General features: G+C 41.0%; 4 protein-coding genes across 4 annotated transcripts; 2 read left to right on the forward strand and 2 right to left on the reverse strand.

Annotated features, from left to right (window-relative positions):
* The first annotated feature begins 6,262 nt into the window (after positions 1-6,262).
* On the forward strand, positions 6,263-15,301 carry spdef (SAM pointed domain containing ets transcription factor). The gene is made up of 6 exons (XM_071903930.2): positions 6,263-6,620; positions 11,350-11,803; positions 12,590-12,787; positions 13,124-13,171; positions 13,563-13,697; positions 14,070-15,301. Exons 2-6 carry the CDS (start codon positions 11,359-11,361, stop codon positions 14,246-14,248), a joined length of 1,005 nt encoding a protein of 334 aa, XP_071760031.2. The 5' UTR covers positions 6,263-6,620; positions 11,350-11,358; the 3' UTR covers positions 14,249-15,301.
* Positions 15,302-18,527: 3,226 nt separating this feature from the next.
* Positions 18,528-46,202, reverse strand: pacsin1b (protein kinase C and casein kinase substrate in neurons 1b). The gene is made up of 10 exons (XM_071903901.2): positions 46,123-46,202; positions 26,834-26,959; positions 23,764-23,920; positions 22,948-23,183; positions 22,297-22,452; positions 21,526-21,701; positions 21,278-21,398; positions 20,886-21,010; positions 19,561-19,757; positions 18,528-18,944 (listed from the first exon to the last, which is right to left on the reverse strand). Exons 2-10 carry the CDS (start codon positions 26,891-26,893, stop codon positions 18,835-18,837), a joined length of 1,338 nt encoding a protein of 445 aa, XP_071760002.1. The 5' UTR covers positions 26,894-26,959; positions 46,123-46,202; the 3' UTR covers positions 18,528-18,834.
* An 810-nt stretch (positions 46,203-47,012) lies between these two features.
* rps10 (ribosomal protein S10) lies at positions 47,013-50,516 on the forward strand. The gene is made up of 6 exons (XM_071903907.2): positions 47,013-47,105; positions 47,617-47,766; positions 48,068-48,242; positions 49,432-49,509; positions 49,829-49,884; positions 50,433-50,516. The coding sequence occupies exons 2-6, from the start codon at positions 47,617-47,619 to the stop codon at positions 50,472-50,474; spliced, it is 501 nt and encodes a 166-aa protein (XP_071760008.1). The 5' UTR covers positions 47,013-47,105; the 3' UTR covers positions 50,475-50,516.
* An 881-nt stretch (positions 50,517-51,397) lies between these two features.
* Positions 51,398-60,534, reverse strand: nudt3b (nudix (nucleoside diphosphate linked moiety X)-type motif 3b). The gene is made up of 5 exons (XM_071903899.2): positions 60,286-60,534; positions 58,702-58,812; positions 56,116-56,160; positions 55,921-56,005; positions 51,398-55,589 (listed from the first exon to the last, which is right to left on the reverse strand). Exons 1-5 carry the CDS (start codon positions 60,382-60,384, stop codon positions 55,393-55,395), a joined length of 537 nt encoding a protein of 178 aa, XP_071760000.1. The 5' UTR covers positions 60,385-60,534; the 3' UTR covers positions 51,398-55,392.
* Between the last annotated feature and the right edge of the window lie 11,555 nt (positions 60,535-72,089).

Consider the following 72,089-nt stretch of genomic DNA (forward strand, 5'->3'; position numbering starts at 1 on the left):
ATCCTGTGGTAATCATGAAAACAGATTCATACATTTGTCAGTTTGTTTATTTTTTCTGCTTTTTGCCATCTCATTGGGATCTGTTCCCCACACAGTGTGTTCAATAACATTACAATCAGCTCATAACTTATTATAGCCTCATCTCAACACTGTGTTGAGATAGGCTGCTGCAAAATGTTATTAATCAGGATAATCAGTGCTTATGTCTGCATATCATGACAATGTGATCTTATTACAGGATCTTAAACCTGGAAAAGTCATGGAATTTTAAAATTGTATTTTCGAGGACTGGAGAAGTTGTGGAAAATGAGTTTTGGAAAATCCTCAGCAATAACCTGCCGGTTGACCTGTGTAGGCCTTATGTTGTCGCCCATTTCAAGTGACCAACAAAAAAGTTAGCGTCTATGTCTATCTGGTAAGTCGATGCCCTAACTGTGCTGGGTGTCTTCTTCTTCTTGGGATTTACCTATAATGCAGAAGTGTATCAACTTGTGAGTCAACTTGACAAAATCAATACTGACTTGCAACACGACTTGGACTTGAACACATGATTTACTGTGGACTGGATCCCTATGACTTCAAAGACCTGTTTTGATAGTTCTCCTTTGCCTGACAGGTCAAACATTGAAAGGTCTAACTTTTTGTTTTTCCAGTTACAGTTCCAACTCCGCTTGGAACCAAAACCAAATCAACAGCCATTCAGGATACAACAGAGATTACTGCCTGAAAACTCATGTCTTGCCTCTAGACATCATGCAGCTGCAGAGACGGTTAAAGCTGCAGTACGCGACTTTTCGCCTTGAGGCAGGAAGTGTATTGTTAATCCCCCTCATGTGGTCAAGTCCCTGCCCCAACACTTGTCACTTAAATTGAAAAGCAGTCTACCCTCAATCGGTATCAAGCCTGTGGTGGACGTAATTGGCGTCTATAAAGCACAACAAGAAGCAGCCGGTGAACGCAGGCAATCTGCAATTAAAACTACAATTGCACTGCGCTGCTTGCATATAATGTAATTTAAGAGTCACGAAGGAAGGTGTCACACATGGCAATCATGTTTTATAAAGTGGAAAGAGGTTGATTGAGTCTGACCTGTATACTGTGATTATAGTGCAAGTCTGTGAAAGGTTCTGTAGTGTAAGTCTGTCGCTCATAGCTTATAGCCAACTAGTAAAACAGATCCACCTCCTGCCAAATCCTGCAAATGTAGTTGGAAAAAACACAATATCCGTACCAGATAGTCGTTTTGTCTGACTAGTGACCTCATCCCTAGTGTTTACAAGCCCGTGAGAGTCTGTCTCCATGGCTACAGATACTTCCTCATTGGGACTGGGGGACTTTTATCAGAAGACGACACATCAAAGCAGCGGGTCGGTCACCAACACAAAACAACAATGATATAACAATCACTATGTTGGTCATCTACTACATGGAATTATAATGCTAAAACACAAATACTGGAAAGCCTAATTAGAACATCAACAATAAAACATATTGCTAAAACATCAAGTGCAAGGCATCATGGGACGTTGCTTCAAAAGAGTCCGTGCCGAGTCTGACACATAAAAGCAGGGGTCAGCTGTAACCCGGTGATAAATTTGAATGGTTTAGTGAAGCTATGTGCTCATGGAAGGGACTTTTGTCAGGAATGCCTGGTTGGAGCATGTTAGTTATATTATATGAAAAAAAAATATTCTCATTCATAAGATAAGATAAGATAAGATAGGATAAGATAGGATAAGAAAAGATAAGAAATCACTTTATTAATTCGGGTGCCACAGCAGCAACTAGCAGAACAGTACCAGGGAAAAATAAGTACAGAAGATAATAAAGAGAAGAGGTAATAAGATAAAAAATAAAGGTAATGTACATAATATAAAACTATAGAGACAAGAAGATTCAGAACATTCACTTGCAGAAAATGACAACTGGTCAAAATACAAAAAAATACACCATCTCATTATACATTGAATAATGCAAATTAAACAAGTTTCTACCCACAAATAAACCGTAAAAACAATGCCTTCTCTTTTCAACAGTCGGTTTGGTGGAATAACCCTGATTCTTTATCACAGCTTTGATGCGTCTTGGCTTGCTCTCCACCAGTCCCTCACATTCTTTCTGGCTGACTTTCTCTCACTCCTTTCAACAGTTCAAACAACAGGCAATAGCTGGGATGCCTTGAAGAGAGGTTTGGGAACCACTGGTATAGAAAAATACAGATATTCATAAAAATATGGGGAGGTCTATTAATTTTTTACAGGGGAATGTAGGTGAGTATAGCTGTGCTGAGTACTGAGTGGATCTGGGATGCCAGAATTTACTCCTGGGCCTTCCTGAGGTGTTGGTGGCTTAATACAATGAAACAATTTTAATGTTAGGTTAGTTCATAGTTGTTTTTTTTTGACATCTCAATCAGTTGGGCTTCTGTATGAATGCTTGTACTGGATTGTTGCATCACATCTTGTGTATTGGTAAATGAAGTTTAAGTCCAGATCCCAGTCACTACTTCCTCTCCATCCAATAAGTGTTGCATCAAACTTCAGTCTTCTAATAGAAGAGCAAACACAGAACTCCCCTTCTACTTAAAACGAATGCATACAGTATAATATAATGAGTCAAGGGTAATGCAAACCGTATGCAAACATCCCCCTTTTGTTTGTAGGCTAATTGTCATCTTTTTTCTTATTGATATTTTTTCATTTGATTCCTGTTTTACCAGAAAATGTTGTGTATAGGCCTACCTCTAGACAAACTTTTACTGTTTTTACTTTATGTCATGTTTTATTACACCTGCTTCTCCATAGGCTAATAACATTGTGTTTATATACTTGATACTAGTACTTAAAGTACTTAAATAAGTACTTAAATACTTAATTTTATCTTTTGAACTTGTGTGAACTTGAACTTTTGTGTTTTTTTATACATTCTTGCTAAGCACATTTTGACATATAGAAAAGTATAGAAAAAGAGAAAAGCGCATATTTTTAGAAATCGTTTTTAGAAAAACAAGCAAACACACACACACACACACACACACACTAGATCATTCCAAGTGATACCTTGGAATATGATATGATGAATGATATCTCCTACACGCTGCTCTGCTCTGTTATATAACATACTATACTATGTGTTGCGGTTGGCACTCATTCACACACACCTACACACACACACACACACACACACACACACACACACACACACACACTAGATCATTCCAAGTGATACCTTGGAATATGATATGATGAATGATATCTCCTACACGCTGCTCTGCTCTGTTATATAACATACTATACTATGTGTTGCAGTTGGCACTCATTCACACACACCTACACCTACACACACACACACACACACACACACACACACACATTAGATCATTCCAAGTGATATCTAGGAATATGACATGATGAATGATATCTCCTACGTGCTGCTCTGCTCTGTACTATGTGTTGCGATTGCCCTTGCATCACTTGTTTATTTATTTATTTTTTTACATCTGCAGGAACAGACTTGTCTGTGCCTCTGTTTTTAAATGTTCCACACCCAGCATGAAGCGGTGGCACACTTCCCAGGTACTGGCGTTGATCAGGTAATGGATCTTCAGTAGAACTAGGATTAATAACTGTGGAATGACAATACTGTTTAAACTGACACATTACCCTAAATGTCATACTGTGCAGAGTGTCAGGAATTAGTAAGATGTAGTTTATTCATTGGTAATGAGTAGAACTCTCTGAATGTTTTTTTTTCAGTAGTAGTTAAATTTTTTTCAGTGTAATATTCCTCATGCATCAAGAGAATTTTGGATAATTTGTTATAGTTTAATAAATCATAATGTACTCAATATACTTCAATCAGAAACAGGCATTTACACATGAAAATTGCCATGATTATCTTTATTGTTCACCACATATAATTGAAATAGAAGTTGAATGCATCACATTTCTCCAGAGGTAATTTCAGAGCTGAAAACTTAATTTCCTTCTGGAGAGTCATAACCAACATCAAAGAAGATGAGTCACTTTATAGTCATATTCTTCTTTATATGTCATATTCTAACAACCTGACAGCAACTCGCTCAAAGTATTCACATTGAGGTCAACTACGGGTGTTTGTTGACTTTAATAAAACAACTCAGACAAGCGTGCCTTTGACACCTGTAAGGGATTACTTTCATAAAGACAATAAAAACCTCACATACACCTGCACTATCATTACTCACATCAAAAAACACAGCGGACCAGTTTCATATTTAACTTCTAGTCTGTTAGTTTGTCTTCCCAACCCGTTGTTTTTCAGCCATGAGAATGTTATTCTAGAGCCAAGGAAAAGGTCAAACACCTCATCTATAGCTGAAGAAACTGCCATGCAAATTTTGTCAATGGATTGGATGTGGCTAAAGCCCAAAGCAAACAGTGACGAGAAACAAGAAACAAATTCTTTTAAGAAATCTGTAATTATTTCTTTTAATGAGAAAACCCTTTAACAATATTTCAGTATATTTAATTTGAATTATGAGGCGGTTTAGTTGTGTATCATGTCATAAAGTACAAACCTGTTTGTAATTCAAAGTGTGCACATGCCACCACACACAAAGGAACGCATACACATGCACGCACACATATGCACAAATGAATGCCTATATGCACGTGCACACACAAACACACATTCATATCAAATTTCATCGTTCTTGGTTTGATTTGGTGTGTCTTCAAACACTCAGCAACTAAAGCCTTGACGCAGTTTGTGCACACCCTCGCTGTATCTCACAATTAGTCCATTCAAACTGTGACCGGCGATATGAAACGCTCAGCTCTTGCATTGAAAATAAAGAATGGAAAATACATTCTGGAACTGCAAGATTCTGAATCAACAGGTTTAATCAACGGGTGCTATCAGACGTTTGGTCATTTAATGACTTATGGAGCAAACAAAAATGCAGGATTAATGGGAAAGATAAGATGTAGTCTCAAAGTATTCTTTTCATTTTGGGAGGTTATGCCATGTTTTGCCAATAACAAGCGTTTTTGTGAAAGCCTTTTCACAAACACCTGTCATTTCTATGCTTTTGACAAAAGCACTTTTTTGAAACATGCTTCAACTATGCAAAACCTGTCCTCTAAAAGATTCTTTTTTTCACTAGAATGCATTTCGACTAGCCTAAGGCTTCTCATTTGTTGCACTTACGGAAAGAGAATTACGTCATGACTGAAATTTTCAGACAATTGTACCTCACAAAGATTCACTAACTGTAATTAAAGGTAATGAATTAACTGTTTCAAAGGTGTGGTGCGGTGGTATAAGGAGTGTCCTTATGAAATAAAGATTTATTTCATAATTATGAATTGTTAAAGGCAATGAATTAACCGTTTCAACGGTGAACCTTTGAAACGGTTAATTCATTGCCTTTAATTACAGGGCGTCTGTTTCAAAATTGAAGTCAGTGTTGTACAATAATGTGCACTGATAGAGATCTCAATACCGCTGACTGCTCCCCTCCTCCACCCCCCTGCAGTTGTTATTTATAGTGATGAAATAATCTCAATCAACCATGCAACTGAAGGACAGGTACAACAGCCTTGTGAACAACATGCTAATATTCTGCCGTAAACGGTTCAATTGCTTTGTGCTGGTGGTTCCCAGTGTTTTGGGAACTTGGTTTGGAAATGTGGGTTGTCTCATAATCAGAAAAAGGCTAACAAATTGATGGGGGTATTTGGTTCATTCACAGGTTAGTAATGACATGCATCCCCATTTGTCATGTTAGAAATCATGAAGGCTTCATATGCATCTTTTACAGAATTGTTTCAAACATATAGAGCTATGGACTTTGGTTTTAATGATGAATCTGTAAAAGACTAGAAGAAGATATGACAAAAGAACACAAAAGTCCTTTCTTTATCTTTTCTTTGGTTGCTCCAACATAAGAATAAGAATAAAGAACAAAGCATTTCATTCAGTATATATTTTTTTCTCAACTAAATTATCATTAAAATAAACGTTTAGTCATTTAATTGTCTCCTGTCTCTCATCACTTTGAATTGGTTGGTAACTAACCAGTAATATCTGCTGAGCAAAACTGTAGCACAGACACACACACACACATGCACACAGCACACACGCACGCACACACACACACACACACACACACACACGCACACACAGAGTTGTGTGCATAAGCAAACACAACTGCCCTATAAATGTTAATTGCAGTCAATGGTGCTGGAATTCCTTTGCTCTCACTCACTCAGCCACTTAGCCACTCTCCCTCTCAGTCGGTACACACCCCCCAGCAGGTGCTTTCACTGATAGTCTGAGTTTGCAGTTGTGCTTTAGGCTGTGGCTTTCAGGCTTGTTGTAATTCTACCAAAGACGGTCCAAGGCCACAGACTGAGGCTCTACAACAGCTATCAGGGGGAAAATCAATTGAAGGGTGCCTGCTGCCTGCTGCACCTCCATCCTCAGGTGACACCCGGGTCTCCCGTCTGAGCTGAGTGTGGGTCCAGTCTGCCCCAGGACAAGAGGTCACTGCGCCACATCTCCTGCCGTCCCATCAGCACTCAGTTTTTGCCTCTGCCTGTGGTTGGCCATCTCGAGCGCAGAGCATCTTTGCCTAGGTAAGAAGAAGACATCACCTTACGCAATGTCTCATATACTGTATATGCTGCTTAATGCTCAAAGTGTGTCGATTTGACAATTCTTGTTTGCTTGCTCACAGTATATGTGATTTGGAAGGAGTAGTTTTCATGATTTATAGGAGATTAAAATTGTCTGACAGTTACGAGTTACATTTTACTGCTTTACATGAGTACACACGTTTTCCTTTTCCTCCATAAAACTGCAAATATTTAAATAGCACAAAGGTTCAACCAATGTTATGCTATTGCTCATCTGACATGGATGTTGATAAAGTGGCGGCATCATCTTACACTTTCAAGACAAATAAAAGTGTCTTCTGTGGATGCCAATTTACCTGGTAAGATTAATGACAGCTCAAGAATTTCATCATTATAACTTGTATGCAGACCTGAAGCTTTGATTGAAAATAGAATTAATAATCTGATTTACAAGTCTGATTTTTGTTCAATAGTGATTATCAAGAACACAACTGTGGTATAGTTTCCCATTTTTTATTTTTTTTTGGTTACAGTCATAAACAAGTGGCTTGTCATTTGATACCAAAAACTATGATCAATAGATATGTACAGGCATCATTAAAACAAACGTGTGCCCACTGGCGAGGGTGGGACTGGGCATGAATTATGATTTCACTTAGTGGAACACATTGGCTGCTTCCCAAACCAAAACTGTGACGTGTGTGAGACACAACAGAAACAACAGAACAGAACTTTCTGCCTCCTGCCTCTGGAAATGAGAGAGATTAAGGCACAGGTGCATCGTTACCCTCTCGCTCAAAAATATATCATCACTCTTTTAGTTACACTGTAAAGTCAAAATTGGAAGCTTCTTGTCCATAGAGTACACTGTAAAACTGCTTCATGCACTTGACACATCCAGAATATATCACACACTTGAGTCAGGTTATGTAAGTAATGCACTTAAGAGGAAATGCTACTGAGCTTTAGAATTCATTTGCAACCATTTATTTGTCAAACAACTCCGTCACTATTGACCCATAAGGCCAGGCATGAGGGAGTGCAATCTGTCTGGTCCTCTCATCTGCAATGTTAAACTATTATTAAAAACCTGCTCTGTCTGATCTTATAATAAGTCAGATGATACGTCTAATCCCACTGTTCCAGCCCATGCCTTAGGCTCCTCACTATCTTCATCATCTCTGCAATTTTCTGCAAAAAAATACTATTTCCCCAACCATCATGATATACTACCAACGTTCAGGTCCAAACTCAAAACTCAGGTATAAAGTTACCTAACTATAATTCTAAACTACGGCCAAAATGAGCTAATTTGGACCAGCAATAAAGCATTTACAATGATTTAGTGTCTCCGAGGGTATTGGCCCAATGCCATTGCACCTGACTAACAGGAGAAATGAGTCATCTTTTGAGTCATGAAGGGCACCAACATCCCCTATAGACAGTTAATATAGGAAATTGGCCCTGGGACCAAAAAAAAAAAGAGAGAATTTTATGGATACCAAATGGGGTGGGGCTAGGGTCTTTAAACAACACTAAACAGTAAATAGCGATTAAAGTAGAAGACACTGCAAGAACAGTTAAAGAAAGTGCTATTCATAATAGAAGTTAGAAGTCTCTTTAAGGTCTAAACAATAGGCCACTCTTACACACAGTTTGATATACGCGTAAATACTTCAATATTTGATTTAACATCAGTTTTAGACATTTATGATGTGAATGGAGCTCATATTTTGCACCTGGCCGTGTCAGTTTTGCCATAAAAGGGTCTAAGAGGGTCGAAGGGCTGCAGTAGGTTAAAGCTATCCACATCATTTCCTTCAGCCAGCAGACGTTGGTGGGTATTATCTTCCCAGCACAGTCATATTGAGCAAGGAGCTCAAACTGCTTCTTTCTCCTTGGTGTTGGAACAATGACTTCCTTAGTTGGTCCAAGTTTCCCATGAGAAACAATAACAAAGAAAGAAATCTCCCTTTAAACCTCACTCCGTCGCTCACACAGCAAACAGTCACGCCTGGCTATATACACTTCTTTAACTCCAGACTCAAACAATGGAGCCCTTTTCTGTGACGAGCAGAGGCTGAGTGCTCTGCGAATATTTTGGTGACCATTAGATAGATGTCCTCATATCTCACCGATGACCTTTTTTTTCAACTATGATTGAACCATACAAGTTAAACATCGTTGTGAAAGACCGGACTCTTGGTGGTTTTAATTACCACTGAAGAGAAATCACTACTCATTAACTTTAACCTAAACACTTTTGGTTGGTTTCTGTCACAGAACTGATTCAGCCACAGTGATTAATAGGTTAGTAGGTTAATTTCAAGCTAGTTTGACTCGATCGGTCTGTCACTTATACCTCTTTCATTTGTAAGGGAAGGTTTGGAAGTGTGGAAATATCCTGATAGATCTCAAGTATCACAAGCTGTTCACATGACTAATGCCAACTCAGGATGTTTAGCAAAGATAACTCCCTATCACACAGCCAACATGTTTTCCCAGAGAAAATGACATGCAAAGGTAGTTCTTAGTTTAGTTTAGTTTAATTTTGTTTAGTTATTTGCATATAAAAATGACAAAACATATACATACAGATAGCACAACTAAGATCAAATAAAAACCAAACGAGATTAGAAAAACAAAAAACTGACCTCAAATAAAAAAGAAACCACCAAAAAAACCAAGATGACAAAGGCAAAACACAACAGAATTTCTCTCGTTTTTGGCAAACTGAGAGACCAAGAATGCAAAAGAAAGATGGTTACCAGGGAGGACGCCTGCATAGAGGGACTCCTTTGACTGAGTGTCAAAGGCTGACTTTGCTGAGTAAATGGAGCAAGCTCTAATTCTCCTAAAATGAATATCAGCGTCTTGACCAAACTCATTTAGAGATCAGTCAGGGTCTTAATCCCTCTCCCTGGGGTGTGTGTTTGTGTCTTTTTCTTCTTCCCCCTCTACCTTTTGGAAAAAGGTAATATGGCTAAATTTGCTTTGCTAATGGGCTTAGCGCAAGCTGTTACAGAGCAGAGTTGACACGCAGCAGTCAGGCTGGGATGCCAGTGGCTTTTAATCTCTCCTGATGGAGAGAATGGGAGGGCGGGTTATAGTTTACGAGAAGTTGGGAGATAAAAGGAAGAATGGGGGGTTGAGGACCAAAGACGAGAAAGGGAACTTCTTTTGGAAAAGATAACTTCATTTTTGCTTTGGTAAGAAGTTTCCCCTGTCCGCATCGGTGGAGAGAAAGGATAATAGAGAAAGGATATTGCATAAAGTAGCCTTGTCTCAATGGCATTCAAATTTGGTTACAGCCTTATAAACTAATGTGTCCATAAACAATAAGAGATGATAGGTGTGAAATATTAACATTAACTGGATTAATGTTAAACTTTATCCTCCCAGATGATTTTGGTTAATGGGTGTAGTCTATTGTTTTAGCAGTTTTATGAGACTTTAATTTCTTTGCGTCTCCTGACAAATAAAGCCATGACTCTCGCTGAACATGTGCTTTGTGAGAGCACACTTCCTTAACTGGGGCATCAGTCACAACCACTGATAACCTGGTGTGTGTGACAGCAATATGTGCCTTCCCATATGCCAGCTGTGACAGGTACACCTTGTGTGTGCCTTAAGTGAGCTCACCCTGAGATTATGACGCTAGTGCTACAGCTGACATCCATAAATATCCACTTATGACGGCAATTTCCTGTAAAGAGAGATTGTCCCTGTGATGGACTGCACACACCATGAGACAGAAACAAAAAGCAGTTCTGACAAAGAAGATATTTGACACAAGTATGCCCTGAAAAAGCCTGCACACCTATTAGTCTAATCTTCATGAAGCAGACAACCAGGCTGCTCTCGGTCGTACTACACTTTGTGCTCGCTCTTCTCCACATTATCTAACTTCCATTTGATTAAAAACTCCAGCTGACAGTGGAGACAGAGGGCTGCAGAGACGGCACCTTGAAAGCCAAGGCAGGCGGCGGAGTTGGTTCAGGTCTCAATACAAGTCACCTACCCCCAAGCCTTCTGCCATTCTGGGCCACTGACCCACAAATAAGAGACTCAGTCAAATCCATTTTGCCCCATGCCTGTTGGCGCTGTGTGTTAACTCTCTTAAGGGTCATTTCCCCAGTATCTTCATTTGGCTTGGAGCTCATTTATAGAGCTTCAGCCAACACAGTCTCACCTCAGTTCTCAACTACTCACCGCACATTACGAAAAGGATTCTCGCCTGAAGCTACTCTGATGGAGTTTCTTACAATACTAAAACCACTGCTTGTTTAGCAGCCAGGGAATTGCGCATAAAGGAATTGTTATAAAAGGTATTGTAATTTTGACTTAAAGCATGCGTTAATTTTAATCAAGGTAACATTGAATTGTGCTTGAATTTTGCAAAATATTGTCAGAGGATTATACTTGTAAGTGAACTCTCGTCAACTGCTATTACAAGATATTGATTTTAGTAATATATTTGTATTCATAAGAACTCTGTAAATGTTGTATAGGTGACAATACTTTGGTGGCATAGTTGGACAATAATGAATCGTTTCTCAGCCTTAGAAGTACTTACTGAAACCAAATATTACTTACTTAAATTATGCTACACTTGACTATACATATGGCTTTGCTTTAAAAGTAAACTTCTGAAGTTTGCATGGATAGTGATTCATGGAATGATTCATGGAATAATGTTAATATACTCTTCTTTCTCCCTTTTCTCCAGGTACCAGCTATGTCAAATCCAGTAGGCTGTTTATCAGAAGGCACAGCGTATGGATCCAGGATGGGGCTGACAGAGGGTTCCCTTGCCATCCTGGAGCTGGACAGGGGCTCTGGAGAAACCTGGGACATGGGGGAGACCAAGCCGAGCGTGGAAGCCCTGGAGCGCAGCATGCCGAGCCTCTACCTCTCCTGCTTCGACATGCTCCTCACCGAGGACGCCGCCTGGCTGGTCAAAGTATCAGAGGCAGCCCCGACCTTGGCCGTGCCCATGTCCCGCATGGAGCCGCGGGAGGAACCTGAGCAGTGTCCCGTTATCGATAGTCAGGGACAGGGACTCTCTCCTGGGCTGGAGGGGCAGGAGGAAGAGCGCTCTCTGGAGCAGGTGCAGAGCATGGTGGTGGGGGAGGTGCTGAAGGACATCGAAACGGCCTGCAAGCTGCTCAACATCACCCCAGGTAAGCAGTCTTTCACCACCACCACCGCCCCTGCTACTGCAGGGTTTGCCATCCTTGAGAAGGGTGGTAACGGGAGGTAAAGTATTAAGGCATATGCTGGACAAAGAAATAAAATTTCAGAGTACACAAAGCATTGCTCATTTCAAAACCATCCAAAAGTGTTCTCTGTTATTTGCATGTAAAGGGATATTAATTCAGAGCTACTTAAACTACTGGATACTACTCCCAGAATCAACAGATATTTGTGTGGACAGAGCAGAAAAGATGACAGATCTCTTGAATAATGTCCTTACTGACGCAAGTCATGTTTGCCTGCTCCAGGATCTGTTTAATCCTGACCTTTGCATGAGTTCTCCTGGATTTTGACAGTGATGGTTCTTTCCTGCCAATAGACGTGTACACAGACTTAAGGGCGAGGTCTTTCCAACTGGCAAAGCAAACATAGAAGCCATTATGTATTATAAGGCCTCTAGCTGTCATAAACCTATACCATCCCCAATCCTCTATTCTCCTGCCTAGGGCCATGGTGTACACTCCATTTACCCCTCCTATTAAAAGCATGATTTACTTAGGGCTTCAGTAAACCTGTTATATATAAAAGTAACAGAACATAACACATATGTAAGTAGCCGCAAACATTGGGAAATTAACTGACTTAACTTGACTCATTATGAGTTATGACTGACTTCAATCTCACTGGGAGAATGACCCTAAACCAGGCAACATTTGGTGTTTTCTCACCATTTTCAGTTCTCATTCATATTGTGTGTGTTTTTGTTTTCCCAGACCCTACAGAGTGGAACACAGGAAATGTTCAGAAGTGGCTGCTGTGGACAGAACATCTGTACAGATTGCCCCAGGCGGGCAAAGCCTTCCAGGAGCTCACCGGAAAGGACCTGTGTGCCATGAGCGAGGAGGAGTTTCGCCAGCGCTCGCCCCAATGTGGAGACACACTGCATGCACACCTTGACATATGGAAGTCAGGTGTGTGATATTTACTCAACAAGGTTAACAAGTTCACCATAGCTTACTGTGCCTGCTTTATTGCCTGACTTTTGGCTATTTTGAATTCTTGAATTTTCTGTTTTTTTTCTGACTTTTCTTTTTTTTCTAACACTATACCAATAAATGCATTGTTTGTGTGTGTGTGTGTGTATGTGTGTGCATGTGTGGGTGGGAGTAAGAGGGGTAATCAATGGAATTTGTGGATGTATCTTTAGCTTTTCTAAATTAAACATTTCTCCCTCTTTTTTTCTCTCTCTCTCTCTCTCTCTCTCTCTCTCTCTCTCTCTCTCTCTCTCTCTCTCTCTCTCTCTCCAGCTGCCTGGATGAAAGAGAGGTGTTCCGTTGGGGACACCAAAGTTACCGGTAGGTTTGGTTTTATATACCACACAAAAACAATCATGACAATAACTGTAATAATTGTAATAAAAATAGCATTCATAGTTCCCAAGTTCCCCAGTTAGTCATTCTTATACAGTTTAACTACAGGCCGTTGGCTATTATTGCTTCCCATAATAGGTTGTGAGTAGTACTTGTTATCAAAAAATGATAATGTTTAATCTTTAATCTGTTCTGTTGCCTATCATACAGGATTTTGGCTTTCATGCAAATCAAGCACTTGCTTTGTGCATTTCCTGACATGAGTAACCTGATCATGTAGGGCCTCCCTTATCTTTTAGGTCCCTGTGCATGAGTCTTATGTTCCTCTGTGGATTACTACCCATAACCATACGGTCCAATGTTGTTTGTTGTGTAGGTGGCGAGGAGCTTTGGTCCGAGGCAGATTCCTCCTGTTCAGGCCAGCCTATTCACCTGTGGCAGTTCCTCAGGGAGCTGCTGCTGAAACCACACAACTATGGACGCTGCATCCGCTGGCTCAATAAAGAGAAAGGTATTCTGATTTTTATATACCATACAGCTGCATCTCCATGCATTTAATCCAGACCATTCTTAGCCATCCACATATCAACAGACAACATTACGTTAGCAGACACTTTTGTCCAAAGTGTCTTACAATACGTACATTTTGTCAATAGTAGACAAACTGACCGTATAGATGTGCTGAATTTTTAGAGTTACATGCTTTACTGAAAGTGTGACAAACTACAATTTTGCATCTAAAATGTATGCAACATAGAACTGGAGGATAAATCTCCTCACTGCTCTCCACCAGGGCCACACATGCTAAAAATGTATGCACCCATTAAGCCAAATGAAATGTCATGTCATTTCTAAACAGCAGATCTCATGCTATGTCATTCAGGTATTTTTAAAATCGAAGACTCCGCTCATGTGGCGAGGCTGTGGGGCCTGAGGAAGAACCGTCCCGCTATGAACTACGACAAGCTGAGCCGCTCCATACGTCAGTACTACAAGAAGGGCATCATCCGCAAGCCCGACGTGTCTCAGAGACTGGTGTACCAGTTCGTTCACCCTGTGTGAGGAGGACAGTGGAGGACGAGGAGGAGATGGAAGCCTGCAAAGTAAAGGGACACACTATCACACCATGCACTTGAACGCCTAAGCCCAAGCTGAAAAGGGGTTTTAAAAAGCAAAACTGACTGGGAACACGTGCACTGACCAACCCCAATGGTACACACTGCCGCTGCCAACACTGAAGTATCAGCTGGCAAGGTGCGTGTATGAAGGCTTATTTGTACATGGCCAAGAAGAAGAAGAAACAAAACAGTGTGGCTCTTTCTGGCTTATTCCTGCTACAGAATGAAACAACCAAATATATAAAAAAAAAAAAAGAAAAAGAAAACAAAAACAGAAATGAACTGCCTTGTCATTTGCATGATCTGCCTGTCTTTTAACCATTTATACTGAACAGTTAGAACTGATTGCTATCGCACCCTCCAGGGAAACACCCATTGCCCACAGCCACATTTGTTTTGTCTGTTGGTTGCTTGCATCTTGACCACCGTCTGTATACTGCATGTGTTTGACTTAGAGCCTGTTTTCCTCCCACCCTTGAGAATGTGGTTACGATTGTTTTGCTTCCCTTTGGGTTTGGTCCTGGCCTGTTATCCAGATAGTCAAACAGCTCACTTTTTACATCAATCACTTGATATGGCACACGTTTGATCTCGTCCGAAAGGTACAAGAAGGAGATTTTAGCACAGTGGTTCTCAACGTGGGGTCCGGGGACCACCAGGGGCCCTTGAGGGGCTTCCAGCAAATTGATGTATTATTAAACCATTATTTCATTTACAAGAAGTATGCATAAGAATGACTATTTTGGTCATAGTTTCACTGTTATCTCCCTACCTACAATACAGATACTTTGGACAAAATCATATCTAACAAAAATATTCTTAGATTTATGTACGAGAGACAAAATCTCATCAAATGGGGGTCCGTGGCCCTAATGTGTAGCCTACTACTTTTGGGGTCCTTGATATGAAAAAGGGTGAGAATTGCTGTTTTAGCAGTTTGCTGAATCTGGATCCAAGGGTGAAAACTTGTGATCAGTTCATCCTTAACCTACTGTGACTGTGCTGATAAATAAAACTTAAATGTATTTTTTTCCGAGGTCTAACTTGATGAAGAGTGATACATTCCCTAAAGACTGTGTTACTGCTGAGAAACCAACATTTTATGCTTTCAACTCTGGTTTATTCTGTTATACATTGCCTCTTGCTGTTTTACACTCACTTGGTTCATAAGTTTGTGGGGGATTTGACTCTTGATATCTTAAGACAGCTCTGGAAGGCGACCCAAACCTTACATAGGCAAATAAATTGAATCTGGTTACTGGTGACCTCTAGTGGCAGGATTCATTCTTACACATCTAAAGTGACCCAGTGGGCCACAGCAGATGGGTGAGTCTCAAAAACCATCTGGTTGATCGCAAACTTCTTCTTGCTTTTAGTCTTTCTCAAATTAGATTAAGGGGGGAAGCTCAGAGGTTGTCACAGTCAGATATTCTGTTCAAATTAGTTTAAAGGGGAACACTGCTTAGTTTAGGTATTTAAATATGTGATTTCTATGGTCTAGGATAATCCAATCGATATTTGTGAACAACTGAAGAACTCTGTCCCAATCCCAGAAACCAGAGAACTAAGACTCAAACTTATCATGTCATCAGGTATAAAGTCTGGAGGTGCTCCATGGACTATGACTGCTGAGACTGATTTCACGGGAAGGCTTGTTTGAGATTTTATACACGTTAATTTAATTCTATTATATAGTGTTGTCACTTTAGAAAATGTACTGCTTATCCTCAGAAACCCCCCCGGCTTCTCTCTATCTTTCCCAATTCATTCTGTAAGGAATAGCTGCCATCTTTATCCCTAATGATAATACAAGTTTGAATCTTATTTCTTTGGTTTGAGTTGTTCATTTCCACTATTATAGCTCAGGCTGTCCAGAACCATAGAAATAACATCTTGAAACTCCTAAATTGAGTGGTGTTCCTCGTCACATGATCAAATGAAAGTGATGACATGAAAGGAGGGAGAGGAATTGAAGAAAAATCTTTAGAAATCCACTGCATTCATGCATTCATCATGTCTTACTTCTGATTTCCATACATTGCATCATTCTGATATTTTGCTATTAATCTATTTTTCTTCTCTGGTCACAGCTTGGCATGGGTAAGGTATAAAAAGCCATCCCAGTGTTTTTAAAACAAGTCCAACTCATTGTGAACTGTTGCACCATAGCTGTGTGCCTCGACTTAAATGTCACCCCCGCACTTATGTGTCAAGCTGAGAGTTGACAACATTGACATGCTGCTGGAACATCTTCAAAATCTACTCCACTTCATCCTCCCAAGCCCACAGACTCTCATATGTGCCTCAGAGTTTTCAGATGACATCTTTTATTTTTGTTTATGCAGATGAACAGGCACTACAGTTTGGAAATTACAGCACTATGCTAAAAAAAAAAAAGAAAAAAAAAAAAAAGACAGACTTCTAAAAGACCTCTAAAATTTTTCCACAACATTGCAGACCAATGTTTCCCGCATTAGTTACAGACAGAAAAAAAAAAGGATTTTAAGCATTTTTGAATATTATTTACCATCCTTTAGTGTATCACAGGAGTTTCACAGTGAATGCCATAGTTGTACCTTCACACATTACCGCATAAATTACAGGATCATAGATACAAATTGATTAGCACATGTTTACGGCACACTTGTAAACAACCCCATTCTGGTTCAAATGCATTACGTGATGGTTACGATTGAAGGTAAGTTACGACTGCACTCTTTGAATTCATACTACTGCCAGACAATGGGCCTGTGTGTTGCGTCAGTGTGTAAACTGAGCTGGATAAGCCAGAGTCAGATTCTGTATATGCAAACTCTCTTTCACTGTGTTGACCGTGACAGTTGAGTGTCATTTGAGCGGTGGGTGGTAGACCTAGATAAGGCAATATTTGCTTAACCACTCAGAGAGCACAACACTAGTTTAAAAAGCAGATAAAAGCATATACACCATACAAAATGATGTTACAGTGAGAGACAAGTCTGTCCCACCGCCTCCCGGATAACTCAAAATGAACTTCTTGCAGCAGAAAGGCAATTGTCTCATCAATATTTCAGAGGCAGATCCTCTTTCTGCTTTTCTCGTTGCAGCTTTCTCTGCCTGTGTCAGTAAGAGAACACCCTCTCCTCCGCCTCTGAGAACAGTAGGGGTATAGTATTCACCAACTCCCGTGGTTACTAGGAGTAACAAACCAATCTCACATAACATGTACTGTACTGCCACATGCAGTCCTAATCTTGGTTTGTATGAAGTTTGATTTAGATTTACTCATTAAGAAAAAAAAAGATTTAAGTGTAAAGAGTCTGCATATGATACAGCCTGCATTTGGTAAACAGTAAAATAGACAAATATTGATTGACTACGTTACGCAATGCAAATCAATGGCATCAGATCTCAACCTGAAAGACTTTTCATTTAATTAAGAAATTGTCAATAATTTGGTCAAAACAAATGCAGGCCATGCTCTGGATCAGTTTAGGTTAAGTTGAGATGAGCTGTAAACAGCGTATGGGAACATCAGCATGCACATACACTCAGAGAGAGAGGAGTCGGAGGCTCATGATGCCACGTTCACTGTCATTCACTCTACTGTAGTAAACAAGAACAAGTCTCATTGATTGCAGAAATAAAAAATACAACCTTGGGTGTAAACTGAAGATCATTTTCATACAAAACAGCTATGAGTTTACATTTCCAGGCAGGTTTTGTCCATGGCATCCGCATTATTAACACAGTTTACATGTAAAGACAAAAAGAAAAGGAGAAATGCAAGTGAGGGGTAGTAGCAATGACAGGCACATTGTTCTAGACGGGCGTGACAGTGGAGGTTAACGTAAACAATCCTTGCAGTGTTTGGGAGAGTACACATTACTATTCCAATGAGCTCAGCTGAGTGACTGTGGTCTTTATTGAGGGTGAGCTGTCTTTTATCCTGTTTCAAAATGTAAATTGAGTGGCTGATAACACATGCTGCGGTATGGACAGATATCAGGAAAACAATAAAATGCATTTATGCTCAACATGTAAGTATTTCACAAAGAAAGGGAAACCCAACACTGTATTCAATGCAAAAAAGACTGTACAAGCATCCAGACTGTAAAAAAAGAAAACATCATCAAAATATATACATGGAATGCACAATGCATAGCTCATTCTTGCTATCCAGGCACAACTTACTATACCATATCAATGTTATTATGGGAGAATACACTGTATGGCATATCAGCTTCATAACTGAAATTACACACAAAATATACTAAAATGTTTTCCTTCAGTTGCAGGATGTTGTAGTATTGATGCGGTATTTGCACATGGTTTTGAGATGATGTGGTCCCAAACCCAAAATACAGACTGACATGTTATTTCACTGTGGTCTTCTCTGATGGGTTATGAACAAGTGCTGAGATGAAGACAGCTCAATGTGCCTGACAGGAAGGGGAAGCTTTGCTCTGAAGTCTCTGGCAATGTGCAGTATGACTGGACGGTTCAGTCTGGGTTAGCCCTCCAATGAGGCAGCGTTCTCAGTACAAACAGCTAGATAGGCTCCACATAATTGGCTGGGTAAAGACCCAGCTGGCCGCTGTCCAGACGGCCTTTACACCAGCCCTGCTCGTCCTCCTCCTCCAGCTTGGTCAGCTCGTCCCCTGTAGCAAAGGGAGGAGACACAAAATAGTAGCAAGGTGAGAAAATCACATCTCAAAACACTCAAATCATTTCATTTTATTGGTAGTTAAATGTCTTGTTTTTTACATTTACTATGTACTTTCTACTGTTTATTAACTGTATCTACTATTTACTCATGCATTTTGGTTATTCTGTTTTGTAAAGCGCTTTCAAAATATGTTTTTAGAAAAGCTGCTACATAAATAAAGATTATTATTATTATGTGAAACAAAACATAACTACTGTAATACAGTGTAGATCCTGGCATGGACTCTGTAGCTGCCAACAAGAACAATATCTCTGTGCATGGACACTATGTACCCAGCTTGAGAGAACAATACACCAGCAGGAATGTCACACATGCATGATCAAAGTACTTGACAAACGAACATTAATCATTAGCGGAATGGATGCTGGCATGATAAGGCAAATGCCACTGTTGGGCGTATTTGACACTGTTGTCCAGAGCGACCAATAATGACTGAGCTGGTGAGGGTTCAGTGTCTTGGTCAAGGAGACTTGGCAGGACACAAGGCCTTTTGATGGACACACTGACTGTTGCAGGGATCAAACCTGTGACCTAGGCATCACACTCACCTGCTTTGAAGCTGAGCTCGTCCTGCTCTTGGCCGTCGTAGTCGTACAGCGCTCTCACCCTCACACCTTTCCCCACGTCCTCGTCGAAGGGGTTGGTTCCTCCGTTGGTGTCGTTGCCTGAGTTGGGGGCCGTCTGGTCCTCGTCTGACCATTCTGTGGAGGCTGTGAAGGCTTGGTTCTTCTCATAGCTGCTGACACTGAGGAGGAAACATCCAGCAGCACATTAACACTCAGCAACACATCGCCCATGTTTACAGAAAACTAACATGACTAGATATTCCTGCTATTCCTACTCCTACATCTACTACTACTCCTACTGCCACTACTGTTACTACTATTATTGCTACTACTATTACTGCTACTACTACTATGACCATTTCTACTACTACTAATACTACTACTGCTATTATTACTATTACTTCTACCACTGCTACTGCTACTACTATTACGACTACTACTACTACCACTACTACTGTTACTACTACTACTACTACTGTTACTACTACTACTGCTACTATTACTATTAGTTCTATTGCAGCTACTGCTACTACTATTACTACTACTACTACCACCACCACTACTGCTACTATTACTATTACTACTACAACTACTACTACTATTCATATTACTTCTACTACTACTACTACTACTACTACTACTACTATCATACCACTAATAATAATAATTCATTTGTGGAACATTTTTCAAAAGTTACATACATAGTGAGGTATTATGCAATTTCAATCAGGAAGACTACTTATCATTCATTCATTCATGCTTTCTCTTTTCCCGATCAGAGTTGGTGAACACTTTCCCTCTTTTTCCAGAGAACCAATCAGAGTTAGCCGTCACTTCCCTCTCTTTTTCAAAGAGCCAATCATCTAAGTGACGGGAGTATATACATGTCACCTTCTATGCTATTGCCCTTCTCTCAGCTGTCTCTGCTGCTGTCATTCCAGTCGCTGTGCTTACCTTCGTCCCTCCACCACCCCATCACCACCAATGTCCAGGCTCCAGAGGAACTCCCCGGGGGGACATCCTAATTCCTACGTCTATCCCGGATGTACTCCTAACTTCACGAATGGGAGGAGTTCCTCCATGGAGCTTACGCCAAAGTTTACATCTTGTTTCATGTTATGAATAAAGTTTTTCATTCGAGCATTCATCCTAGTCTCTCCTGATTGAAATGCTATCAAGAAATAAATAAATAGTGATCAGACCCCTTTAAATGCAGGAAGACATCAATTGGCACATATCCTAATAGAAACTACTCTGATTATCAGTATTTTGAGTGTGGCAGGGTGTTGATCAGTGTTCATCCTTACCTTCCCCGGTCTCCAGCCTGAGCATGGTCTACTGCTTGAGTGACATTAGTCAGCATGACTCCATCATTGGCCTTCTTTGCCTTTTCTCTCTTACTGATGCTATGGGAAAGATCTGGGTTGTACTCCTGCAGAACAGGGGACAAAAATGTGTTAATTAATTAACTTGTTGATTTTTTGCTGCACGATACACTGTCCTATCCCAAGTCTCACCCAACGTAAAAATATTGCAACTGATTTTTATAAGATATTTTTTCGTAGTGACTTTCTTGACTAAAATTTACAAATGAATTTGTCTCAGTTATGCAGTATGTTTCACAGTATATGCAACAATAGTACATGCGTCATTTTGTGAATTGCTGCTGCTTATTATGACACTGATAGTGTGTCTATACCTCAAACTGTGGCCAGTTCATATGCATGCCGGGGCCATGGTTGTTGCTGAACCACTTCAGATCTTCCTGTGGGCTGGCTGATGTGATGACGTGTTCAAGATCTCCGTACACCGTGGCATAACTGTGGAAAGACAGCAAGGATTTACAGTATGGGTAATGATCAGGTGGGGACTGGCAGTGAGTGTGTGTGTGCATTTACATGAGCAGGCAAGCACATGCAGATGTGATTTTTTTTAAATGTCCTACACCTTTGGTCCTCTGTGAGGTTGAGGTGGCGTTTGACGTCCAACAGCACCTCCCTGAGGAAGCTCAGCCTCCTCTCTTCAAACTGCTGGCACTGGTCAAACACCTGCTCCATGTTCTCCATGTACTGTGGGGTGCACTTACTCAGCTCATCCAGAGCCTTCTCATACTTTTCCTTGGCCTAGGTTGGTACAAAGACACAAACAACACACTCTTAATGCCTTGACAAACATGATGTCTATGTGATAGCTTACTAATGTGGTGATTAGATAAATGAGGAATAATTAATGTTACAGTGAGGCATTTTCAGTGCATATATGGCTGTTTTCAGTTTTATGGTCAGCTGAATGTGAATCCTATTAACCTTGGTTAAAGGACAATAAATTTGTATTCCAGCACGAGAAAGAAGAATGTCTTAAGAGGGTGAAGGCCAAGGCAGTCAAGTCATCAAAAAAGGCTTGGGGGACCAGAGTCCACTTTACCACAGACTAGCTAATGCTGATGGAGGGAGGGAGGGACATAAGAGCAGAGAGGGGGTGGGCGGGCCATGCAGTCACACATTAACCATGCTACACTGCCTTCAGCTACGTTGCCTTCACAACACTCGGCACGGAGAATCCAGCTCCGCAGTCTGCATCTTAAAATAGCCTGGGAGTTGATTTGATTTCCTCTTGGCTTGATTGCAGTGAATGGCTCTTGCATATTGATGATCCCACAGCCTGTGTAATCATGACGGGTGTCCCCCTGGTCAGAGCTGCAGGGTCCGATGTGCTCACCTTCTGTGAATCCTGTTTGCACTTGTCAACTTTCTCGTGGAGCTTCTTCTGCTGGTCAGCTGTGACAGACGCCTCTCCCTTGCTGTTGGCCTCTCTGGTGGACGCCAACTTCTCCTCTTTGCACGCTATGTGGTAGGACTTCTTGGCAGCCTCAAGCTGAGGGGCGAGATGATAAGAATAAATTCAAATCCATGGAAGAAAACCTCTTTTCATTGATGATACTTGTTGGGTGAATCAAATGAGAAATGCACACAAGCGTTATTTACTGACCATAAACAAAGCTGGCCTTTTTAGAATGTTTTATATTCTATAAAATTATTAAATGATTAATGATTGGAACAGGAAATACTACATGATTACAATTTTCTCAGAAAATCTTAAGTTGATCATATAGGATTCCTGTTAATTGTAGAAAAATGTTGCATTTTATTTTAGGTATTTTTGCCGATGCTCTTATCCAGAGTGACTTAAAATGAGTGCAAAGGTAGGAGTTCAGTGTCTTTCTTAAGGACACTGCAGCACATGGCTGTTGGTAGATACATCAGTTGTTGTGAGGATTGAATATGTAACTTCCTGGTTACAGAACAGTCTCTCTAACAACTAGACCCTGTTGCCTATGGACAGCTTGTTAAAAAAGTGCCCACCCCTCACCTCTTTTAGCTTTTTGGCCCATGGTTTCTGGGCCTTCTTGAAGCCCTCGTCCGCCTCTTTGGTTTCCTTGAATCCTCCCATCATCTGTTTGTGGTAGGAGTCTTTCTGCCAGTTCTTCACCTTCTCAAAGTCCTCGTTGATCAGGTTGTTCCTCACTTCCTGGTGAAGCTCGCTCACCTTCTCTGCCTCCGTCATCACCGCTGTCCAGGCCCGCTCGACTGTGCCGTACTGGGGACCTGATGGTGGGATGGAGGGAGAGAAAGACACTGATGCACGAACATATCAAGTTAAGTGATTTTATCTTGTACCCAGACTTATCAAGCTCATTTTAGGATTTTTTTAAGTGAAATCATCTTCCTGCTCTGGCAGATAATTTTACCGGTTTCAACAAATCTGGCTTTTTTTCAGGACAATGGAACTTGTTTCAGGACATTTACTTGGTAAAAGTGAAATTGTCTTGGAGAAAGTTTCAAGATTTTCTTCATTGTTTTATGATGATTTCCTGAAAGAAGTCATATTGGCATGTATCAAGTGAAATTTATTGAAACCAGCAAGATTATCTGCCTGTGCAGTGAGATAATTTGACTAAAAATATCATGATTTAAGTTTGATAGATTTGGAAACAAGATAACATCAATTGAATTTTGTAGTGTAGACAGTAGACTCTACATTCAGCATTCTGTCACTATGCCCATTCAGGCAGCATTGAATACAGTCTGGATGCAGCTGTAGAGAGGGATGGTGAGAAACATGCACAAAGATTTTATGAAAAAACACATGCAGACTTTCACAATATGAGTGTGTAACACAGCTTACCTTTTTCTACCAGCTGTCTCCATCTCTTGGACCAGTCGGTCAGCTGCTGTGCGTACGCTTTCTCGATTTTGGCACGTTCCTGGATACAGTTCATCAGGTCATTGCAGAGCCTGTGGCCATCGTCGATCCGCTTCACTGTACGTTTGTAGTTCCCCACCTTTCACAGAAACAATGGGTCAGGGTACATTAATTAGATTCACTATTAATTAGATCAGTGGTTCTCAACCTGGGGGTCAGGACCCCCAAGGGGGTCACAAGATTTCCCCTCGGGGATCAATAAAGTATTTCTGATTCTGATTCTGATTTCTGAAGATAATTTGGGGGGGTCGCAAGATGACTTATGAAAAAAAAAGTATACATTTATTTGTATAGTAGAAATATGTCTATTTTTTCAGATTTTTCTCAAATCTTTGCTTTTCTCTTGCGAAATACTGAGTAGTTTTCAGCCTCTTGGCCTCCTCTGATAATTAATCAAATGAAACAACCTGAAAAGGGAAAATCAGGGTCACAAGCCAAAAAGGTTGAGAACCTCTGAGTTAGATCACCACTTATGTCTACTCAAATCAAAGGAACTGCACTTAAAGCTACACTAGGCAACTTCACATGGTGGCAGCTTCAAATGGCAGCAACAAGGTAACGGTTTGAAATAATTTGATCTTCAATACCCAGAAATCTTGTAATGTCAGTAAACTGTACACAGCATACTCATGTTTACCAACCTGGTTTGTCTGTGATCACTTTATACCAAATGAAACCAAAGGGACGAGAGAGGCAAAATAACTAACTGTTGGTGAGTCCAGCTTTCTCTGGACGGAGAGTTCGCTTACAGCTGCTTAGGTGACAGTTTTGCTTTATTTGCTGTGGGTGTGTCACTTGCTGTGGGTGGCTAAGTGTGTATACCTGACATCACAATTAAATTTAGAATTAATCTACAGTGTCTCAATTAGGGGGGATGGGACGCTCTTCTCTGTTGCAGACCCACTTTGTGATTTAGGATTATAAGACTTTTTTTTTTTTAACAGAAATCTTGCCATCGCCACCTTTAAAAATCTAAAAGATGCAGAAATGTACAGGTGTCAGCTGGTTTCATGTCGGCATAAAAATATCTGCTATGCTAATAAATTAAACAATAACAAAAAAGGGACAATATTTTATGATTGATTGTCATGGATGACATACTGCAATAGAGATATTTCATTATAATCTTGACAAGACTTTAAGAATGTGCCGCTGCCGTCCTAATGATCAAGCAGTGAGGTGCCACCTTAAAAGGGAACTCTGCTCTCAGCCTGCAGGGATGTGGACCTGATGCATCGATTAGGCAGGAGGGAACAGCAGGGAAGGGGCTTGTGCTGATGCACATGGAGTTATGTAATGGAAGTGGGGGTGTGTTAATGTCAGATAATTTACGACTCTCCATGGACACAGGAGCAGCAACCTCCTAGAGAGCTGTATAAAATGATAGCTTTGCCCAGAGACAGAGCCACAGAGAGACAAAGAGAGAGAGAGAGAGACAAAGAGAGAGAGAGAGAGAGAGGGGGAGACTCAAATCCCTTATTCCTTACTGCATCAATTTCACACCTTTGTGACAGAGAAAAAGGGACTGCATTACACCTTGCATCTCTAGCATTCTGCTGAATGCGTAATAGATGGTTACCTATACTTCACCCTGAAAATGACACTCGACAAATCTTGAATGTCTACTAAATGGAAACCTCCCCGGGACAAACGACTGTATTTTACACCAGCCCTCTGCCTCAGCAGCCAGCCGAGTCAGCTATCAGCAGGCAGCACTGCAGCAGCCACTACTGTAATGCAGCGAGTGACTGTGATGTAGTGACTGTGTGCTGAAAGCAGGCACCTTCGCTGGTCCGGCTGCTTCCTAAACGCCCTGCCTGGCTGATGAGACATGATGAGGATAAAGTGCAGCTAAGTGCGAGTGGCAATGGAGCATAAACCCTGAACCCATGAAATGACAACGCTTCTTTTCTCTCTAAAAGATCCACTGAGCTTCCTTCAGCCCATCCATCATGCAGTCCTTTCACTGGTGAAAACCAGAAGCAGGGAAGGTACTGTATGTCTGCACTCTAGGCTGCACTTTCATCTTTTGACAGTTATCTGCTAACTGATTGCAAGCTGCAGCATCAATGGTGTCATAGCAATAGCCTGAACATACAGCAATATTAGCATGATATATGATAATATTGCTAACAATCAATGTTCTGGGAAATTTAAGTTGAGGCAAACCTTTTCTTTGTGACAAGCTGCCAACCTATGGCGATCAGTGTCAGCAATTACCAGCTCTCATACATAATGAATGGACTTCTGGTAACTTGTTGCTCAAATTACTTGGCATGTGGGTGCTTGGTAAAGGTTGTGAGGTGACCTCATGGGAGAAACCCAGCACAACATGTTTTCATCCACATTAACCATCAGAAAGAGTACTTGCAAATACTTGGTTTAAACTTGGTACTAAATGGTTTGTTTTAACCTACTTAGGTGTCAGATTGTAGTGCTTGCAACATAGGACAGTACAAGGAGTGCCAGAAATGTTAAACAATCACAGTAAAGCCCTATAAAATCTATGTATCATTCTTGTATGTGATTGACAACTTGCTTGACATGATCTGGACGTACCTGATGTGGTTAATCCCACCTATCTGGTACTCCAAGCAACTACTATTTGGCACAACTATGGGCCCAGTACAACTTGCAACTACTATTTGACATCCGTCTGCCTGTCATCCCTGTTTTTAAACACATGAGCTAAAAAGCAAGGTGACACAAGCCAGGGAATCACTGTAAGAATCCTTAATATAGGAGTCCCTTGGAAACCCATACGGTGCAGCTGTCATGCAGTAATTGGAAACACACAGCAAAATGCTTTTAATAAGATGGAGAGCCTAATTATGCACTACTGTTAAGAAAACCAGTAAAACAACTTCATCTTCAAAGGCCAGGTCATTCAGTCTCACCTCCCAGAGCAGCTAGGTTCATTGAGAGTTCATCACTTGGCAGTGTCACCTCCCAGTTACATTTAATCTGTAAAGGCTGTGCCATGCTGTCTCACCTCCCAGAAGCTGTCTGTGGTCTCCTCCTGGCTGGCGGACTCGTCGTAGGCTCCAGACATGGTCCCAGATTTGGCAGAGTGGCTTCAGGCTGTGGCGGTCTGCAGCAGAGTAACGCTCCTCATGCACTGTAGGGGAACACAAGCACAGAGGAGTGTAAACACAGGGACTGTGAGCATCGTGATCACAGGGAGACGTGACAGGCATAATCATTCAGATGAAAATGACATGTTTGGAAGTTATATATCTGGTCATAGGCTGCCAAAATGTAGCTGTAGACGGTTTCTCTGGCTGTATTCACTAAAATAACATGGATGCCATCTGCTTTTAACACTAAACAGCATGATGTAATGATGCTGATATTCAATACAAGCCTTTACATTTGTTAGTTTGAATACTTATATGGTTTAAGCCCATTACCCTACAGATTAAGTGCTGCTTTTTGTGGCTCCTGTCACCAGAACATTGTGGTCTTAATATAGATGTCAACAGATGTTTTGCTCATGCTCTCATAATACCAACAAATGTTGTGCCATGGTTTTCAAAGTGGATGCAAGATACTTATGTAACCAGAAAAAGGCACAACAAATGAGGAGTTTATACAACATGTTTACAAAATGATTGACCACACAATTATGGTACCTTTTAAAGGATAGCAGGTAACTTGAATCCTTGGTTGACAAAGTAATTTTTATAGGCCATTTCTTTTAAAGATATTGAATGATGAACATCAGGTAGTCATTTTTCTCCCAAAATGGACATACAGTGTTTAGGAAATTGACTCTTCAAATATAACTAATAGTCCTAAAATTGTAAGAACTATACCAAGCTGCAGAATTTCCAAGTACATATAAGGTGATACAGCTGGGTGAATAATGTAATAAATTCATACTGTAGGTTACATGATCAGATATTACCATCAGAGACAATCAGAAGTGTGCATGAATCTTGCATGTGAGTAAGCTGACCACATCAGTATTTACTTTACACACTCCATTCCTTACACTTGAATCAGATAAGCAGTTACTTATACTGTTTTATAGTGCTACTTGATTTGAGCATATCTGGGTCTGAGTTCATCTCATTGTCAGCCTCTCTAACATTTGAAGTTCCCCAGAGATCGATTCTTTGCCCGATTTGATTTTCATATTATTTGTCGCTTTAGGTGAATGTCCTACCATTGATATGCGGAAATATATTGGTCAAACCCAATAATCTTAATAACCTGATCATTCTTCACGGCTGTATATCTGAAATTATGGATTGGATGTCTCACTTTTCCTCCAGTTTTGTCTTTCCCTTGGTGTCGACTCAAATCAAAAGCTGATGGTGGTTTTACTGTCGTGGCACCCAAACTTTGGAACAGCCTTCCCCAAAATGTCAGATCAGCTGACTCAATATTTATTTTCAAAAGGCAACTAAAAACCCCTCTTTCAAAGGGCTTTTAATTAGCATAATAATGTACTTTTAATTGAAATTTTTGTATATCTTGTCTGTATATTTGCTTGCTGTTTAAATGGTTGTTTGTTTGCTCTATTAAGCACTTTTTAATGCTTTTATTATTATTCTTATTTATTTTTTTTCTTTACTTTACTTACAATCACCCTCATAACCTGACTGCTTCCGGCTATTGTCTCCACTCCCCTGAGATGACTTTGTCATTAGATTTGCTGATGACTGGCAATTAATTTTCGGTGGCACTCACCCAACCTCTGTCACATTACTGTGTTCTAATTGCAGTGTAATCTTCCTCCATCTAATAGCTGTGGCATAGCTAATGATGACACCCGTACTGAAATGAGGGCACAAAATGTCTCCCAATGTGAAAAGAGGACTAAAGGAAAACACAAAGTGCTATCATGTGAGCAATGTGGTCCAGAGGCTCAGGGGCTGCTGTTGTTTTAGTTTGACACTCAGGCAGAGTCTACAGCTGAAACTCCCGCAGAGATGATCAATACAAATGAGAGCCTGGCCGATGCAGGGTTTCTGAGTCAATTCATAAAATCAAAACACTATTTTTATCTATCTATCTATCTATCTATCTATCTATCTATCTATCTATACATCCATATATAGACAGATATAGATATAGACATAGACATAGACATAGACCCATGTTTCTCATAGGGACAGTTAGCAATATTGCCACCTTCAGTGACAGCACAGGGGCCAATTCCAATAAAATCACCTGCCTCCATTACAACTAAAAGTGAATAGTGGCAGATAGGATATTTCTATACTAGATAACGAGCCCAGCAACACACCAGCACCGGTCCCTGGACCTGAAACTGTCGATTAGCAGTTTGCGGGGACTCATCTTGAGAATAAGAGGGCAGCTAATTGACTGCAGACCTTCACGAGCAAAAAGGCACACACAGGCTGAACACGCTAACATTAGCCCAGTGCTGCTGCAGCCTCATCAGCGCCTCGCTGACCTCCGCCGCACGGTTCAGTTCTCAGCCCACACTACACATTCACAAAGACAAATGCACACATACAGTACTCACACATTCTCAGTGGGGATATGACTTATATCAGACGGCACATAGCCTAACTGTGTCCTGCTGAACACAGAGCTGCCAATGAGCATTGAGTTAGAAAGGAAAAGAGTGAAAGAGGAGAGCATGCTGAGATTAAGATGGGTTCTGGGTGGGAGGCAGTTAGCCACTGCCACTGACATGTAGGCCTATGTTTTACAGCGTCATATAATTACAGACTGCCTCTCTGTTTGTTCTTATAATGTCTCATCCTCTGTAATTCCTGAAATAAAAAAAAAAACTCCTTCGACTATATCTATTTAAATTGTATTCAATTCCATTCAATAACGTTAATTGATACATGGATATCCCCTTGAAGTGATGTAGTCGTAAATAAAAAGGTGGGTAAACTATGACAGGTGCTGATTATCATGCGGCATCACAACCACCATTAAACAATAAGCAGTTAGAATCAGAAAAGCATTAATTTATGCTTTTTATACTTGCCAGAGGGGCAAGTGTTTACATGTTCTGAGACTGTAGGATTTTCATTAGGTCCAAATCAAATCAATCAATCAATCAATACTTTATTTGAACTGCCGTGTCTGAAATGCCTGCGGAAGTAACCTTGACAGGTCAGCTGAAGGCCTGTAAGTTACTGCTCCTGCTGCGGCTATCTTTCAGTGGAGTTGCATTGGAAGATTGAATTTTACCATTTCACATTTCTCTACATTTCAAATTGCATGTGGAAGCGTTTGGCTAGCGAGTAGAAAATTAATTTCAAGTTCTCTGGTTTGATGATAAGGCAAGTTGTGTCATTTTACAACATTAGATAGTTTGATTTAGGTTTTGCATATTATTCATTGGATTTCTTCATTGCAAGTGGTCTTAATCCTTTATCAAGGATGCAACATTACAATAGTAGGCCATGCTAAGTGTATGTTAGCAGTAACATTAGTTGTTTAGTTGTAGTAGTGAGCTATTGTTGGTGATTTGAGTTTGTTACATTATTTTCCAGGATGCTCAGAGGTGGCAAGCATGTAACTAGCACTAAGCTAGTTTTCACATGTTCCTATCCTTACATCCATTTGATAGTACTTATAATGATGTACAGTATATTAGGTGGGTTTACCCTCAACTTTATCCCTGCCCTTGAGAGTGGGGCTGTCATTTACAGGTCTGCTCCAAGGACAATGTTAAGATGCTAAATACTGAACAAATATGAAAAAAAGAAAGATTCAAACACAACAATAACACAGTTGTTGCTTTCTACGCAAGCCACAAAGTCTGAACTAATTTTCACTTTAAGTTGCTTATAAACCTAACCCTAACCTCACCACAGATACACCTAACCCTATACTGTATATATGTATCAGATTATATCATATATATTTGTGATCATCCATTTTCAGAGACAGAATGGACTATGGCTGAGCTTGATCAGAAAGTGAAAGAAAGATTTAGTTTAGTTTTGCAATTTCCCCAAGGATAAAACACTGAAGTTCTAAAACACAGAGATAAAAAAAAACAATGATAAACTACAAAAAGAAGAGGAAAGATACATATGTGTGCAGGTGTGATAACAGCTCAAAACAAAAAAACAAAATCCAGATCAAGATGACAAGCAAACACCCAGCTGAATTGGATAACAGAGACTAAATGACAACAAAACACAACAAGGAGGGAATCAGTATTTGGCTATACTCTTCTAGGTGCATTGAAAGGGCAGCTGAGCTAAAAACAGGTTTTTCTTGAGCCTGTATTGGCAAACAGGATATCAATAAATAGATGGTATTGCGATAGAATTAAGTAATGTGTTCTTCTGTGATGTTATATTGATGCCTGGGTCGAGAGGCAGAAAGGTCATTTCTGCTGTAGGGGTTGATAGTAAAACTAGAGTGCTGCTCTTTCTTCTGAGCAGGAAACAACCAATCTAACTCACTGTACACTGCCTTTGCCTCGGGACCTTACACAGTGAAACAGACAACGCTGAAACAATAGAAATGTTGTTCCTTTGTCGCCAATAGATTTCTGCAGCAAGTTAAACATGAAAATCACTTTATTTCACATGGCAAGACAGTTCAAGACACAGTAATAGACCGAGACGTTCCAGCTCAGTAGGGTATCTTTGTGTGGTCCATTCCAGCCGAGGCCACCAGCTGATTAGGGGTTGACGGTTAGAGAGGAGGAAGAGCAGTGCATCCGCCTCACTGTCTCTCTATTAACAAACACCTCACAAAACAAAGCAATGCTGTTGATGAAGGGTGAGGATGTAGGAAACAATAGCGAGAGAGAGAGAGAGAGAGAGAGAGAGAGAGAGAGGGGGGAGAGAGATGTGCTAGGGGGTCAGGGGGAGGGGTGGGAGCTGCATGGGTATTTGGGTCAACCATGGACCAATGGATGGAGCAACACTTTTGACAATGGAGGGGAGAGATGAAGTGGGAGAGGGGAGTGAGGCACTGACTCCAAAATCCAAAATCCAGTTAATCAAGGGAATTTCAACAGCAGTCCAACCTAAAAGCCTCAGTCAAAACGAATGCCTTGGCTTGGCTATAGAGCATGGAGTGTGCATGGAGAACGGGCTGTTTACCATGCTTGGTTAATCCATTAGCTACATGACAAGAGGGGGGCTTTTGTTCAGGATAGCCCTTGCTTAGCTCACAGAGAGGCTAGATAGCGGTGTGTGCAACCCACCTCCCATCACACGCCACTGAAAAGCTCCTTCCACAAAAGTCTTCTTTTAGCAAAGCCAACAAGTAAAGCTGGTGCAACATCTAAAATTCAGATAGAGCAGATCCAATGAGAATGAGACTATATTTCTAAAAGACGGCCAAAAAAGCACACTAGTACCTACCCACACGCAAAAAAAAAACCATTAGCAGCAGCCTCCAAGGTTTAGTCACCATCACACCGCTTAGATTCATTCTTCAGTGATATGAAAGCAGAGCAGAGTTTCAGCCTCTTTTATCAGTGCAACCTGCAGTCTCAACACTAAGATCCACATCCTCACAAACAAGCAATTGAGACTCAAGAGCATCGGGGGATCCCCATCCCTCTTAACCAAGCGCACAGGCTCCAAACCACAACTCCCAGCACAGCAAGCCAGACGCATCAACGGAGAGTATAAAAAACCCCTCCGCTTAACCGAGACAAAGGGCGTCAATGCACCCAGAGAGAGGCAGAGCAACAAAAGCTTACCCCCAGTCCTCCATTAACGTGACGCGGCGGCTAAGGCTACAGCTCGGAGAAAGAGACACGTGGGCTCCTCCAGCACTCAGCCCCTCGCCTCCTCGCCTCCCCTCCCCTCCCCTCCCATCCGATTATTTTTGTTCAGCGCAGCCCACCGCTCTCTCCGACTGACTGAGGGTGCATCAGCACACAGAGCAGGGAACAAGAGCTGGTCACTCTAATCTGTGATCTGAGATCTTCCTGCCTGGAGCGCTGTGTGGGAGCGGTGTGTGTGTGTGTGTGTGTGTGTGTCTTTCTCAATGACCGAGGGATAATCCTGTGGTGTTTTGCTTGAATGGCTCAGACAGAGCAGGAGGCCAGAGAGACAGAGAGGAGGGAGAGAGAAGGAGGGGGTTGGTGGGTGGGATGGTAAACCACAGGGACGGTGGCTGGTGCTTATGTACAGCATTGTGGATACTGTAGCATCTAGTGTGGATATGTTGTGAATCTTGAAGCAAGAGACAACAGGCGTTGATGAAAAGACTGTGGTGGAACGGGTAAAGAATATGAATTGACCTGGTCAGAGGGTAGTAGAAAGGGGAGAGGAAAGAGAGCGAGGGCTTGTAGCTAAGTGGAAGTTGAAGTGGACGTTGTTCAAAAGCTTTTACTGAGTTTCATTCCAAAATGATGTGGGATCCACCAGTGCTACTTTCATGGCAGTTTATTGCTGCCATGAAAGTAGCACTCACTAGGGATTATTACTGACATTATTTGTCATTTCCTTCTGCTAAAATAGATGTTTGGAAACAAATCCGACGCTGAGGCTTTCTACAATAATGGGAGGAGTGGCAGGGGGAGGAAGAGAAGACGGGAGGAGAGCTGTGGGAGGTGGAAGGACAGGAAATGTAGAGGTTTTGGTTCATTAAACAGATTACAAAAGAGGCCTCTGACTGACACTTCTATAGCACTGGAGTGAATGGAGACTCATTATGTCATTACAATACACCACAGATTCGTACTTCCTTTAAAAAACTCCATCAAAGGAAAGGTAGGGTGAGGAAGCACATGGCAGAATTTGAGCATACGAGGCGTGGGAGTTGACCTTAAGCTAGATATAAGATGTTTGGAATATGCATGAGGGCCAGAGAGCAATGCCATGCTCTTGATATGGCAGCCATAAAAGACTAATATTAAACTATTAGTCAATCTATCATAAAATTCCAGAACAAAAGTTAAGATGTGTGTAGCAGCAGTTTAGAATCAGCAAACGACCAAACGCCAAAGCAAGGGTAACTAGCAATTAGCTGACACTCTTACACAGAGCAACTTAATAAATTCCTAAATTCCTAGATCATAAACATTACAAGCAAATAGAAAGAAGCTATTGAGCCGAACTCCTCTGGCTATACTGTTTTTGTCCTTACCACTAAACTAACACATCACTGTTAACTAGTAAGGAAACCATTTGTCCAGCCGTCTCCTTAGTTGACAGCACTATTTGTTAAGGTGCAAAGTCATTCATATTCAAGAGGTGCATTCGAAAAATGAGAAAAACAATATTCTAATAATAATGCTGCCCTCAGATGATGAGGGAGGATGAGGGAGACTTCTGTCACCGTGTCAGCTGGAGCCCAAACACTCCGCCTCCCAGATTGGCATGATGCAGGGCGAGCTGTCAGGGTGAGAGAAGACCCGGCCGACCGCGGAGAGCAGGTGGTTCAGAGCCGATGACTCCGTGTCTCTCTGCTGATTGATCATCTCTGTGTCGAGTGTTCAATTGAGTGGTGACCGGGGCAGGCGGGGTTGGGGCAGACAGGCCAGGAGGATGTAGTGACTGGCGCGGTGGGGATGATGATGACGAGGAGGAGGAAGAGGCCACAGCAGGAGCAACAGTAAAATTCCACTGCAGTGAAAGGACAGGCCCACAGTCCCATATGATGCTACAATATACTGGCGATTATGGAGGACACACACAGATATTAGTGATAAAAAAATACTCTCTAGGATATCTGTCCCTTAGAGTCACAATGACTTTTACGCCTTGTTTTCTAATTCTCCTGATCATATCATACACCTATTTAACAAATTATATATTTAATGATGTATTTTTGTATCCAAATCGCATTACTTTTACTTGGAAAACAGCATATTTGTAGTGGTTACTTCATGCTGCATCAGTAGGCGTACACAAAATTTCCAAACAGCACCATCACAGATTTTGTAAACAATCTCCTCCTCCACCCCTCCCATCATATAAAACTTGCAACTTCACAACTTTAAAAGTGACAACATGGTACTGCTGCAGTGCATTTTGGGTGTTCACCCGCTAAAAACCCTGTTTCCTTCTCCTAAGACATCATGGTTGCATCTCAGTGGCTGGAATTTTATCCTTTTGAAGAATCCATTATTTGTGACAGCTCAAGATTATCCGCAAAGCATTTCACAGTGGATTGCTTCACCAACTACACAGTCTGCACTGGGCTTCACTGCCATGTTGGTTATGGTCCAACCTGCCTTCTTTTGAACAGTTCCTCTCCGTTTCAACCGGAAATCTGTTGAATTATGGAAGGAAGAGACTATCGAAATGCGGTTTCCTTGTGACTCTAACACAAAAATCAATACTATCAGGAAAATATACACTATAGAAAAAGGTGGTTACTGAGTAGCCTATATTCTCTCAAAATGAGTCAAAGATAGCAAGCTGCAAAATGTTCACGCTGACTCTCCAGCCCAGCTTGATACGAAGTGAAATCAGAACAGCAGGCTAATTAAGTTGCACACCCCACACCCCTTGAGAAATTGTACCATTTGGTGAACTTTACTTCAAATGCAGTCTTGTAGAAAAGCGAACTTCTGCACAATTCTCCCTTTTTTGCCTCATGCACTCCTTCTAGAAAGCGCTTGTATGCTTTGGGAATTCCTCCTCTAACTCTCCATGGAAACAGGAGAGAAAATGATTTAAAGCCGGTTCTTCGTACTGAAGTTCTTGGCAAAAAAAGACACTACAAAATAAAACAAAAGCTAATTTAAAAGGTATTCAAATAGGTCACTATTTTCCAGGCAAGTATCAAGCCACAGCAGGGTGGAGCATGGCAAACTGATGTAACCTTGTGAATCTAGTGAAGTCAGACACAAAAAATATATATATATATCTACTTTCTTCTGCTGTGTTGGACACTTGACTAACAATAACAGAATGACATTGATGGCCATTGATCTGAAATGACGTTCTTTATAAGAAATATGTGTTCACACTGTGAATCCCCAATCAAAGTTGGATGTAACTGGCTCAGTCCTAGAAGAATGCCAGGCAGACGTACAGTACATTAACCAGTGGCTGGTTATTGGTGAGGCACTTTGAATAAAACCATAGAAGATATTTTGGGCATTTGATCGCTGGTTCAGGATTGCAGGTTCAATCCCTGGTATCAGCAGAGGCCAAACCCTCCACAGTGTCCTTGAGCCAGGATGCCTAACTTCCATGTATCAACTTGCTGCAAGAACAGACACTGAAATGTAGCTAACATTCGCTAAAATACTGTGAAATAACACAACAGGCAGTTGCTTGCAATCTCTTTGTAGTTGTGTCTATCCTTGTGAAAAGCACTGTAACTTTCATGACAGAGCTACAAAATAAAGACACTGAAACACATGAGTGCACTCCTCTTCAGTGCATCCATCAAAATGTGTTTTGAGATAAAAGACTGCAGGAACAAGAACAACAGGAAAAGACTGCTGACATTTTCCAAAATAGGTGAGAGAAATTAGGCTGCACCTCAGGGAAAAGCAAGCAAGCAGTCTTACATCGTTCTCTGAAAACGTTTGCACCCTGACAAACAGTCAAACAGCAGCTTTCAGTGCTGTTTGAAAAATCAGCTAATTGGACAGAGGTCACTTGATATCCCACTTTACCTAAAACATCTTTGCATAAACACACACACACACACACACACACACACACACACATACACACACTAACACACAGCTACTGTATCTCTCACTAGAGCTGCCCTCTGACTTCTAAGCACAAACACTTACGCTGAGATCTTGGCCACATTCGTCAAGTGCCGCATTTCCCCCCCCCTTTCCCTCAGGACAGACTCTGCTGCTGCCCTCATCAGATTCAGCTCCTATATATAGAGCCAGATTCATCAATTATTCAGATCACTGAGTAAACAGATAGAGGAGATGACCAACCTCACTCACCTGGAGGACTCTTAAGGTTTGATCTAATCCTGTATCACTGTCAAGGTAATTGGATTATAAAACACGTAGATCGATACAAATGTTCACCACTATCTCACTATCCTGAGCAAGCACTTTCTGTGTAGTGTGTTTCACACCTTGAGCACAGCTGGGTGTTTGCATCCAGGAGGCCTGTGTCACAAAACTCAATGCCAGCAGCTAATCTCAACAGCAAAGAACATAAACTGCAGTGTGTATAGCAAACTATAAACTCTAGATCAATGTCCGAAGGCTTCATCTAAAATGTTATCTTATCACTGACCTCAATGCACTGGACTCCAGCTTTCACAAACAGTAATATTAGCACTAATGGTCGCTCTCCTAACAATTACAGGATGTACCCAACCCTGCAAAGCAATGTGGATACCCAGCCCACTTCTAGACCACAGGCTAGATATTTACATTTAGTGGCTTGGGGAAATGGGATTCAAACTCAAAAGGTTGCCTGTTTTAATCCCCAGACCACCTAGAAAAAAAATCGGATGGGGAAAGTGAATCGGTAAAGCTCTCCCTTCTCTCAGTAACTGTATGAATGCAAAGCAAGGCATTGCTGAAAAAGCGGATGCATGCTCTGCAAAATTTACCTGGTTAAATAAATATGAAAAAAAAGGCACTGACAACAAGCGCAGCAGTAGAATAAGCTCAAATTCATGTAACACCAACATTTCAGGCAGCCAACAATGAGTGCAAGGGTCAGAACCACAGCAGCCAGACAGTGGAATACCTGAAACTCATTCCTGTTTCCCTAGAATATTCATGTATCATCAATAATAGAGACGTTCAGGGTACAGAAATAAAAGCCAAGCAGAGACTTTTTAAAGTGTCCAGCTCATTTTTAGCAGCCAAGCCTTTATACAGTACAATCAATGTCCAATTGATTAAAGCGGGCAAAAGGTGAGCAGCTCAGGTCGCTGACTTGGAGGCCAATTATCCACAGAGGAAACAGATCTGCGTTCCTCAGATGATCAAGCCGGAATAAACAACTACAACTAACAATGGAAAACTAATGAGTGTAGGAGAGAGGGATCAAAGAGCCGGGGGTCTATTTATAGAGCATGAATGAGAACATAAAGAACAGAGGAAGCTAGCCATTACAGGGTTGACCATAATATCGCATGTAAATTAATCTGCATATCTATTTGCTTAGCAAACATACAGAGGGCAAGGTAATTTTTCTATGATGGCATACATCAGTTTGCCATGCACGCATTCAGAAGAATTCAAGTGTGTTATTTCAATTAGACAGAGCAAGAATCAAGGTCAAACTTGCAAACTTTGCATAACAAAAGAAAAAAACCCTCATTCATCAGAATCAGAATTCGAAACGGGTTCGCAAGGAATCTGACCTGGTAACTGCTGCTGACACATTACAAGACAGTTACCATGTAGGAAATAGGTGGGAAAACCCTTTGGAAGAAGCTCACAACTACAAATTCAGGTTATATACTGTACAACTCTCAAGCCTAAAACGTAAACATTCAGCTGTGTCATTACAGATTAATGCAGTTACTGAACCTGGTCCCTCCTCTCTGCGGCCGCTAAGTCCTTGGCAGCGTCACTCCGAGCAATTTCTGACAGGAGAACGACAGGAGAACCGTCACAAGACAGAGAGTCAAAGAGCGTTACTGTTCACCTGCCACCATGACACATCCTGGGGCCCACCACACCTGTTCTGCACGCACACACACACACAAGCAATCAACACATGCACAAAAATAAGTGTACACATATACACATGAATGCATGCCCCACACACACACACAAACACTGGGAGACTGAACTTTGAAAGAAGACACATTAGGCCATCAATAATTAGCCAGCTGTTAGGGAGGGTGGAGACTGAGGCTTCACCCTTGTTACACACATTCCTTAGAGAGAGAGAGAGAGAGAGAGAGAGAGAGAGAGAGAGAGAGAGAGAGAGAGAGTTATATGTATGAATGTACGTGTGAAAAGCTTTGGTTTTAATGTCTAATATTAGATTTTGCTGATTTATTTTTCAGTGGGGGGGGCAGTGGGGGGTCTGACAAAACAACACACACACACACACACACACACACACACGCACACACACATACACAGTGATACATGGCAGGGGATGGGATTCATTTTCTGAAATGTTGGTTAATTGATGATTCATTTCTCGTTACATGAAACTGAAACTACATTAAACTGTCATGCCAATAAATAACACTGAATTGAAATGAAATTGAATGAAATTGAATTGAATTGAGAGAGACAGAGAAACAGAGTTAAGCATCAAAAACAGAGGAAGACAGACAGAGAGGACAGTGAAAGTGGAGACAGACACGGAGGTGGGTAGATAAGGGTGGCTCTCTGGAAGACAGACAAGGATGAGTCAGCCTCAGCAAAGTGTATGAAAGGGCATCGGGTCAGCTGTGCCTCCAATCGATCAATACAGATTTGCCGATGTAAGATCAGACTAGACCCAATAGTCTGTGTCCCTTTCGATTGAGGGAGACGTATGAGCCACAACGTGTCGATAATAAAAAAAATGATTGTGAATAAATGAATAAATAAGTGCACTTTCATCAAGAATATACAGTGGCATCCTCAAAAAACTGTCACAGAAACAAACGCAGAATGAGTGCATACAGACAGTGGTTTGAAATGCTTAATTTGATTAAAAATATACAGAACTCATTGTCATTTAGTGTGCACTGCTTGGAGCAACAGGGTTCAGCACAGACGGGTGTGTCTCAGCGGAGAGCATTTCTGCAGTCCTCTGATAATGAACAGAGAAGCCTAGCGGGGGTGGAATACCTCCCAACCATCAAATAATTGCTCCACATTGGAGCAGACAGCAGTCCTATTCCATTGATCATACAAGCACTACGTCAGACACACACACTCCCTTTGGAGATAAACTACGGAGAGGATGATGACCTCCGGGGATGCTGATCGTGGTTGTCTCCTGAAATCCTCCAGGACTTGAAAATCTCAAACAAAAGGCAGTTGTCTTTCCTTACAGACAGATGCTCATCTCCCCAGTATGTGCCATCTGTGTATTATCCAATCATGTGCTCCCTGTGGGGTTCACTCCATTTGACCTCAGTGTTATGTCCCATTATTGCAGGAAGTAATTTACGACCACAGTGCGGCCAGTAGAAACGAAGGGGCTGCAGGTCTGCTCAAATAGAAAACACACTCTTATAATTGATTCTGTTTCCCCCTCTGATTTTCTGACGACATCCTTTTTCGTTGTTATGGTGGGATATTTTAGTAGGAAATGAAGCAGAGCCAGACATAGTTGGAGGGTCAACTCACTTTCATTTCAATCAACAGAGGCTTCTCTGTTGCGTCGCAAATCTCCTAGCCTATGTCTGGTGCCATCTTAGAGGTCACAACGGAGAATTGGCTGCTTGCTAACAAAGCTAATTATATTACAGAAAAACTGACATATCAGAAAGATACAAGTAATGGGTGTAGATACAGTTATGGCTCAAAGTGAATGGTCTAGTTTGGGAAGTGTCAGCTCAGTTAACCTAAATAAAGTTGGTTTTGAGCTTTGTTAGCTCGCAAGGTAGCCAGCATTGCTAACTTAGCAAAGCCACTATCATTGTTAATATGTAATTACTAGCGACTACTAGGTACTAGCCAGCTAACATTAGCTACTGTGCAAATGAGATGTGTTAACAAGACTGATAGTAAGCTGACGATGCTATAGTTAGCTAGCTTGCTGACTATCTAAACACAATTATGATGTATCATGATGATGACGTCTCCAGCTTAAAACAGCACAGACATTAACCAGGTCTATTCAATTCTACTGAGGAATCTAAAAAAATGTTAAACTTATTTTTTCTTATAAGTTTGTGTGTCCTCTCTTGAGTGAAAATGAATGCTCTATCATTAACCAGTAGCAGTTTCACTTCACATTTAGAATTGATTGAATTGAGGAATGAGGGAATCAACCCCAACCCTGACACATACTGGATATTTTGCCATCAGAACTCTGTCAAATGCGATATCATGCTGACTGTGACTGGGGGGAAGAAGCATGAAGCAAAGAGAAATGTAGTGAGGGCAAGGTGCGAAATTGGTATGCAAGGACGTGGAGTAACATTTGGCATTCTGTGCAGAGCCAATTTCTCATACAAGGTTAAAAAAATTCAATCGATGCTCAAGTGTAGAGGCCCCTCTGTGTTCTCCATTCCTGTTTGTTTTTAATCAATAACCTTTTTTTTTTTTTTTCCCATTGCCCGGTGTATAGTTGGGAGAGTGGACAGGGCATTTATTGAAGCCCCCTAGCTCAGCTGCTACAATCAAAGTGCACTCACACACTCGGCCCGGGGCGGAGGAATGCTATGAGTGGGCAAGCATCTGAGACACCAATGCCAAGTGGGCGAGGTGTAAGTGACTCATTCAAAAACATTGCAGCTGCTAACAGCTACGAGACACACACTCACACACACACACACACACACACACACACACACACACACACAAACAGCCTCTGTTGATGCTCTCATGAATGAGCGCTCATCTGGCTGTGAGAACTGTGATCCATTGAGAGGAAACACCATCAGTGATGCAGTCGGATGAGTGCAAAGTCATCACAGCAAAGTGGAAACTCAGAATCACAAAAAGGCTTAAGATATCGTCTACCAAACAGCCTTTCCCGGTCGAAAACGACTGCTGTTTCTCCATCGCAACACCTATACGCACACATAAACACACATCAACCTGCATGCACATACTCACACATGAGCAAACACACACACATGCACAAACACACACACAAATACATCTATACACACGCATACATACACAGTTACACACATTCACAGACAATCATACTCACGTCCACACTCGTCTGGTCAGCCTATGGAGACCCCGTTTTTAACAGTCGCCATGGCAACATCAAGCACTCCTTCTACCTCCTCCTTCCGACTCCAAAGCACTTCACTGACACTATAAATCTGAGAAGCGCTGTGCCTCAGAGGAGCAGGGAAAACCTGCAGCCTGCAACCTCTAACAGCCTCTCCCTGTTCCTCTTCCTCTGCTAGGTGGGTTTTAGATTTTATTCCTTTTAAACCTGAAATGCCTCGGAGATACTAAGGCTAAATCTATTAAGCTCCGGAAAGTGGAAATGTACCGTTTCTCTCTTCTAGTCTAGTCTAGTCTAGTTATATATCCCTTTATCACAGTCAAGTCTCAAAGGGCTTTACATACCATCATATACATGTCATATACCATACTACATCATATAGCCTATACATACTACATATACTGTATATACACATCATATACATCCTATACTAGGTCATATACATACTTCATATACATCATTTTACTGCATCATATACACACTATACATCCTATACATCTTATACCATACTACACACAAACACACTCACACCTATGTCCAATTTACAGTCTTCAATTCACCTGGCCTGCATGTCTTTGTATCTCACATGCTGCAGATTCACAAAGACTTATTCCACATCATTTGCCTAACTACACCCTCACTTTTATCACAGTCTTGTAAGGTCGACTTACATTACTCTGTGCTATTTGTACTTCTTGTCCTTAACAGGGTGAGGGGACGTTGACTCCAGCAAGGCATAAGACTGCTTCGTACAAACTTACCAAAACATTTGAAGCTGCCATGCAATGCAATATTAGGTAAAAGTATTACAATTATCAGAAAACCAACAGTTAAAGAGTGGAAGAGAGATATTTATACATTTGAAAAACACTGACGTCTACTCAGGCAAAATTATTGCTGGCATGAAAGTTAAAGACCTTTGTTTACTAAATATTATGTTGTAAAATTGACAACATCTGTGGTTTTGAAATGTTGGCTGATGAATAACGGGTAGCAAAGTATGTATAAATCTTGGGAATGAACTGGACCCAGTGCAGCCTCCATTCTTGACATATCTGCAGAAGTATTCACCATCTGCCGGGGATCTGGATGCCCTATAGGGAGAACGGTTCAGTTCCTGCCCAGCAGTGGCTGCTGCGCTGCCAGCAGGATTCTGCTGATTCAGAATCCATAGGCCCACTGCAGACTCAGACCGTATAGACAAAAGGGGGAATTTCTGATCAGTGACTGGGAGGATGTTTATAAAACAGCTCATGCATAATATAAAACTCAAGACAGGGCACTTTGCCGTACTTGTATACATGCTTTGCCTTTCCTGATTGATTTAGTGAATCAGGTTGCCGTAAAAAAACAAAACAAAAAAACAGCGGGACTGCTTTGGGACTGTTCCCTGAGGACCCTTACAGTTCCACCTACACTATATAGATGCTGTGTTATTATTTATATATGTTATATATGGAAAAGAATATGGAGGAAATTTGAAAACCGAAAAAAATGATTGTTTGTAAGATCATGAAGACCCTGGACAATACAAGGTCACATATTGAAAAATGAGCAGTAAGTTTAACATTTGTAACATCACACATTCAGACTCATCATGCCCCCTCTTTTTCCAGCTCAGAGCCACCTGTCGTCTCCCTAAAAATCCACCTGATGTGTCTTCCTCCGACTCCATCAGTGGCTGCTCTTTTAGTGAAGATGATAAGAAACAAAAAGAGATCAATGATGATTTCTTCTCTGCCAAGCGTCTGCCCTTTCTTCATCAAACAAGGGTGCCGAGGCATACAGCCAGGCAATGCAACAAAATGTGATTATTCTTTTTGTTGCATTGAAAATACTGGCACCGAATTTGGTATCAAGGTCTAATGACTGTCATCTGCGTTTTGTTATCATCTCACCATCTCTCCAAAAGGCTACACAGTTTGGAGAAGAATCACTACCTGAAGTTAATTATTATGTATCTCTAAAGTTTGCTCTGTAAAAGTGTTATCATTTTGTCAACCAAGGACTTTAATTACCTACTATTCTTTAAAAAGTAGCACATTTTTGCTATCAATCATTTTGTAAGTAAAACTATCACTTCTTAAAATGGTGGATATCTCATTCTGTCACTCTTCAATTCATCAATCGCAAAACCAACTACGCCAACCAACTGGCACATGATGATGATAGCTCTACCTGCTCTCTCTACGTGTGACATCAGCTGGACAGAAATGACGGAAAAATGCAAACCCTGGGCCTTTAAGGACATGCAGCCTGCCTCTCTCCCATGATCCCCTGTGAGGATCCTATCACAGGCTCCAATTACTTTACAGTTCAGGCCAAAGCCCTGCTCCCTGCAGCGCCGGGCGGCCTGGGCGCTCTGCTGCCCGTAGGAGGAAGCATTAAGGGGATCCGTTCCATTCAGCGGTGTAAATCATCCGCTTGGGCATGAGTGTTTGTCTGTAGGCAGCACACAGCCTTGATGAGATAGACTCAATCCACTCATCCCAGTCAGACCTTGCAGGGCAGCAATAAGCAACTTTGAGCACGTCATAAAATATGAATGAAACGGTGTGTTAGTGTAGTGGTGATTCTTAGAGGAATAGAAATAATACGGCACTCGCATTGCTAACAACAACCACCAAACTGCAAATACCAAGGGGAAGTTTGTGGAAACTGTGTCACTTTGTCTCTGAAGCTCAGGGTCACTTCAGTCATTTCCCAGGTTACAGAGGCAAAAAGGACTAACAGAAAAGAATGAGCTAACTTAATTGTTTTCTCTGGATCATGTAATTTTGGGCAGGGATCGTGAGCAGCAGATGTGACACGCCAAGCTTCTAAGTACAAATGAAAATGGCAGGCAAACAGTGGCGTCTATCCCCACTGGGAATAACACGGTCAAATCTATATTTATTTATAGAGAGAGAGAAAAAAAGCTACTAAGGATGTAGTCTAATTAATTAAATTAGGAATGACGCCTCATCTGTCATCTCGCCAATGCAATGGAGAGGGGTTGAACTGGGATCTCCAAATCAAATGAGTGGCCCTAATTTGTCACATGAATTAATCCAATTAGGTACTCACTCAGATAAGGGCACTTAAACATGTGTACAGAGACACACACACAAATCCATCCACACCTCCTTCTCTCTCTCTCTCTCTCTCTCTCTCTCTCTGTTTCCAAACGACCATTAGCTATGCCATTTCCCCGAAACAATACACTGAATTTTTCGGTGCTTGATCACAAGATTATGACTCCAAAGCAAATATTCAACCTACTTATGCTTGAATGGCCCTCAAAAATCTATCTAGCATGATAATAAAGTTGATAAAAAAAGGAATTAAATTGTATTCCTCCTCTTGTTCATGGGAGGAAAGCAATCCACTTGTTTGTATTCCTCTGCAACGCTTCCTTCCTGCATCAAAACGACTCCCTTGCAAAACACAGCCGCATGTTTGTTTAGACCTTGTTATGGCAAGTTGATGAGTTTGGTTATTAGAAATGAGATGATTTCTTCATTACAAACAGCAGCAGAGGAGGCAGAGGATTGCTGTTCAGCTTCTGTACTCCAAATGCAAAGGCAATACTAATGTTGAGCGAGAACGAAAAAGCTTCTGAGACAAAAGGTTTCTCCTAAAAACATGTCACTGGCATAAAGTTTACAATGGTTGACAATGTGTTTTATAACAAACAGGTGGAAACTCATTGTAGATTATTCAGCTGCAAGGACTACAGAAAACAAAATGTCTGCAAGAATTGAGGTACATGCATATAAATAAATGGGGTAGTATATCAGCCATAGATCAAACTTTTGCTATAGATGGTGCATAGTCATGATTTATACTGCTGAATATCGACAGCTAACCTCCTCTAGGCATTAGAGGACCAGTCTGCTGTGAGATGCAACAGTCCCTCAGTGCCTGTGATGAGAGAGAGTTCAGAACCGCGGACAGCTCTCTGTCTGCAGCACCTGACAGAAACTCATGACTTGGGTCCCACCAGCTGCTCTACAACAATAAATCAAAGAAATCTGCTCGTCTGGAAGCAAAGGCACTCGTCCCCAGAGAGCAGCTTTCTGGTTAGACACTCACAGTCCTCTGATGCAGCAGGTACAGGCTGCCGAGGGTCCAGTCAGCACTGCAACTCCTCAAATGTTGTCATATAGGCTACTGTAGCCTACCTATTCTTATTTCAAACTAAGCGTATTGTAGGCTATATCCTGACGGTTTGCATAGAGTCTCATTAACATGTCTTCAGTCTGGCAGTGGTTCGAGTTGTATTAGCTACACGTCTCCCACACTTAAGCACAAACAGCAAACAAACTGCAGACTTTATCATGCCAGCAGGTGGGTAATACATTTAAGAGTATGTTAATTCTTCTCAAATTAAATAATTTGTAATGTCATGTTCTTTAATTTGGTTTCACTATCAACAGCACTGGCTGGCAAATACCGATTCTTAACCGAGGAACAGCTAAAGATGTACTCCTAATTTAGAAAAGAAAAAGAAATATAGATAGATAGATAGATCTAGCTATTGATAATGGATATGTGTTAAAGCATGACATACCAAAACGAAAGTAGCATCCAACTTCTTTATAAATGTCAGTATGTTATCATTTTCTTCATAAGCCGGGACCCTTGGCTCCGTTGTATCACCAGCAACTGTGCTGCTGCTGCTGAAAGGGGCGGCGAGCCGCCAGATGGGGGATGGTCCGCTGTCAAGACGGCCACAATGAAAAATAACACTTCCGGTTACAGCTTTCAAAATAAAAGCCTTGTGGATGAACATGTGTTGCAACGTTTTTTTAGGGATATAAGATAAGTGCAAAAAGTGAAAAGAAAGAATAGCTATGTTTAATTTCTGTTGTAAATGAAAATACAATTGGTTTTTTTGCAAGGGGACATAGATGTCTATGCAAGTTGCTATGTAATACTCCCAAAATTACACAAGGAAAGACAATTTGGAAGGATGTTATCTTTAAAAAGTGTTTTAAGGATTAAGTGTTTTGAGGTAGGCTAGTGGCACAGTTGTTCCTAAATATCCTTCAAGATAGCTGAAATCCTTCCAAGTTGGCCAGGGATATGCCATGTGTTTGAGCCTTTGTTTGTGACATTTTGACAGCCCAATATAGGCCACAGTAGCCCAGTTAGCAAGTACATGGCATTTCAATGATGGCATTTCAGTGATGGCCCAATTTTGCCCCTATTGTGTGTTAAAATAGACTATTTTAGATAGAAAACATTCTGTGTTTTCTGGTAGGTTTTATGTGTGTGATTTATCAGATGTTATGTTTTTGTAAATTTACCTGTCAATAAGGCACTCTTTCATCAGGAAACACTATATTACTAAAAATTATTACCAAGCACCTCAATAACACCAACAACGTATGTAATGTAATGTAATGTAGCGTATTTTATACATTGTGACCCCTCTTCCACTCCACAGCAGCAGGTGGCGGTATAGCTCCCGCCGGACCGGAGCGCGAGGATAACCTTTCCTGATCAACGACAGTCGTTCCTTCCGGCTCCGGTCCCTTACCAAGTGGAAAGGTAAAGAAGTACCGGGCATACCAATCTAAATATATCTTTAACATCTTATGTGCTATGAAACTGTGATTTCGTTGTGTGTTTTGTGTTGATGTCATAATTAAATGTCTTAACGTATTTTTGCTTTAAATATGTCAAAACCGTAGATATTTGTGTTGGAAATTGGGAAGTAACCCCGGCTCAGATATCCTCGAACGGCTGCCATTTTTCTAGCCTAAAGCAGCTCGCTTTCGTCTATAATATATAAAGGAGTGTGTGGTTGGTGATGTGACTAACTGGGCAGTATGTCAGTTTATCTGTTTAATAAAGCATTGCTGAAAAGACCACTAAACACCACTCCGTTTTCCATCAGTAGATATGCCTGTTAGCTCACACGCTAGCTAACATGCTATCGTAATGGAAGTTGCCGCTTCCAGTGTCTGTCAAGTAGACTGCTTGCGCCGAATTGTTGGCACGTTAAATTCAACTCCAGGTCCATTATTGATGAAAGTCTTGCACACGTCCCTTTTGACAGATGCTGATGCCCAAGAAAAACCGCATTGCAATCTATGAGCTCCTCTTCAAAGAGGGGGTCATGGTTGCTAAAAAGGATGTCCACCTGGCCAAGCATCCCGAGCTTGCTGACAAGAATGTGCCCAACCTTCATGTGATGAAAGCGATGCAGGTGAGAAATTGGATGCAGTCATGAGAAACTCTTATTGTGTCTTTGACTCGAACAAGGTGACTTGTGAAGATCATGACATGTTGTAGCAGTTGTAGAGTAAGCAGATCTGTGATTTGCTCCGGCACGCTTAACATTGACTTGTACTATAGTTAAGTTAATTACATTTTAAAGTTGTTAAATGCCTATTCTGTGCTGGATTATTACACAGTGAGTGGCTACAATAGGGCAGTTGGAAATGCCCCATTTTGGTTGTGGTTTGTATGATGTGAAACGTGCATGACCTGCATGCTTGTCTTTCCAGTCCTTGAAGTCGTGTGGGTATGTGAAGGAGCAATTTGCCTGGCGTCATTTTTACTGGTACCTCACCAATGAAGGTATCCAGTACCTGAGAGACTTCCTCCACCTGCCCCCTGAGATCGTGCCCGCCACTCTGCGTCGCCAGACCCGTCCTGAGACCGCAAGGCCCAGGCCCAAGGGTAAGCTCTCTGTTACACATGGGTTGTGTGACTTTGGTACAGGGATGATGCTCACTTTTAATGAAAGCGTTTTCAGTACTATTTTTCAGAAAAGTCCTGTTGTGCTTCTTGCTTTTCAAATTAATACAACTTAGTTAATGGGGTGTCAAATGAATTTACAGTATAAATTCTCACACACAGATTAGTCACAATATTAGACCCTGACTGGCAAATAGTAAGTCCTTGCTATTTAGTTGATGCAAACCTGCTGAATGGAAGCATTCCAGAGAGCCTGTCAAAAGGCTGCCGCTCTGGCTCATTGTAGAGATTGAAACAGTTTAGTGTGGAGTGCCAATCAAAATTTCGTCCAGTTGTCACACGTTAGCTGGAGATGATCTTTAACTGTCTGTACAATACAACTTTTGTGAAAATGCAATCTGTATATCACCCCTAATCAAAAATGCCTAATCAATAAGAATTCCAGTGTCCCATTAATTCCCAGTATCCCCTGGCCCTCTTACATTGATTTCAATACTGAGTTTGGCCTTATTAATAGACAATTAAGTTAATCAACAGGTTTTGGGTCTACTTAAGCCACATCCTTGATTTTACATTGGATTTAAAGGTGAAGTGTAGGCACAGCAGGTTGGAGTTGGCACCATTTTCAGTACAGCTGATACTAGACTGCTTCTCTGATCCAGTGTCTATAACATGAAACAAAGACCAAATGGGTTTTATCAGACGAGGTCATGTTTCCTCTACTTGAATGCATACTGGCCTCTTGTGACTTACAGCTATGGTTCTAGGTTTTTTCCTTGGCTAGGGATCCTTGAGTGGATCCTCATCAAGTTAATTTTCATTTCACTGCTGTTTTCTTGAAGGTAAAACTATGAGAATGCATATAATCAGTCGTTTCAACTATAGGTTTTAATCTCTAGTTATTTTCCATAAAATAACAAATTCATTTTGATCTTGAATCATCGACTCAGAAGGAAGTCCCTGAGGCCATATTTTTGCTAATAGTGGTCTCTTATCTAGTGTATTTAGTGACGACCCTTGACGTGAGCTGAAGAACCCTCAAACTAAAGTATTCTCATTTTCCACTGGTGTGAGAGTTGATCTTTTATCAGTGAAATTACCCTTAACCAAAGTGGAACTTCAGTTGGATGTTCTTTCCATCACTTACAATTCTCACTTTTTCTTTCCCCAGGAATGGAGGGAGAGAGGCCCGCCCGCCTTAACCGTGGGGAGGCCGACAGAGACACATACAGGCGATCTGCTGCACCCCGTACGTATAATGCTGACAGCACTTTGAATTGAGCTGCTTTTGTAGTTTTATGCCAAGTATTTAGAGTTTAAATGAGTGCCATGTAGGCATAAATGTAGTGGAGAATACCCTTTTCTCCCAAATAGTAAGTTTTTCCTGTGTTGGCTCAAAGCAAGTAATGGCTTTGTGTGCAATAACAAGTTTCTGAATCTGTGTAGTGATTGGCTAGAGCTTGATGGCAAAGGAACTGTCTCCTGGCTAATGTGTGGTGTTTTTGAAGTTCAGGACATGAAACTTGCAGGTTGAATTGCACAATATTCATTGATAACTTTTCTTTCAGCTGGTGCTGACAAGAAAGCAGAGGCCGGTGCTGGAGCAGCCACAGAGTTCCAGTTCGTAAGTACCGCTACCCTTTTGGACTGTAGTACAGATCCTGAATCACCATTTCATACTTGTCAAGACATCTTTTATTTCCCTTTTGCAAGTTCTTTAAAAGGCCAAGTGTACCCTGGCATTTTAAATTGAATTTTTTTTTCTTTACTGGCAACTGAGGAAAATGTTTCTCCAATTTTTCTGTTGACAATTGCTTGTCAGCGTTAACATTTATCATTGAAACCTTGTTGGCTTGTAGCTGGGGTTACCCATTGGTTTCAATGAGGAATACTAAAAAGCTAAATGCAGAGACTTTGCACATTGGGACAAGAACCTGGTGAAGGAAGACTAAATTACAAAATGTTAAGGTAAAGCCTTCACCAGGGCTTAGGATGCAGATCACTTTACATCTTGCAAATCCTGTCAAACTTCCCAAGTGTTTGTGACATGAGGACTGTTTGGTGCTAGTTTCAGGACTGCAGTTTTGTATTATATGCAATCACAGAATTGTGTTTTCTGTATAACCAAGGTTGACTTGTGTATCGACAAAACTTCTCTTTTCTCTTCCACAGAGGGGTGGCTTCGGACGTGGCCGAGGACAGCAGCCTCAGTAAATTTCAGTATCACTTTCTGTACAATAAAAAAGTCAAAATACAGCTTGGCTGTCTCATCGTTATTATACAGTCATGGTGAGGGAGGATGATCATGACTTGAAAATTGAACAGTTGTAATGCACATACTGCATGCGTTTTCTCTGCCACTGAGCAGAGGGTAATAGTTACTTAAGAATTAAGATTGAGCAGAAGTGAAGATTATAAATGAGATGGTAAAGGCAAGATGGTTAGTGCTTGGATGCAAGATTGGCAGTAATCAGATAAAGGACCTGATCAGCACTTCAGAGTCTAGTTCAGCCTTTAGTGTGGAAGGAAGCTGACATGGACAATAAAGGTGGGACTGCAGTCATGAGGATGAAATGGTGTTTTGAAGATCACATTTATGTAGCTGTAAGAGGAAGAATGGAGCGGTTGTGAAGCAAGTCTTGTTCAAATTTGGGAAGTAAAGATCCATTATATGGGCAGCATTTTACAAGAGGAAAGATAAGGGCCATAGTTTGTGGGTGGCTCTGAACTGCAGACTGAGGATGAGGTGGCAGTTTAAAACTGCAAGTAAAAGCTGCTCTTTGTTCTTTTGGCATCTTCTACAAACAGTCCAGATGGAATAGCACACGCAGTAATGTGTAATACTGATTTTTTTTTTTTTTAAATATGAATGCATACCCATTGTCTGAAATAATTTTTTATCCAAACATAACCATTTGAAAGTTCTTTAAAACTTCAGCTAACAAAACAGCAATTTCATCAACTGTATCATATTTTGGTGATGTTGAATGATGCATTTCAAGTAATATTTCCAAGCTGAATATGTATCTTTTTGCAAACTCATTCAAATGTACATCCCAGTGTATTGCTTGGTCTTCGGTATGATGTACAGTACAGGATGGTGCCGACAAATGCAAACATCAATAATGACACTGGACTGAATGTGAAATACTGGTGTTTATTTGTTGGCACATTTATATTACAATCTTCAGTCTTCTCGCACTGGTTTATTCCACAGTCCCAAATGACAAAAGAGAGGAAAAGAAAATTCCAGTGACACATATACCTTGGAGAACACAATTACAACAAATATGTAGGTAACTTCAAGGCTGAGGTCAACGGCTAGAAGTGCACACGCGTTTAATTCATTATTCAATTTAATTCAGAGTACTTTTGGGTAATTTTTAATAGCTTTCTTTAATCAATTTATAATTAAAGTTACTCAATTAAGAAAATGATCCAACATAAATCTAATTGAAATTCTATCAGGCCAGCTATGCTAAAAGAAATTGACTGCAGAATGTTATGATCCTCAGTTGCAGTGATGTGCTTTAGTTGTATTCTTTGACCATAAGATGGCGCCAAATATTCACGTGGTGATCAACATTTAAACCATCACCACTCGTGAATTCAGGAAATGACTTTATCTGAAGCTCCAATTGTTATTTAAATAATACATCCTCCATTTCTTCCTTTCCTCACTGATTTTGCCAAAGTTGAGGATCTTCAATCTCATCCAAAAAAGATAATTCTGTTAAATATTAAATATCAGGAAGATGTATTTGCTCAAGTTCAGCTCCACAAAGGTCTTACCTCATTATGTGGAAACATGTATTTCATAACCCCCCCCCGCACCTCAGCCTCCATCACCCATTCTATCTATGACAGAGGAACTGGCTGAATTTTGAGTTAGATGGGAGCAGTTAAAAAAATAAAAGAAATGACACTAACCATTATTGACCAAAGCCAAAGGGGGACCTCTGGCTGTAAGGGTGCCGTGTTAGCTATGTACAAGACATTATCTTGTCAACACAAGAGATTAAAGTACAAACAGAAAAAAAAAGGATAAAGAACAAGTGGTCATAATTGTTCAGTCATTGGCTGTTACTTGTGGAAATCCTCCTCACATTCATTTCAACAGTACCTGTCATCCACATCAAACCACCGTAAGTAAATTGAATCCATATACTAGTTCAACCTGTTTTCATCTAATCGCACACTCAGACAAAGACTGAACAGTCTAATCAAGCTGAAATCTCGCTTGTAGTGCCAGGACATCATAAACCGAGACTTTGGCCGCCACACCCTTCTGATGCACAGCGATAAAATCCTGGTTCAAAGTCCCAAGCTGTTGTAAAAGAGACATTTCAGACACACCTAAGCAATCTGCTACCTTTCACTTTTACTGTCATTCAGAAAATCCTTCCTTTAAATTCAGGGATCATCACAGGACATAAATGCAAACATCGGGAATGAGCCTAATTGATAAACCGTCTAATGCTCGGTTTGGTGATGAACCCATAAACAATGAATGGGACAAAAGAGATTGAAGAAAGGGCCAGTAAGAGTCACCACTACTTGACTGCTGCTTCTCTGTCACTATTCAGGCCGGCCAAATTCAAAATAAGGGACAGATGACAACAAAGTGGTATAAATGACAGACTAGTGGTTTGGAAACTCAGACTGCAGCTGATGTCCATTTTATAGCTCGGCCTAGCAAAACAAAAACAAATGCTCAAGGGATTTTAATGCATGTTTGCTTTGGTCTAAGAAAATTTAAGCATTCTGAAAATATTGTGTTATTATAAATAGGCTCTTCACGCTCACCCACAAACAGCCACACAAAGCCAGCAACATTCCTTGTTCTTTAGCCTCAGATGTACTGTATGCCACCTCTCCAGAGAAAATCCTCAAAAACTTCAAAGCCAATGCCACAACATCAGTCAATTCCTCCAGCCTCGGTTGAAACGACATGTAGCACTCACAGATGTGTAAGAGAAGTGTTTGTCATTTGTACTCTCACCTTTGATCTATACAGAAATAAACAATTTACAATAAAAACGTCTTACATGCTATCTACAGCGCCTCCAGTTTCACAGTATTGAGCCAACTGCTCCGTGCCACATCAAGGCAAGTGCTGCAGCTTGGCTAAAGAGACTTTTGCCAGACGTTAAAGAGAGAGAGGAAAAAAAAAACTATTATCCAAAAGCATTTTACATGTTAAAAACGAGGTCTCAAACTGTACAAGGCTTGTTTGTTCTGCATCTTACCAAAGACAGCATTTTAGATTCCATTACTTTCAATGTCAAGCAGGTGTTTGAGTGTTTTTGGGGATGCAGATTAAATACTAAAGAAGGAAGGGTTAAAAAAAAAAAAGAAAAATCATGACCATACAGGAAAGTGCCCACTAAAAAGTCACCTGTGCTGTTATGAACACAATGTAAACAACTGCCATTAACCAAACTGAATGTAAGGAGTAAAAATATGGAAATGGGTTTGAATAACTTAAGTGGTAAGTGCTCAATTTTGAAATTACAAGTCCATGATTTTGAAGTCTGCACTACTTCTACCCTCTCAGTATATGGAGGAAGACCTTGCAGTCATTCACAACCTAGAATTAAAAAAAAATATATTACAGACCAAAGGGATTAAAAGGAGGTAAAGACACTGAGGAGAAAGATGGTTCATTGTACATTGTGTGTTGACATTCTTTCACTCTCGCTCTCTCTATATACTGTATATGCTCTATTCGAGAGTGAAACCTGTAGTGATTGGCTAGCTTCCCAAATAACGGAGAAACATACTTGACACTTGAAAGTTAAAGACTGTATCAAGGGGCCGTATCCTTCTGATTAATCAGCGAGACATCAACAACCACAATAAGGAGCAAAATGAAGAGAATCCAAAGACCTTACTACAAAAGACTATCTTTTGCACAGTCAGCATCAGGTCACTCGAGTTGAGTGAGACACAACATAACAGTGCTCATGCAAGACAAGTCACTTCCCACAATTCTGTTCATTCAGATACAGAGAACATTTCCTATCCTTATAAGAGGGGAGAATACACTAATGGGCACATTCATTCACAGAAAAATAACAAAAAAAAAAAAAAAAAAAAGGAGACGTTAAAAAGACCACCAAAAGCCTTCAGCTTAAGCACTAAGTATACACTTTTACATTACAACAGTAAAAAGTAGTTCTTGCATTCAATAAACACCACGCTAAGGGCGCGTTAAGGAAGGAGATTGGCCCAATCCAAATGTCCGGACTACAGACTCGCGGACTGAGCCCTCGCGGACTATGGTTTCACGTATGCTGACGTTGACTGAAGTGCTCAGCGTGACTACGTGAGTTCGCAAGGGCTCAGGGGTGCGGGACTGCATAAAAGGGGCGAATGGGACAGGCCTTCTCCCCTCACTCGTTGCTGTGGATATCACCGACGCAAAATCAACATTAGACAATCGATCACTGAAGGGGTGCAGAGCAGAGAAGTCCATTAGCCGTTACAGGCTGATTACAGTCAATGCTGGCTGAATATATGCTTTATCATATAAGTAGATGCTAATAACTTACACAGGAAAACCCTCTTTGGCTGTTTTCCCGTCGTGTTGACATCTGCCTTTGTTTGTGTCAGCTGATGTATTACATCCGTCGTGCAATGAACGATGGGAAATATTGCCAGTCTGGCAATGGAGCGCTCCAAAAGTCCGCATGAGAGCCCTTACAGACTTGATCAATTTTGACAATGGACAGCCCTAAATCCTCCTGGACTTCACGGGAGCGCGCCGTAAAGTCTGCAAGTCTGCCGAAGTCCGGACATGTGGATTCAGCCATTGAGGGCTGCGAGGGGGGGTGAGGGACATTTCATGCAATTGTCAGTAAAAAGAAAACAGAGGGGGGATCAAAAATTACATTTACATTTACAAAGTGTTTCAGACTATTCACCCAACACTTGTCATCAAGTCTGTGCCACAGCTCTGGCACAAAGGAGTTGGCAAGGCAAACCATGTTATTGAGACAAAAAAAAAAAAAAAGGAGAATGATAGGAAGAGAAGAGAAGAGAAGAGAAGAGAAGAGAAGAGAAAAACAATGATACAAGTAAGAGCGCAAGTGGTGGCGAAAGCTCCTGGGGTGTCAGTGTTATGTTTTAGTTATCTGATACCCGAGACAGAGCTCTGATTGATGTTGTAGGTAGGGGACAGGTCCCCACCTATCGTGGCCACCAAGGGTGTTCCATTACTGGTCAGGCAACTCTCTTGGAGAGCCTCGAAGTAGGTGGCCTGCACAGGCTTGTGACACTGCAACACTTGTATGGCATCGTCTATTTTAAACCAATCCCTTTTTCTCCCTGTTGAGAGGAACAAGACACCATTGTTGAACAAGTTCAGACAGAAGCAAGAAGCAACAACAACAAGAAAAGAGCACTGTTGGAAAAACACATAAATTAAGTCTTGACTAATTATCAGCATTGTACACACCATGAAAGTGAAAGACAAAAGGGAACAACAAAGCCGGTGTTATAATCCCACCAACAAACACACAATCAAATCCCCAATCTGTGATATCAGTTGGGCCTGGAAAAAGCCTAAGACTTTTAAAGCCACAAACACCATGTGATTGCCTGAGAACTTTGTCCATATGATCCCGGTTTTGAGAAGCAAACAAATGTTGTACTTTACCAATGTTGACCGAGTCCTCCCAGTCCTCCAGCACCTCTGTTACAATGAGAACATAGACGTAGGTTCTGTGTTTCCTCTCTCGGTTCTGTTGGAGAAAATGTATGCGTTTTTTACTTCTCAGCTGCAAACTTACAGCAGAGTATGTTAAAACTCAAATAAGACAAAATAAAGTCTACAGAACAGATAGAAACTCACCTCAAATACTCCAACTAAACGACCTAAAGTCCCCTTCACACCAGCCTGTTCAAACAAAATAAAGAAAAATGAGTCATAATAGTGAGTGAATACATGTCACAGTCAGGATATACTAATAATGAACAAGGTTTTTTTTAAAATGGAGAAATAAACCTGCGCTACCAATTCCTGGGTTGTTGACGAATCCACCAAATAATGCAGGAGTAAATACAGAAAAGCACTCCCAGTTAACTTTAAGCAATCAGAAGTTTAAAGGAAATGTTCTGCTGTATTCTTCATTCATTTTTTCTTCAATAATGAATTTCACACAGTCACCTTCAGTGCGTGATTAAACTTGTCATCCAAGAATGAAATCTAATTTAGGCCTGTGCTCTGAGGGTAGTGAAAGTAAAAGATACAATTTATTTGACAATCTAAGTTTTGGATATAGTTATTTATATTCATGAAGAGTTTGACTCATAGTTGGAAATGATTCTTTTTTCCTTTCTTAATCATTACTCAAAAAATACAGGTGCATTTTATTCCACTGATTAAAAACAATGCAAATGTAAAACATTTTACAGCCTCAACAAATGTAGAAACTCATCATTTACAGTGTCACATACTGACAGTCCCTGTATAAAGTGTTTCAGCTGAGTGCACTGCTAGATTGATGATGTTACAAAGGCAAAAACAAACAGCAGACTATCCCAATTCTGTACTCCCAGTCACTCTCCACCCGTGATCCTAGAGCCTAAGCCGAGCAAATGCCACAACCTTTATTTTCTGGAAGGATAATCGGAACCATTTCATGTTGCTCATTATCGTAAAAACATTTCTATCAACAAAATATTCTCCGGGGTAGATACAGATCTAACTTGTCCCAGAGGTGAATAGTAGGCCAAGCTTAGATACAGATCCACTGCTGACATCTTTGCAGCCTCTTCTTCAGGTTCCCGTTTCAGTCTATAAATAAATGTTGACTCCATGCACTGTACCCTAGTCTCAATCTTACACTCTTCGCCGTCTTCGGGCCTTCAGCAAGATCATATGGAAAGAAGAGGCCCACCACTAGAAACCCCAGAGAAGTGCCAGGGCTTAGGTAATAGGCCAAAAGTCAACCAGCATGTTTTCGTGAGACTGAGAATGTTTCTCAGCTCAAGCATTCATGTAACTAATTAGGCTAGTGGGCATCATCATGAAAGAGATGTCAGGCATTGAGGCTGGAGTACAAATTATGCAATGCTGTCCTGTGTCCTCATCCTGTACAACCAGAGTGTATGACTGCTGAGCATGAGCCGAGGGTGTGGGCAGCCAGACAGACACAGGAGCCCTCTGTAACCTTTGGCCTGCTCCAGAGTCCTGTGTCTTCTCTGCCATCCCTGGCAAGACTCCAAACCAATAAGCATATGCGGTCAGTCACCACTCATATAGCCATCAGAATAAGCTAGCGAGGATTAGGATATGCCCTGTTACACCACCGCCCAATAAGAGGCTTAGGAGCCAGGGTAGGTGGTGATGCACTGAGTACCACTCAAAGTCACCACAAAGTTCCTGAATGGCGCCATGCTGCCTTTTACCACTTTCGACAAACTTCAAGAGTGATGTGACATCGCTATAGACTTTGACCCAGTGGAAAAAGTGTTGGCAAGCCATGGGATCCCTACAGCCGCCAGACCTACCGAGTAGCAGCCAGGATAGGAGATGATATCAGCATCCATCAGTGTGATGGATCATAGACAGAGAATAGGCTTTATGCGGTCAGTGACCCACCAAGGGCTGACGGGCGCGTGAGATTCAGTGCCTTGGCCCTGTGACCATTCTGTTCAAAACGCATGAGTGATGCATCTCTGATCCCTGCCTACTGATTTTATGGTACACTGGTGGGATGGTTAATTTAAGAGATGGGCTTAGGGGATATAAGCAGAATACTGATTTCCAATGAGCTTGAGAATTGTTCACAAATTGCTACCTTTGATATGACCCCCCCTCCCCTCCAAAAAAACCAAATAAAAAAATAAAGATAAAGAGCCAAGCCTCGTCCTTCGAAAAAATACCATAGACATTCATTAATAGGAGTATTCAGAATCAGGGTAGTCTTCTTTAACAAGGCTATTGATGTAAAAATAGAACTGAAATATACAAATGTTAAAATTGTGTTCCTTCGTTTGCAGTAGTTATCGGGCTGGATACTGCTGCACTGCAACCACTGGGCAGCCAGCGTTCAATCTCAGTGTGACCTCCTTTGGCACTTAAACACTGCTTTGTAACATGATGCTGTGATACAGCTTAGATGTTGCTAGGCTCTCTCTGTTCATGCAAACAGGATGACTGCACTGACGAAATGGGCTTTGAGAGCAAGGTATTAGACCCAGTGTTAAATACAGACATGATTTAATAGAAATGAAATACAATACATCTATCAAGGCTATACTCAAACTACTTCACCATGCTCCAAATGGAAATCCATTTTCAGAACAATATTCCTGGGCATAAACGGAATCTAGCCAGGCATGTTTCACTTCACATTTTCAAATGGATACAAGATTCAAGACATTTGTTTTATATAATATTTGGGCCAGAATTCAGTGACAGAACAGAACCAACCTCTTCACACACTTCTCGAGCAGCAGCAACATTGGGCTCCTCCTCCGGCTCCATTCCCCCACCAGGAACAATCCACTTGTCAGGATGTCGACTACTACTCACCAGCAGCACCTGCAAAGAATTGCAAATAAGACTGGTTAGGCTCAACAGTCCAACTCAGTGTTTTTGGTTATGGTGCTAGTGTGTGTGTACACTACACAAGGGTTGATGGTTGAGGCATATATTCACTGAACTGTGTTAATAATACAGGTAAGTACAGCCAAACCAAAGAACGTGACTCAAAAGCTACCAGCCAAGGTGGCTATGAGATCCAACAACAAAACTTCCAACTATCATAGAGACAGCCTTATGCCACACCATGTAGCTGGGTAGTGTGCGGTATGTATGTCCTGTATGGCATTGTTGTCATACAAATTTGTCAATAGCTAAAGTACAGCTCAATGAGTTTGCTTTGCTTGCACATGAGTAGAAGATTCAGTGTCAACAATCTACTATAGAAAAACAGATCTGGCTGGGTGCCCATCTGGTAGACTAGTGTTTCAATTAAATGGTAAAAGTTGCTATTTACTGGCCAGTGATGCTTTTACTGTAGTCAGTTGCCCATGTTATTCACTATTTGGCCTCTATTTTTTACCAGAAAGAGGAATTAGTGTAGTCTCAGCATGTCTCCTCCCCTGGTAAAATGTTCCCACTACAAAGACATCTTTGTGAGTGTTGTTGACTGGACATCAGCTTCCCAAAGCTCTACTGATCTCAAATAACCCTTAACGGGCTAGTTCGAGTGATTTTCATGAGAAAAGTGGATGAAGGAAGCGATGTAGCATGGTGAATTCTGTACATACAACGGAAATATATGGTGATCATCGAAACAGGTTTCGAGTTTGTCACTAACTTAGAGACTGGGCGCTCTAAATCCTTGTCTCATAAATAATTAGTAGGTAAGCAGAGCGAAATGCATTGTGTTGTAAGTATCCCACCTTCAGCCTCCACTGGTGCCTGACGGCTACAGCTAGCTTAGCTGGCTACTTATCAGGCCAATGTTTGGCTAGCAATACCAGCAGCATTAACGTTAGCAGTTAACACCAGTTAGCTTGCCAAATTAGCTGTAGCACCAAAATATTAACTTAGCTTGACTCTCTGGACAGCTTAATAACGTTACCTGCCCAACCACCTACTCAAAATCATAGAGTGGCCACTCATCACAGCCTGTGCTGTGGGCTGTGGTCGCTGGCCGACAGCCGGCTGCCTACAGCAGCAACACTGCTAGTTAGCAAGCTAACGTTAGCGTTAGCATGTAGCTAACAAGTTGACTCGATACAGTTCGGTTTGCAACTGACTAGTTAGCCTGCTATCTGCACCGCTAAAGAAGCTTACATAACACTTCGCTAAGTAAAAAAAATCTAAACTAAAGCACAACCCTGCAAGACAATATGAGAGGCTCAGAAACGAGCTAACCATCGTTACCAACTGCCATAAAACACCAACTGTGTTGATGTGGTTTATTTCCAAAAAGAGAAGTAACGGAGAGAAGCTACGCTCGCTAGCTTGGCCCGCCAGCGAACACCGCAACATCCTCGGACTCACCTCCTCTTCCGTCTCGCTCCTGAAACACAGACAGGCGGCTCGTTTCTTGTAGCCATCCCCATCGTATGTCCGGGTTTGGTTTGACTTAAGCTTCATCATTTCGGGGCACAAAAGTTAAAAAGTATAGCTAAGTTTACCCCTAAGAAAGATGTTGACTACAGACGCAAAGTCCTCCTCTGGGGAACCTCGGCGTTTTACTTAAAAGAAATAACTTCTTCTTCGCTTCATTTTCACAAACCTAGGCACATCTACGGCACGGTCGCCATTACAAGAAGCCGCTACGCCCACGACGTAATTTAACCTTTAGTAGTAAGGAGAGCGTAAGAAAATCACCTATCATGTGTTGAAGAATTGAGGCAACGGATGGGGGGGAAAAAAACGCAGTACCACGCTCTGAGTGCTATGAGCCGGCGGTGGAAACTGGCACTTTTGGCTCAAACGAGCCTGCTATAGCGACTTGTCTGAGGTTGATTTAATTCGAAGTTTGCACCAACTTAGAACCCGTTTAAATTTAACGTTGTCCCTTCACGGTACAGTCAAAGTTGCGAAATGGGATGCAGAGTTGATTCATCCCGTATTTGATTAAGCACAGTTTCAGCACCGCAGGTGATGGACAGCGCCAGCATGGTCCTCAAAACTGAGTCAACAATGTGAACCAAAATGGTGTAGGTTTCATGGTTAGATCATGGGCTTATCTTACATATGATTTCAACAGTGGTAAAACAGTGCCATGTAACTTAATAGGCCTGATTTTCTAGCAATCATATCGGCCCCTGACGCATGTAAACATCTCTGAAAACGAATAATTAGCAGTTTGAGAGCGGCTTAATAGCATATAGCCTAGATTATAAAGGATAAACTATTCTCTCATCATATCTGGTCAGAATTTGATGCAGAGATTGGAAGTTGTCATTGATGGACAATAAAGTCATTTGACAGTCTTGTGCTCCCTCTCTTCCTCCTTGCCTCCGTCTCCCTCCTCCTCATTGTTTATATTGCCAGTGACTAGATTCATGAAATGTTTTTTAAGATTTGATTAAAAAGGAAACTTTTGTTTTTGTTTTTGATGTCTATAGTTTGTGCTTCTCCCAGAGGACAATCTGTAGGTCTGGTGATTTAACCCTTTCTTGAAGAATAGACTTTGAACACAAACATTTTTTAAATATATATATATATATATATATATATATATATATATATATATATATACATATATATATATATATGTTATAAATAAAGTCTTGAGAAATGAAAATAAGAATATTTGTAAGCAGCAATTAAGGAGTTAAAGTCAAAATGGGGATGTTGACAAGATACCTGTTAAAAGGTTTAAACAGGAATTACAAGTTTCATCAGGACAGGACTTCCCTTCTACAGAGCTTATCAATCATCTTCTAAAAGCATCTTTGTATTTGCATTTGTATAAATGGGTAAACAATAAATGTAAAATTTGGCCTCCTTGTTCAGATTTACAAGAAATGAAAATGATAAAAAAAAAAAAAAAATCTATACCTATGTTATGTTAGGGGCCTATTGTACAAACTCATTTTGAGTTATGTACCATGAGGCAATAGGCCTACACACTCACCAATCACAACCAATATTCCTACATTGACTAATATGTGCCTCTTAAGTAACTGTACCAAATTTCATGACCTTTTGCCACCTAGATTCAGATACAGTTCAGATACAGTATAATCATAGTTGGTAGTTCATGTGCCCCCTGTTGGTCAGTTTCAGAATGCATCTGCACAGGGACATCAGGGTAAAAAGCCTTTTTGGCAGATCTTGTCTCCAGCACAATTTTCATCCAGATTCCCTCCCATGTGCATCCGTATCTTTGTGGACACACACACACACACACAGATACTGCCAACAATATTTTTGGCTGTTACTACAGACACAAAAGTAGACACATTCACACGCGTGCACACACACACGCGCGCGCGCGCGTGCACACACACACACACACACACACACACACACACACAAATTCCACTCTAAACCACAGTTCCAGTCTATAGATTTCATTGTCTATAGTCCTAGGCTATATGCTGCCCTTTATACGTGTGTGTGTGTGTGTGTGTGAGTGTGTGATGGAGAGAAAGAGAGAGAGTACTTTTCTCTCTCTCTCTCTCTCTCTCTCTCTCTCACACACACACACACACACACACAGATACACACATACAAATATGAAAAATAAATTGTTGCTTTGGGGTTTTCTGCTATCAACCAAAAAACAACTGACTTTAGTTCAAAGCACAGTAATGGAGTTTGGAACCAAGAGAAAAAAGCACTTTTCCTCACTGAGAACTTGTGTTTGGAGTGAACAGGGGACTAAACCCAGTTACAGCTGTGTTGATGCACAGTACCATCCTGTCCACTCACTAGCTCCACTACCATCACTGCAAAATGGAGAATTCAATTCAGTAATGACAGAGTGGATAGATGAACATGTATCAGAACCCATAAATGTCACTGTCTTCACTACTGGAGGTTATGATGCCGTTGCCCAGTGAGGCTCCTTTCACCGAAAAAAAAGGATCCTTGTGTCGAGTATCTGCGAATATCTGCAGATATTTAGACAAAAATGCTGACCAACGATACTATTTCATATCAAAATACATTGGACATCGAGAACAACAGTACCAACACAACCTGTAATGTAAAGAAAACAAAAAAGTCTAAAACTTGTCTAACAAGTTTAACCACATCTGGTAGTAACATCTGTAAATAACAACTGTAAGTAACAACTGCAACCCAATCCATGGATGACAGTAATCTGTACACTTTCCCCATATTTACAGTTGTGTTGAAATTTTCAGCAGCATATTGTATGCTTACCCCACATTTATTTATATTCTATTTTATTGCTTCATTGTTTCATTGTTTATATTATTTCTACTGTTTTTATTGCTTCTTTTATATCATATTTTTGCGCTCATATCCAATTTGTCTTTTTCCCCTGCTGAATCCTACCACTTGTGCTGCTTCAACGACCCAATTTCCCCCAGAGATCAATAAAATGTTGTTTTATCTGATCTTATTTACCTATATTTCCTCTCAAGTTTCCGTTCCCCACAGACGCTGATGTTTGAAGTCTATCTTGCCTTCCTCTCACTACATCTCAGATGCGCCATGAAAGAAAGTCCCTGATTCCCTCATCCAGTTTCACTCCAAAATGAGGTATAATTTTAAAAAATTATACTTACCCTCACAAAATGATTAATAGCACAAAATCAAAACAAATTATGGTATGCCTTGAGGAAAAGTAGGTATATTTTAGATATTGAATGGAGAGCTAGAGATACAGAAATGCAGGTCATGATTTTTATTTTTTTCCTAAAATGGATGTATAGCTTTTTGCAATGAAGCCCTTCATATATATCAACATCTGTGGCTTGATAGATTGCTCCCAGACATGTTATAAACATCACAAAACACAGGAATAAAAAGCATGTTTGACGGATGGAAGAGATTTACTTGGGTTGCCCAAGGGAAGCTGTGGGCAGTAAATGTGCAATAATAAAAACGTAAATATAATTAAACTACAATAACGATGAAAAAAAACACCTGTCATTAAATTTTAATCTTTATTTAACCAGGCAAATCAACATATTCTAATTCACAGAATACAGCGAGTCTCCCACACCAGTGTGGGAGACTCGCTGCAGGAGGAGGAAGGGTTGCATGTATTTGTACGCTCCACACAGGAGCCACCGTGGTTGTTGGGGGATCGATGCCTTGCTCAAGGGAACTTGGATGGCAGTTGCTGGAGGAGGGGGAGCATTAATCTGTCACTTCCCCTACACAGAATTTTCTATCTAGTCTGGGGATTCAAAGTCACCATCTGGTCTCACTGCACAGAGCTTGTGCGCCAAAATGGCCCAAAGGATTTTATGGATTTTCTAAGCACACGTTTTTCTAAAAGGTTTAATAAGATATCTAGGTGTTTCAGAGGAATCCTAGTGCTGTTTAAAATGAAGTATAATGTTGTATCCGCCCTCTTGTAATCTTCAGTTCTCTCCAAGTACCATTTCTCACCACAGGTACATTACTTTTCTTGGTTCCAAACACATTTACGGTCCTCCCTTTTCTAACACTAGCTTGCAATGCTACATGGAGCGAATGTCTACTCTGTTATGGGGGAAGATTACTGGAGGAGGAAATCTCATCGATTTCACTTTCTCCAAGAGGTCGTAGCCTAAGGATAAGTGGTTAGCTGAAGGTTTGAAAAAAATGAAAAAATAAAAAAATGTAATTAACTCTATACCTTTGGCTAGACTAACCCCCTTCTTAATCAAGATACAAATGAAATCCACGGTTATCAACCCAAACAAAAACCAAAAAAAATTAATTCACTTGAAATGTGCAATGCAATGAATTGGATAGTACTGCTGTTGTATGGACAGACATGCTGCAAAGGCAAGCAAACTGTATAAATTCATCATCCAGCGCTCACAGGCCATGACAAAAAATGATCTCTCTCCTGTTTTGTCCTGTGCTTTCTCCTCCTCCTCTTGTTATTCAGAAGGATCAGAGGAGGTTTTACACAATTAAACACATCTATAGGGTTGTACTCGAGAGGTTGTACTTTAACTATCTGCAGTTGCTAAGGCAACCCCTTCTCTTTGTAAGTCTCCGGTGAGCCATTCACAAACACAAATAGAGACGCAGTCCTTCCCCTCTCCAACAGAGGGTGCTCACTTCTTTCGGTAAATTTGTGAGCCATGCCTTTAAAGGAGAATGCCACTCAATTTAAGGATTCCCATATGTTGTTAATAAGACTTAATCACTTTTTGGTCATGAAGAACTTTCTCCCAAAGCTAGAAAACCAAGCCGATATCCAGCCTGCAGCCGGAGACTGACTCTGAGAATGTGGATTTATCAAGTGTATTCCATAAAATAATAGTTCTATTAGTCCTGAACCAGAAAAGATCAAAATGTTTGTCGAACACATTAACAGGTGCAGGACACAAGTGTATAAAGAGGACTTACTTCGAGAGGAAGCTCCCTGGATCACATGGTGAACGAAGCTCTTCATCTGAGGACACTGTTGCTATGTGTGGAGTGATTTTACTAGAGGTGAGTGTAACTGAGCTGGAAAAGGCAGTAAAACTATTATCCTTGGTTCAAATCAAGAGTGTGCTTTTGATATGGCTCAGTTGATAGCACAGCTATCTATCTTGCTGGCAATCACAGGACTTGAGGATTCAAAATTGAGAGGAACTCACCCTGAGAGGAAGCTGTAGTCCTGACTACTAGGCTGTGAATGGTCGCTGTAACACAATGCCACAGAAGTGATTTATTGATGTTTTAATGCTGAAATTCTCACTCACTCACTCACTCAATTCTAACTCACCTTTGTTTGACACACAAGCATTCAGTGAAATGCATGGTGTTTTCCACAGAACAGAGAAATGTGTCTGCTTTTGTTTCTTCCAATCTGCAGTGTTTTTGTAGTAAGGCTGTAATATTATCCAACATTTCTTATATGATAGTAGCTTCCCCAGTAGGCAGACCAGTCACAGTCTGAACCTGACTGAGTACTGTGAGAAAAGTAAATGAGCAGGCAAATTTGACTGTAGTGCTGTCAGTTAATGCGGTGATCCCTCCTTTGAAGATGTATGGCAAACAACCAAAGTGTATGAAACGGCACAGTTTTGTTTAATCAAAGACTGCAAAGCTATTGGCAACATTAACCTTTAGAGCACGTTTTTTTCTCCAAGTAAAGCATGCAAGTTAATGACTAAATAAGCAGGAGATTGTGTTGTTCTGCCCAGGGCCAGTATAGATTGTGCTGCCTTGACACATAAGAGAGACAATTTACTTTGCTATAATTTCCTGCAGTTAAAGTAAGATCACCCTCTCTCTATACAATCCTTTGCTAAAAGGTATCAGCGAGCTGACAAGAGACATCATCTCAAATAATTACCTTGGTGTCACTGTATTGTAATCTGGCACAAAGTTACTTTTTATTGAATACTGCGAATAAAGTATAAAGACTGAATGAATATGTCCATCTTTCTTACCAACTGATTTTTTGCTACGTATTAAACACAAATGAATGTCATCACACTTTTAATTAGTAATATTTCATCAACCGATCTATGTTTCACCGTTTTTGTCTGCTATGCTTTATTTGATAAAGGCTAAATTACATGAGCCTAACATAGAAAATATGTTTTGTGTTTTGATACAAAATGTAGACTATACAGCTTATAATGATAGGTTAATAATGAAGGTAATTTGCAATACTCAATAAACCATTTGGAGAAAACTAAATAATCTAAATGGCGTAGCCACCAGAGGCTGCTATCATGCCAGTTAAAAGCGGACTGAATTGAAATTTCTAGTGACATTCTTGTCTTGAACAAGTATTGTTCAAGACATTGTTAATTTATTTATTTATTTATTTATTTCATACACTGAGAGCCAAGAGAGTTTAGGTAGGAAATTCTGCGGTTTTGCAGTTCTGCATGAGACTTTGCACTTTATTTTCCTGCAGTTTTTGAGTGTCAGTGTCACAGTGTACATGACACCAGTATGAAGTTTGGAAATTGACAAAGGTCTGTCATAGCAAAACTGTTAACTGCCCTTATAATAATTACATTTTTCCTGATTTGATTTCAGGGTCGCTTCAAAACATAGTGAATGCCAGTGAATGCCAGTCATAAACGGATGCACATCCGGAAACAATGACCAGAGATTCAAACAGCACATGTGAGGCTTCAGTGACAAAAAGTGGAATAAGCATTCTTGTACTGGGTGAAGACTTTTAGATCAAAGATACATTTACACTTAACATCCCCATATTGTACTTTGTTGTCCTGTTGGCAATTTTGGCATGTAAAAACAAGCATACCTGGCTGTCACCACTGACTGACAACTACACAATATTGCTATCCTACTGCTGACAGTTAAGCTATTAAGAAAGACTGGTAGAGTTGCTAGCTGTCAGCTGAACTTAATACACCTGTTATATTAGGCTATCTGTTCTTTAATAAAAAAAATTGTCAAGAAATTTACATAACACAACAAGGAAGCAACAACATCACAAAATCTCTTTAGTCCATGCACGAGTGATCTAAAAATAAGCTATTTTGCATGGTTTTTATGAATGGAATACAAGGATGCATCGTTAGGATGCATCCTTGTTCTACATTTTCTACTCTGAACCTCACTTGGCTATGTGTAACTAGAGCTTCATAGTGGTAATGACATCACTCGTTCACTACTCTGATTGTATTCTGTATTCACAACACAAGGCTGTTTCCTAACTCAGAGGAACCCTCAAGGTCAAGGTACGATGTTACGTAAAGCAATGCAGCACAGTTATGTCAGTGTTTAGTGATGTACTGCAGATGAAACAGGCTATTTTCATATGAATATATTCTGTACCACAGCCAAATTGTTCTGCAGCCAGCCTTATATAAAGAGTGTGTAGAGTTCACAGGCTACACCTGTGACAAGTGTCAGCCAGCCAGCATCTCAACCAACATATCACTCACACATGGAGCACATGGCCGTTCTGTCCGCCCTCTCCGGCCTGTTTCATCTTTGTGAAACACTGCCTCAAAGATAAAGTGCCAATCTGATGCTTTTCTCTATCTTCAAAGATCTGGGTGTGTTAGACAGTCAAAACCTCATTTCATACAAACAAATAAGACTATCACTGGATAGTCTATTGGCATACTGTATCACCTTGTGTACTATATTAGATGAGACAGACCCCAATCTTCTTCTTGCTCTTATTATTATCATTATTTACTTAAAAATTAAAGCAGCACTTCTTCTCAAGTTGCTCAATTTCAGTTATTTTGTTTATTTTTCATTTAACCTTTTTTTTTTTTTAACCAGGCAAGTCAATTAACAATACATTCTTATTTACAATGAAGGCCTGGCAATAGGCAAAATGCCTCTTTATGGAGGATTGGGGGAGGGGACAAAAAAAACAACAACAACAGAAAAAAAATAGGTTAGAGCTGTGACAGGCAGAGGGGTCATTGTCACCCAAAAGAGTTAGCGCTAGTGTAACTTTAGGCATCGTGTATGCTGCCAGTTTAGCCTTTTACAAATGCCATTAATACATTGAACATTTTGTGGATGAAGGAGTGACATGTTTGAATCATTCCTATAATGCACCCATGAAATTAGAGACGTCTGGGGGCAGGTGATTATGTCTCAGTGGTTAGTCTTTTTCACTGGGATTTTCACTAGGGCCTGGAATTAGCATGGCTTAAATTCTCTCCGCCCCATGGCTAATTGAAATAAGTAATCTCCAGAGTTAGCATTGCACTGAGGGATTGGGAGGACTCAGCTTAACGTGATATCCTCAGAGCAGACATGTTAAACAAGACCAAGAAGTCCCTCAACCTAAATCTCCTAAAGCGCTGCAGTTGCAAAGCAAAGCAGGACCGGGTCTCCCGCTGAAAACAACTCTTGTATCCATTCTCCACAGCTAAATTATTCACCTATTATGCTAACTTGTTAAACAGAAATAGAACATTGGTTTGAGGAGCTGACAGATGCAAGAAAGTAGATGCTTTATTGAGAAATAAAGAGATGTAAAACACTCTGTTCAATAATCTGCACCAGTTAGCTCTGTGATTTTGCATGCCTTAGCGTCCCTTGACAACTCACAAGACTGTCAGCCTAGCAGTGTGTGTGCTTACTTAGTTGGAATTTGCTACAACAGAGCTGGGTATGAATATTCAGTGGCTCAGCTGCCTCCAAGGCCCACAGAGAGATACATGCTGCAACACCCCCCCCACCCCCTCCCTACACACACACACACACACACACACACACACACACACACACACCCCTCCACCCCGCTCTGACGTGGAGTGTGTCCAACACTCCACAGGTGTGACCCACACGGACCTGTGAAAGCTCAGCCTGCAGCCTGTGTGTATCACTCGGCCCTGTGATCAGAGGGGCAGAAAGAGACGTGCGAGTTGCACAAGAGCAGCTGCGTGTATAGGAAGCAAACAGAAAGCACACAGAATATTATCACCTGTATTTTTTTTTTCTTTCACAAGCCAGCTACATGATAGAGTGAATCCCTTCAGGACTACTGTTGCACGGATGCCACTCACTCAGCATCGTGCTAATTAAACTGATAGATGAGGAAGTTCTTTGTCTTTCTACAGCACACACTCTGCAGAGTTTTGAAGGTTAATAGGGCAGGATGGATACATCAATCACTCTCAAATAATAACACTCCATCGTTTCAAACTAATTTCTCGCTATTTCTGGTTTGGAAAAAACATCATGTTTGGCACAGGCATGCCATCAGACATGATTTTTGTAGACTTTGCTGCAGAATGTGCCTGCTGCCAGGCAGTGAAACAAAAAGCATCTAGATTGAGTTTTCGTACCCAGTGATTGGACTTGATATGTTCGTCATGGTCTACGCACAGCATCCCAAGCGCTTTGAGACGCAACATACTGCATAGGCTGCGCAACAGCGCCTGGAACGCTTGAGTCCACCGAGAAGCGTCATATTTGAAATAATACAAGCATATCTTCATTTGGCACCGTGGAAAAAAAATCGAATTGCTTGTACTGTGTCATACCGTTGCTAATTATTCCATAGTCAGAAAATATCTGAAATATGTTAGAATATTAATGGGCTAAAATGGAATTGCTTGCACCGTGGCATACCACTGCAAACGATCTGGCAGTTATGAAATGTTTCTAAGATAGAAGAATATTTATAGCCATTTCTTTATGAAATGTTCAGGAATAGTGAGGGATATTTCAAATGTAACGTGCAGGACTTAAATTACATTTAAATGCCAGTAGCTAAAGCATTAACACAGGTAACCTATGAAGTGACAGACAATAAATCACAGTAGATTAAATAAAATGTACAAAGCCGAGATTGAAGTGTATATGCTGAGAGAATAGGCGACAGCAGGTGGCCGAGTCGACGTATAAGGTTGTAAGAATGGCAGCGCAGCTTATATGTCATGTCACACTTTCACTATGTAGACCAGTCACTGCCTATAACACTGATGGTGTTGCTTCCTGTAATGGAGCATTCACACCTTTTCCCATGCATTGATGGTGTATTTCTTCCCTGATATGTGCGGGAGGCTGCGATGCATTTATCATCAAACCCTTCTAGTGCATGGGCGCATATAGTCTCAGTCCATCAGTTGGAAAGTGCTATTGCCTCGGGCGTGGGATATGTGCTTCTCCGCTCTGTTCTTCCATTTTTCCGCGTAGAAATGTGATCTTCTCTTGACAGGAGCTGTATTAGTGGATAGTTCTACTGGACGTGCGATTTATTTCCTATTCGCACACAGCCAAAGTTGGGACTTGAGACTTTCAGCGCCACTTTTCCACGGACAGCGCTCGCAGTGATTTTGGGGATCGACGCAGCCTCGAAATGCATGTGGATTCCCTTTGGATATTCGGAAACAGTGTTTAGATTTTGATGAAAGCGAGAAAGACATTCATCAGGAAACCCACGTCACATATTGACAGACCCAACAATCTGGCAGTGATTAGATACGATTTGCTTGGGATATGGGTCAATTCCTAAAAAAGGATCCTTATTCCTGGGCAGGAGAAAGCGGTAAGTACAGCCACCCAACCTGTCAAAATGGGTCAGCTACAGCACTCAGATGTTTGGAAACGTCGGTGACATAAACCAAGTTCAATCTTAAGGCTGAGTAGTCAAATGATACAGACTATTAGGATGCGTGGTATAAATCTGGGGATGCAATGAATGAACGCAAAACACATTCCTTGCAACTTGGATGTTTCAATCCCGTGTTAAGAGTTAAATGAATTAATGATTCGTATGATATACCAGTTTTATAAAGTAGATGTGTGTGTGTTGCCTATAACGAGGAGTGCAACGCCCAGGACTATAGGTGCATTGATTGTTTTTATGCGTAAAGGCGCAGCGTGTTGTGTGCAGCTATATGCCTGGCTGCGCTGCAAGCGTTGCAGAGCCGCCCAAAGTCTCACCAAATCTGAAAAAGAGTAGCCTAACTCATCTGTGTCAAAACTGATGGAGCTACAGGATTGAAATGTAATTAGTTACAGCTTTGAAAGCATAGATTAAGCCACTACCATGGACAAATAACCCATCCCCCCCCCCCCTCAAACAACAGAAGCCAGAAACAGAAGCCTATTACGATTCAATTATATCTCCTCCCCAGTTGCCACTGAATGCGAATGACAGACCAAATTCATGCGATTCTCATCTCTCTGTCTGTCTCCCCCTGTGTGTGTCTCTCACCCCTGAAACAAGTTGAATCACGCTGGAGAGCACCCTGGTTGGGGAGGGAGGGAGGGAGGGAGGGGGAAGGGGGGGATCGGTGTGTGAACCATCCATTGTCAGTCACTATGCTTACAGATGTGCAGCCTACTGGCAGTGGAGGGAAGACTGGAGACTGGTGGTGGTAGAGCTGCTGATGTGAGACACCTACTGTGTAGCCACCCCACAGCAAACTTTAATAGGTTATTTAGGTATGCGTGGTTATGTCAAGGGCATTTTTTTTGTGTTGACAGTGATTTACATTGTGCTTAATTTACCTTTACATGTTTTGGCCGTTGGCATACGAAATAAGGTTGGAGATACTGGTCAAGGACCACAGGACAAGCGGAGATACAATCACATGGACCTGACACAGAAACCATGGTATTAATACTGCTTCCATTTTGGGCTGTTCCCTGAGGCCTTTTTGGGGGGCCAGAGATTAGCTTTGTGCTATCTTGCTCTCATAGCTTCACTTCATACTGGGGGGGCTGCTGTGATTGCAGCCAAATATGCAATTGTCTGC

Source organism: Centroberyx gerrardi, chromosome 5, assembly GCF_048128805.1.
Source record: "Centroberyx gerrardi isolate f3 chromosome 5, fCenGer3.hap1.cur.20231027, whole genome shotgun sequence".
Taxonomy (NCBI): Eukaryota; Metazoa; Chordata; class Actinopteri; order Beryciformes; family Berycidae; genus Centroberyx; species Centroberyx gerrardi.

Excerpts from the sequence above, each read along its gene's own strand:
- rps10 (XM_071903907.2), top strand. The coding sequence starts at position 47,617 with ATGCTGATGCCCAAGAAAAACCGCATTGCAATCTATGAGCTCCTCTTC. Across the intron at positions 47,767-48,067 it reads ATGTGATGAAAGCGATGCAG|TCCTTGAAGTCGTGTGGGTA; the intron begins GTGAGAAATTGG and ends TTGTCTTTCCAG. Across the intron at positions 49,885-50,432 it reads CAGCCACAGAGTTCCAGTTC|AGGGGTGGCTTCGGACGTGG; the intron begins GTAAGTACCGCT and ends TCTCTTCCACAG.
- nudt3b (XM_071903899.2), bottom strand. The coding sequence starts at position 60,384 with ATGATGAAGCTTAAGTCAAACCAAACCCGGACATACGATGGGGATGGC. Across the intron at positions 58,813-60,285 it reads GGAGCGAGACGGAAGAGGAG|GTGCTGCTGGTGAGTAGTAG; the intron begins GTGAGTCCGAGG and ends AATTCTTTGCAG. Across the intron at positions 56,006-56,115 it reads GTTTAGTTGGAGTATTTGAG|AACCGAGAGAGGAAACACAG; the intron begins GTGAGTTTCTAT and ends TTTCTCCAACAG.
- spdef (XM_071903930.2), top strand. The coding sequence starts at position 11,359 with ATGTCAAATCCAGTAGGCTGTTTATCAGAAGGCACAGCGTATGGATCC. Across the intron at positions 11,804-12,589 it reads GCTGCTCAACATCACCCCAG|ACCCTACAGAGTGGAACACA; the intron begins GTAAGCAGTCTT and ends TTGTTTTCCCAG. Across the intron at positions 13,698-14,069 it reads CTGGCTCAATAAAGAGAAAG|GTATTTTTAAAATCGAAGAC; the intron begins GTATTCTGATTT and ends TATGTCATTCAG.
- pacsin1b (XM_071903901.2), bottom strand. The coding sequence starts at position 26,893 with ATGTCTGGAGCCTACGACGAGTCCGCCAGCCAGGAGGAGACCACAGAC. Across the intron at positions 23,921-26,833 it reads CCACAGACAGCTTCTGGGAG|GTGGGGAACTACAAACGTAC; the intron begins GTGAGACAGCAT and ends TTTCTGTGAAAG. Across the intron at positions 22,453-22,947 it reads GGGCCAAAAAGCTAAAAGAG|CTTGAGGCTGCCAAGAAGTC; the intron begins GTGAGGGGTGGG and ends CTCGCCCCTCAG.